The sequence below is a fragment of the Conger conger genome, chromosome 6 (assembly GCF_963514075.1).
Source record: "Conger conger chromosome 6, fConCon1.1, whole genome shotgun sequence".
Classification (NCBI taxonomy): Eukaryota; Metazoa; Chordata; class Actinopteri; order Anguilliformes; family Congridae; genus Conger; species Conger conger.
Window position 1 is genome coordinate 1,204,217 of NC_083765.1, and position 70,496 is coordinate 1,274,712.

The 70,496-nt window shown below is 46.4% G+C and overlaps 4 protein-coding genes across 20 annotated transcripts in view; 2 read left to right on the top strand and 2 right to left on the bottom strand.

Moving 5' to 3' along the window:
• Positions 1-2,573: 2,573 nt before the first annotated feature.
• On the bottom strand, positions 2,574-20,145 carry LOC133130354 (equilibrative nucleobase transporter 1-like). Of its 3 annotated transcripts, XM_061244886.1 has the most exons (13): positions 19,974-20,145; positions 18,496-19,048; positions 17,051-17,180; positions 16,691-16,737; positions 15,472-15,548; positions 15,236-15,388; positions 14,758-14,897; positions 14,282-14,409; positions 12,262-12,405; positions 5,407-5,514; positions 5,136-5,322; positions 3,562-3,685; positions 2,574-3,084 (listed from the first exon to the last, which is right to left on the bottom strand). In XM_061244886.1, exons 2-13 carry the CDS (start codon positions 18,680-18,682, stop codon positions 2,956-2,958), a joined length of 1,554 nt encoding a protein of 517 aa, XP_061100870.1. In that variant the 5' UTR covers positions 18,683-19,048; positions 19,974-20,145; the 3' UTR covers positions 2,574-2,955. The 3 variants fall into 3 exon arrangements, with proteins under 3 accessions (XP_061100870.1, XP_061100869.1, XP_061100871.1); XM_061244885.1 differs by having other exon boundaries at positions 18,496-20,145; XM_061244887.1 differs by having other exon boundaries at positions 15,236-15,328; positions 18,496-20,143.
• A 2,429-nt stretch (positions 20,146-22,574) lies between these two features.
• On the bottom strand, positions 22,575-30,724 carry LOC133130204 (zinc finger protein 568-like). 2 transcript variants are annotated; one of them, XR_009708924.1, is made up of 5 exons: positions 28,891-30,724; positions 28,671-28,777; positions 25,387-25,483; positions 22,849-23,512; positions 22,575-22,650 (listed from the first exon to the last, which is right to left on the bottom strand). XR_009708924.1 is itself a non-coding variant. In XM_061244588.1 (4 exons), exons 1-4 carry the CDS (start codon positions 29,192-29,194, stop codon positions 22,902-22,904), a joined length of 1,095 nt encoding a protein of 364 aa, XP_061100572.1. In that variant the 5' UTR covers positions 29,195-30,724; the 3' UTR covers positions 22,575-22,901. The 2 variants fall into 2 exon arrangements, 1 of the variants encoding a protein (XP_061100572.1); XM_061244588.1 differs by having other exon boundaries at positions 22,575-23,512; positions 28,915-30,724.
• On the top strand, positions 30,210-58,082 carry LOC133130203 (equilibrative nucleobase transporter 1-like). 7 transcript variants are annotated; one of them, XM_061244585.1, is made up of 15 exons: positions 34,929-35,225; positions 36,435-36,483; positions 44,102-44,199; positions 45,355-45,700; positions 47,577-47,706; positions 47,934-47,980; positions 48,812-48,888; positions 51,068-51,160; positions 52,563-52,702; positions 53,234-53,382; positions 53,845-53,988; positions 54,900-55,007; positions 55,228-55,414; positions 55,568-55,691; positions 56,284-58,082. In XM_061244585.1, the coding sequence occupies exons 4-15, from the start codon at positions 45,400-45,402 to the stop codon at positions 56,437-56,439; spliced, it is 1,656 nt and encodes a 551-aa protein (XP_061100569.1). In that variant the 5' UTR covers positions 34,929-35,225; positions 36,435-36,483; positions 44,102-44,199; positions 45,355-45,399; the 3' UTR covers positions 56,440-58,082. The 7 variants fall into 7 exon arrangements, with proteins under 7 accessions (XP_061100566.1, XP_061100571.1, XP_061100564.1 ...); XM_061244580.1 differs by lacking the exon at positions 44,102-44,199 and having other exon boundaries at positions 34,928-35,225; XM_061244584.1 differs by lacking the exon at positions 36,435-36,483.
• A 4,691-nt stretch (positions 58,083-62,773) lies between these two features.
• ctnnd1 (catenin (cadherin-associated protein), delta 1) overlaps positions 62,774-70,496 on the top strand; it is a 34,607-nt gene continuing 26,884 nt past the window's right edge. For 2 of the 8 annotated variants that reach the window (XM_061244548.1, XM_061244543.1), the window contains exon 1: positions 63,027-63,270. In XM_061244548.1, the coding sequence (XP_061100532.1) occupies positions 63,260-63,270 (11 nt within the window). In that variant the 5' untranslated portion in view covers positions 63,027-63,259. Of the gene's footprint in view, positions 62,906-63,026; positions 63,271-64,450; positions 64,472-70,496 lie in introns of those variants that run through there. The other 6 variants (XM_061244544.1, XM_061244551.1, XM_061244546.1 and 3 more) reach the window with 5 other exon arrangements.

Consider the following 70,496-nt stretch of genomic DNA (forward strand, 5'->3'; position numbering starts at 1 on the left):
CGCAGCCTGACGCTGGCGGCGCAGCGGCTGGGGGGGGTGAGCGCGGAGGCGCGGGTTCGAGAGATGGCGCGGGAGTGGGGCCTGGCCTCGCCCAGCCTCATCGTCCTGGGCAACGAGGAGGAGGGGGGCGTCAGCACGCTGTACCCTAACCTTTCCGCCATTTTAGAACGAGCCGATTCCTCAGAGCAGAGCGCCGCCCCCCCCTGCCCCCCCGGCCCCCCCTGGCCCCCGGCCCCGGGCCCCCCGTGGCGTGTGTTTTGGGCGTCCTGCGGGGGTGCATGCGGCGGATCCTGGAGCTTCCCGCCGCGTCCCGAGCCCTCCGGCGCAGCCAGGCTCTGCTGTCCACGCTCCTCCCCCTTCCTCGGCCACGCCCCCCCCGGCCCCGCCCCCCGCGGTGGAGGAGCTGCTGGCTGACTCCGCCCTGAAGGCCGTGCTGCAGGCCTGGGGCCGGGACGGGCTGGGCTGGAGCTCGCTGTACGCCGCCGTGCAGACGCTGTCCGACTCCCAGCGCGCTTTCGCCCGCGTCCTGACCCCCCTGGCCCTGCCCGGCCCAGACCCCGCCCCCTGCCTGCCCGAGCCCTGCGATTGGTCGCTGCTGCAGGAGCTGTGCGCGGTGCTGAAGCCCCTGGACGTGGCCTGCAGCACTCTGGCCCGCGAGCGCTTCCCCCACCTGTCGCTCGTGAAGCCGCTGGTCACCAGCCTGCTGTCCCGCCACTACGCGGCCTGCCCCGGGGACTCCGCCTTCCGGCGCGAGGCCAAGCGCGCGGTGCGGGACAGCCTGGGGGCGCGCTACAGCGCCCCGGAGCTCGGCCGCGCCCTGGGCCTGGCCTGCGCCCTGGACCCGCGCTTCCGCGGGCTGGAGTTCCTGGAGCCCCAGGAGAGGGAGGCTGTGCGGGGCTGGCTGAAGGAGGAGGCGCTGGACCTGGCCCAGGGGCAGGCCGGGGCCGGGGATGGGCAGGGGCCCAAACGCAGCGGCACCGGCGTGCTGACGAGGGGCGGGAAAAGGGCGAGGCGAGCGGCCCCGGCAGCCTGAGCCTGGAGCCCCCATCGTCCTGGACGATGACGATGAGGAAGACGACGAGGAAGACGAGGTGCTGCCTGAGTCTGTCCCTAAAGAGGAGGGCCTGTCGGACATGGAGTTCCTGCTGGGGGGGCTGTGCCCCGCACAGCCTCTGACCCCCCAGGGCTCGCTGGTCCAGCGAATCGAGCGCGAGCTCGCCATCTTCTGGGCGGAGCCGGCGGTAGCGCTGGGGGAGGAGCCTCTGCGGTGGTGGCGGGAGAGGGCGGGGCAGCTGCCCCTCCTGGCTCAGGCCGCTCGCGTCTACCTGGCCCCGCCCGCCACCACAGGCCCTGTCCGCCAGCCACCGCAGAGCATCACCGAGGGAGGGGCCATGTTCCACAAGAGGGCCAACATCCCCCCCGAGCTCCTGGACCAGCTGCTGTTCCTGCACCACAACCGCCTGAGCGTTAGCCACAACCACAACACAACCGCCTGAGCGTTAGCCACAACCACAAAACAACCGCCTGAGTATTAGCCACAACCACAACAACAACACAACCGGCTGAGCGTTAGCCACAACCACAACACAACCGCAGCAGACAGGATAGCCTTCATTGCCCTTGCGCATTGAGGACCTGTCGCCGGTTCTTGGTTTGTCCCTCCTTGGACCACTGTCAGTAGGTACTCGCCACTGCTGACCGGGATCCCCTCACAAGCCTTTCCTGACAGCAAGTGACTCCAGGTCAGATCAGCCACGATTCTGGCCCGAAGTCAGCCAGTACCGGCACAGATCCGGCCCGGTGTCCATTGCTATCTGGGTTGCCGTTACGGACCAGTCTTCTGGCCACTATGACTTGGCCCTGGTCAGAGTCGCTCAGGTCTTTACGCCCATTTCTCCTGCATCCGGCACATTGACCATGAGAACCATCTGTTCGCTTACCGTCTAATATATCCCCGACCTGTTATGAGATAATCAACGTTATTTGCTTCTTCTGCGAGTGATCATAATGTTTTGGCTCGGTGTATGTACAGCAGGCATTGGTGTGGTATGCTCATGTCTGCATGATGGGAACGTTGCATAGACTGGCTGTTAAAATTAGTGGTGATATAATTTATGAACTGGTGATATCCGGTTATGTTACTACATTTATTCAAGAAAACTTGTGCTGTGGACACATTCCACAGAATTGGTGCAAAAGATCAAACCCTTGTCTTCAATGCACTTTTGACCCATTCAAAAAGGTGCCTACACCTTTCAGAACTTTAATATGCAACTTTAAAAAACTGTATGTTAAAATGTATTTGTTTCTTCTGATGAACCAAACCTTCATTTCAGTGTACTGGTAAAACGGCACAAAGGCCCATGACAAAATCTGCCATTTTGTCTCTGTGAATTGTGTGCAATAAAGATTGAATTTGTCACCAAACTGTGTGTGAAAGCCTCCCAGCGGTCGGTCCAGCCTTTCAGTTTCAGCTTTTCTCTCTTGGCTTGACACAGACCATTGTTTTTTTTGTCTTTAGCTGTACTAAATGCTCTAGCAAGCTACAGCATGCTGCAAAAAGATACATGATAATGAATACAAACTTCAATTTTATTTATATAGCGCTTTTTACAGAAGACTGTCCCAACAATGCTTTACAGAGTAATAGAAGGGCACAAAGTTAAGGGCAAACACACAAGCTAAAAAATGGGGAGAAAATCCTTCTCCATAAATGATGGAGGAAGGATGGAGGAAGGGTCTGAAGTCTTTGGTCCAGGACAGATACTAGTGAGGGAGGGATGCTCAATAAGAGCAGCAAGATGATCTCATAAGTTACTAACTGTGCACCCTAACTTACAAAACTAAATGAACTGAAATTCAGAACCAACCAGATGAGCTATAAGGAGAGGAAGCCAGTTGAGGCGCTTTATAGGATCCAGAACCTGAGGTAGAAGGAAAAGACAGCAGTCGCCTTCAGAAAAGTGAAGTGCTGAGGGATGATGGGCCGTGGCTCAAAGTCTGGCGAGGGCGTTTGGTGCGCAGGAACACGTGCAGAGAGTGAGAGAATGTCAGCAGGACGGCCACAGTCAGGCCCATATTCACCTGGAGAGAGAAACACCAAACACAAAGGAAATGCTCATTAGCAATGATTACATACATCATATCATCACATGTCATCAACACTCACTTTAAATCCCTCTGTTCATCGTTCACATCTCAGGTGAACTGACAACTGTCTTCTCCTGTGGATTGAGCCGTGACGTAGAGCCGCTGTTCCCAAAACCCCCAGCTGATCATGTGTCCGCAACAAATTTCGTTTTTAATACAAATGGACGCGAATTAGGTCTAACAATTCCAGCTAGCTGATTAATGTTTCCCTGGGATTTTTTCGTTTATTTACAAGAGCATTGATTGAAGTGCATCATAACAGCCAAACGTTTGTCAAGTTTTGTTCTCTCGGCAGCCATCTTTGTTCGCCACGCGCCACCTCTTCAAACTGTCAGCTCGCGTTTACGTCAGCACACGTCCGGACCAGCTGGGGTTCGGAGCCCCTGATGTAGAGGATGATCTGTGACTCACGTAAAGGGGGTCCCCGTGGAAGGGCCCCTTGACCAGGGCGGAACAGAGGTACTGCAGCAGCGACACCACGGCTGACAGGCACATCACCAGGCCGTAGAGCTTCCCAAAATGGTGCCCAGGGAACCTGTGGAGAAGGGGAGAGGGGCACCCCAAAGTGCGAGGCATCAGGCATGCTGCGGTCCCACGGTAGCGTGTTGTTGGCAAACCGGATATGCAACTTATTTCATGGAGACATCAGCGTTTAATACCGCACACTGCAACCTCTGGCTGAACCGAATGGCAGCAGCTCAACTTCCACCGTTCTTCATTGCAGAAAGACAAACCGGATGTTATGTTGAGAAGCAGCACGCCCATGTCCATTTGTGCCCGATTGGAATTTCCCCCATTGAATTATTATTACTTTTTTTAAACATACATCTCCTAGAATCATACGTGGAAATAAATCTGATATTAATCGGATATCTGCCAATGTGACAGTCATATAAAGGGACTGGTCGGATATTCCCTGTCATTGCGATTCTTACGTCATTGAAAATGCGACGATCTCATACCATATATTTTAATGACGTATAACGTTACTTTTACGCGCACAACTGGCACAGCTACTCGACGTTGGAAAAAAGACGGCGAAAGTAAAATGTGTGTGAGGGCGAAGTGTCAGGCCAGGGGACAACCGCCGAGGTTACCCGTCTTTAAGCCTTTTGGCCGAAGAGTCGGTCAGGGTTTGTACCGAATCCGTTTAAGAATAAATTTCAGCCGCGATGGGATGAAACGTTCGTGGCTACAGTGTCAGCCAAAATCAGTATTTTCCAGACCTCTGCAGATGCTTTGGAAATTCATATCGTTACCGTTTCCGTAACTAAACCCTCGTGTAAGCTTGCCGGTTGTTTCAAGTGTTAAGCAAGTGTAAACACAGGTATCGAATATGGGTCACTTTTTAAAATAGATGTAAACAGCCGGTCAAAAAAATATAGGCAAATAATCGGAACAGGGCATCAAGACCGGCAGTGTAAATGCGGCCTCAATCACTTTATTAGGTACACCTGAAAACCAGCAGTGCTCGTTGTATTTTCCCTTGGTGTCAGTCATTTTGTTTTTCAGCTATTTTGGATTTAGTCAAAAACCAATTCAGAAATAACTTCTAGAACTGTCACCCAATCTAGCAAACATTTTGAAAATCACGGATGTGGTCTGCCTCCACGGTCTTTAAAGAGCCGTTAAAAGTTGCTTGGTTGAAATCTACCAAAGAAGTTTAGTGGACCACAACATTAGTGCTCATATCTCTGCCACCTTTTTGTCGATTGTCACCAAACTTCATACACTTGTTCATCATTAGGCTCACACCAAGTTTCACCAGATTTGGCCACTTGAGGGTGCTACAACAACAAAAACGGTTTAGACGCTAATTTCTCCAAAACCTAAACAGATATTTAAACCTAATTTTGGGGGAACATTATATTAACAGGTCTGAATTGGGCAACCAACAGAATTGCATGGAGGCTCTGTAGCACTTGGCCCCTGTATTGCTGCTTTTAGCTATGTTTATTATGTCTATTATTATTATTATTACTCACGCGATGCTGATGAAGGCGGCGTTCCCGCCGTACAGGAAGGAGCGGCTGGCGACCTGCAGGGAGAAGGTGAGGTACTGCAGAGGGAGCACAGGGATGGAGGCGCAGACGGAGAAGAGGAGGCACAGGAGAGAAGTGGTGAAGAGGGAGAGAGCGGAGGATCGCAGGTCTGCCTCCTTCTCCGTCTCTCCTGGGGGAAGGAGAGAAAGATATCGCTTGGCGATGGCAATAGACCATTAAAACAGGGCTCCTCACAGGTGACACCTGTCCTCACCTGGGGCTCTCTGCTTGCCTTTGTTTCTGTCCATGATGAGTCCGTTCCAGGGAGCACAGAGAACCCCACACAACTGTGCAATGGCGAAGGCATTGGTGTACCTGCTCACTGCAAGAGAGTTTATACAGTACAGCACGTTAACACTACACAGAGGGTTAATCCAGAACATTAACACTGCACTGAGAGAGAGGGTTAATACAGTACATTAACACTGCACTGAGAGGGTTAATCCAGTACATTAACACTGCACTGAGAGAGAGGGTTAATACAGTACATTATTGGCATTTGGCAGACACTCTTATCCAGAGCGACGTACAGTTGATTAGACTAAGCAGGAGACAATCCTCCCCTGGAGCAATGCAGGGTTAAGGGTCTTGCTCAAGGGCCCAACGGCTGGGCGGATCTTATTGTGGCTACACTGGGATTCGAACCCCCGACCTTGCCTGTCCCAGTCATGTACCTTAACCACTACGCTACAGGCCACCCTAATACAGCACATTAACACTACACTGAAAGAGAGGGTTAATACAGCGCATTAACTGTCACGTTTCAGGTCTGTCTCGCCATGTTTTATGTTTATTCATGTTGTCTTAGTCATGTAGTGTCTTATCATGTATTATGTTAGTCTAGGTTCGTCATGTTGTTTAGTTTATTTCTTGTTACGATTTATTTTCTCGTCATGTCTAGTTATGTTTCGTTACGATTATATTACCTTGTTATGTTGAATGGTTATCGTCTTAGTTTCGTTTTGTATTATGTTTTGATTTATGTTTATTGTTACGTTAACTGGTCGTTGTTTATGCATACACTTTTACATGTCTTTCCGCAAACCTTTTCTCTCTCGCTCCTTCTGTCATTCACTCCCTAATTATTTCCATTTGTCTATTTACTAAAACGACTAATGCTAGATCAGGATTGGGTAGAAGCTAACAAGACTAATCATGTGTTCATGTTACCTTACGTTTCTCGTGCATGTCATTTACTAATTTACTAATGCTAGGGCAGGATAGGTTTATTACTAACGATTACTAATCTCCTTGTTAAACTTGTCATCCATCGCACCTGTTTTCCATTTCCTTGCTACGCTCTAACTAATTGTCTACACCTGTCTACACCCGCATTTATAGCCCAGTCGCGCAACTGTTCTTCGCGAAATTGTCTGCCTCTTGAACTCCAAAGCAACTCTTGAGCATTTACTATTTGATTACACGTTACGATCCAAGCCTGTTTACCGACCATAGTTTATTGATTTCTGTTTTGTTGACCACCGCTTGTTTTTGACCACGTCCTCGCCTACCGTCTTTGTACTTTTGCCTCGCTGATTGTTTTATGGTTTCGACTTCCGCATCGCCCTCGACTACGACTCTGCCTGCCGTCCGCCTGTACTTCAGCCCCGCTGACAGCTCTCCTGCTACCGGACCTCCCTGCACGTCTACCGACTACGAGTTTGCCTCTTCCCTCGGCACCGTGCTTTTTGTTTGTTTACTTTTTGTTTGGCTGGATCTACGTGTATGGACTTTGCTTGTGTTGACTACTCTCCTGGGATTCGTCCCGAATAAAGCCCTGAGGGGTCTTTATATTACTATTGTTTCTGAGTCGTGCATTTTGGGTCCAACCCCCACGCACCCGTCTCAGAACAATTTCGCCAACATGGACCCGGCTGACTCAACCGCCATGTTCTATGCACTCCAGGAACAAGGCGCCATTGTCCAGCAACACTCGCAAGGAATCTCCGGACTTCGTCTGGAGATTCGTGAGCTGTGTGCGGAGATGAGGAGACTCGCCATCGCGGTCCAGCCACACCCACTGGAGGAACCTGCCAACCCGCCTGCACCTCTACCCTCCCACCCCATGGGAACCTGGCAATTCCGGGAGCCACAACAACCCCCCCCGGAGAGGTTCGGCGGAGAACCGGAGAGATGTAAGGCGTTCCTGCTCCAGTGCGACTTTGTGTTCAGGCAGCAACCTCAGACCTACAACAGCGATGACCGCCGGATCGGCTACGTGATGGGATTACTCAAGGGGAGAGCCTTGGACTGGGCGACAGCTGTGTGGTCCGGGGGTTCATTCCCTCCCCGGTACCCGGAGTTTGCTGAGGAGATCCGCAAGGTTTTCCAGCATGCATCCAGTGACCAAGAGCCATCACAACGTCTGATCGCTCTTCGCCAAGGCAGGAGAACTGCGGCGGACCATTCTATCAAGTTCCGTACTCTCGCGGCAGCCACCAGCTGGAATGATGCAGCGTTGGCTAACCTGTTCCTGGCCAGCCTGAGTGAAACTCTCCAGGACGAGTTGGCGCGACTGGAACCTATTACTGAGTTCGACCCACTCGTCCGTGCCACCATCCGTTTGGACAACCGTTCCAGACAACGCCGGACTGAGAGACTGGCCCCACCCGGCCAGCCATACCCCAGGCGAGTTCCAAGTTCCCGACCTGAGGAGAATCAAACCGAAGGACTCGAACCCATGGACCTGTCCCGTGCCGGTATGAAGATCTCAACCGAGGAACGGGCACGTCGGAGAGCTACCGGTTCCTGTTTCTATTGTGGGAGGCTGGGACACACCCAGGTTCAGTGCACCTTCCGATCCAAGAGATCTGTCGAAGTAAGAGCACTCGACAGACATGAGGGGTCTGCCAGGAACGACCATCGTCCCTCACTTTCTGCTATGTTGATTCTCCCCGACAGAACCATCCAGGTTAATGCGTTGGTGGATTCCGGAGCTGACGCTAACCTCATCGATGAAAGAATGGCCATGGAACTGGACATCCCCACCCTCCCACTACCCCATCCCGAGAATGCTCGGTCTTTGGATGGAAAGACCTTTTGCCGCATGACGCACATCACCAAACCCATCCAACTGATCATTTCTGGGAACCATCATGAGATGATTCAGTTCCGCGTCATCAGGTCCCCTAATGATCAGCTCATTTTGGGATTGCCCTGGCTCCAGAGACACAATCCCACCATTGACTGGAGTTCATGCCTGATTCAAGCCTGGAGTCATGAGTGTCACCAACCCTGTCTTCGATCCGCTCCTGCACCAGCAGAGGGTGCACCCAACCCACCACAAATCCCCAAGCCCACCCTGGAGAAGGTGCCCACCCCTTACCATGACCTTGGCACGGTCTTCTCCAAGACACAGGCACAGACGCTTCCCCCTCATCGACCCTACGACTGCGCCATCGAGCTGCTACCCGGTTCCACACTCCCCTCAAGCCGGCTATACAATGTCTCCAGACCTGAAAGGGAGTCCATGGAGAAATACATCCGGGACTGCCTAGCCAATGGACTGATTCGCCCATCCTCCTCACCTGTGGGCGCCGGATTCTTCTTCGTACAAAAGAAGGATGGCTCCTTGCGTCCCTGCATTGACTACAGAGAGCTAAACAACATTACGGTAAAGAACAAATACCCTCTGCCCTTGATGGACTCCGCCTTTCATCCCCTACATGATGCCACCATTTTCACCAAGTTGGACCTGCGCAATGCCTACCACCTGGTTCGTATCCGAGAGGGTGATGAGTGGAAGACCGCCTTCAATACCTCCCTTGGACACTTTGAGTACCTGGTCATGCCATTCGGCCTCACCAATGCACCTGCCGTTTTCCAGGCACTGGTGAATGATGTTCTTTGGGACTTACTGGGCCGCTACGTATTTGTTTACCTGGACGACATCCTTATCTACTCCACCAATGCCAAGGAACATGAAACACACGTCAGGCAAGTTCTCCAGAGACTGTTGGAGAACAAACTGCTCATTAAGGCGGAGAAGTGTGTCTTCCACACAGACACGGTCGAGTTCCTGGGCTTCATCCTGGAGAAGGGACAGATCAGGGCGGATCCCAAGAAGATTCAGGCGGTCACTGACTGGCCTACGCCTTCCACTAGGAAACAACTTCAACGCTTCTTGGGATTCGCCAACTTTTACCGCAGATTTATTAGATCCTACAGTCAAGTGGTCTCCCCCCTCACCAAGCTCACGTCTACTGCCATGCCTTTCCGTTGGGGTCCCGAGGCGGAGGGGGCATTCGTCAAGATTAAGAGACTCTTCTCCTCCGCTCCTATCCTGGTGCACCCCGATCCCACTCGCCAGTTTGTGGTGGAGACTGATGCTTCCAACACTGGGGTGGGAGCCGTGCTTTCGCAAGTTTCTTCCTCTGACAATCGGCTGCACCCTTGCTCCATGATCCCTGACACCAGGCGCTTCATCAAGGCTTGCACCACCTGCGCCAGAAGCAAGGCCTCCCACCAAGCCCCTGCTGGTCTACTCCAACAGCTGCCCGTGCCCAGCCGACCCTGGAGCCACATTGGGGTGGACTTTGTTACTGGACTTCCCCCTTCCGAAGGTAACACCACCATCCTCACCGTGGTGGATCGTTTTAGCAAGGCAGCCCACTTCATCCCCCTACCTGGATTACCCACCTCCCAAGAGACCGCGGACGTACTGATAAAGGAGGTGTTCCGCATCCACGGAATCCCCGCAGACATTGTATCCGACCAGGGTCCACAATTCATTTCCCAAGTGTGGAAAGCCTTCTGCCTGGCCCTCGGTGCCACGGCCAGCCTCTCATCCGGCTATCACCCCCAGTCCAATGGGCAAACCGAGAGGGCCAACCAGGATTTGGGAGCCGCACTTCGTTGTGTCTCAAACCAGAATCCGGCTTCATGGAGCAAGATGCTCACCTGGGTGGAGTATGCGCACAACACCCTGCCCTGCGCCGCTACCGGAAAATCTCCCTTCGAGATCTCTCTTGGCTACCAACCTCCACTGTTTTCTGACCAGGAAGCTGAGATCGCCGTTCCCTCCCTCGCCACCCACATGAAGCGCTGCGCTAAGATCTGGAGGGATGCCAAGGCCGCGCTTTTACGCACGGCAGACCGTAATCGGCGCTTCGCGGATCGACACCGCACACCAGCTCCAGCCTACAAACCAGGTGACTCCGTTTGGCTGTCCACTAAGGACATTCCCCTCCAAGCCACCTCTCACAAACTGCAACCCCGCTTCATTGGTCCCTTTAAGATCCACAGCATTATTAACCCATCCTCTGTTAAACTGTCACTCCCTGCTTCACTTAAAATTCACCCCACATTCCACGTTTCATGTATTAAGCCTGTATCCTCTCACCCCATTTGTCCCCCCGATCCCCCACCCCCTCCCCCCCGCATCATTGATAACCACCCTGCATTCACTGTGAAAGAGCTTTTGAACATTCGTAAGAGGGGCCGTGGTGTGCAATACTTGGTTGACTGGGAGGGCTATGGCCCTGAGGAGCGTTCCTGGGTCGCTCCCAGTCTCATTCTGGACAAATCGCTCATCAGAGACTTCCATCGTGACCACCCTGATAAATTCCAAGGACCGCCAGGAGTCGGTCGTTAAGGGGGGGGTCCTGTCACGTTTCAGGTCTGTCTCGCCATGTTTTATGTTTATTCATGTTGTCTTAGTCATGTAGTGTCTTATCATGTATTATGTTAGTCTAGGTTCGTCATGTTGTTTAGTTTATTTCTTGTTACGATTTATTTTCTCGTCATGTCTAGTTATGTTTCGTTACGATTATATTACCTTGTTATGTTGAATGGTTATCGTCTTAGTTTCGTTTTGTATTATGTTTTGATTTATGTTTATTGTTACGTTAACTGGTCGTTGTTTATGCATACACTTTTACATGTCTTTCCGCAAACCTTGCATTCCGCCTTTTCTCTCTCGCTCCTTCTGTCATTCACTCCCTAATTATTTCCATTTGTCTATTTACTAAAACGACTAACGCTAGATCAGGATTGGGTAGAAACTAACAAGACTAATCATGTGTTCATGTTACCTTACGTTTCTCGTGCATGTCATTTACTAATTTACTAATGCTAGGGCAGGATAGGTTTATTACTAACGATTACTAATCTCCTTGTTAAACTTGTCATCCATCGCACCTGTTTTCCATTTCCTTGCTACGCTCTAACTAATTGTCTACACCTGTCTACACCCGCATTTATAGCCCAGTCGCGCAACTGTTCTTCGCGAAATTGTCTGCCTCTTGAACTCCAAAGCAACTCTTGAGCATTTACTATTTGATTACATGTTACGATCCAAGCCTGTTTACCGACCATAGTTTATTGATTTCTGTTTTGTTGACCACCGCTTGTTTTTGACCACGTCCTCGCCTACCGTCTTTGTACTTTTGCCTCGCTGATTGTTTTATGGTTTCGACTTCCGCATCGCCCTCGACTACGCCTCTGCCTGCCGCCCGCCTGTACTTCTGCCCCGCTGACAGCTCTCCTGCTACCGGACCTCCCTGCACATCTACCGACTACGAGTTTGCCTCTTCCCTCGGCACCGTGCTTTTTGTTTGTTTACTTTTTGTTTGGCTGGATCTACGTGTATGGACTTTGCTTGTGTTGACTACTCTCCTGGGATTCGTCCCGAATAAAGCCCTGAGGGGTCTTTATATTACTATTGTTTCTGAGTCGTGCATTTTGGGTCCAACCCCCACGCACCTGTCTCATTAACACTTCACTGAGAGAGAGGGTTAATCCAGTACAGTACATTAACACTGCACTGAGAGGGTTCATTCAGTATGGCATTGGTGTACCTACTCACTGTAAAATAATTAAAACATAAAAGAGATTTGTATTCTTAGACTCCTACATTGAGTTCGCGTAGCTCACTCTCTGTTAGCTTTGTCGGTCATATAACATTGATTTAATCGTCGCTAAAAACCTGGCCACCTGGCAGGCCATTATCAATAAAGAAAACGTAAATAAACAGTCCCTCATATGTTTATTTGCTTGTTTAAATACATATTGTGTAATTAAGACATGGCAATACATTGAGTGAGTGAATGTGAATTAGGGGGTTCTGTACCAAGGGAGTGGTCTCCATGTGCCAGGCGGGTCAGCGTGGGGTTCAGAGTCCCGATGAACAGGTAATGTTGCACCTGTAAGAGGGAGAACCAGACCAGGTGGCCCAGGAAGAACCAGGACAGGACACAGCTCCTGAAACTGGGATCTGCAGATCAGTGGATCAGTGGGAGGAATTGCATCAGAAACACATGCAGGGTCCCTCCAGGTTAGATTCGTATTTCAGGGGTCGGTTTCACAGACACTTTAAGCCTCGCCATCCCATCATGCCCCCTGCTTCTGCTGAATGTCTGAAGCTAAGCAGGCGTGGGCTTGGTGAGTAATGTCTGAAGCTAAGCAGGCGTGGGCTTGGTGAGTAATGTCTGAAGCTAAGCAGGCGTGGGCTTGGTGAGTAATGGCTGAAACTAAGCAGGCGTGGGCTTGGTGAGTAATGGCTGAAGCTAAGCAGGCGTGGGCTTGGTGAGTAATGTCTGAAGCTAAGCAGGCGTGGGCTTGGTGAGTAATGGCTGAAGATAAGCAGGTGTGGGCTTGGTGAGTAATGGCTGAAACTAAGCAGGCGTGGGCTTGGTGAGTAATGGCTGAAGCTAAGCAGGCGTGGGCTTGGTGAGTAATGTCTGAAGCTAAGCAGGCGTGGGCTTGGTGAGTAATGGCTGAAGATAAGCAGGTGTGGGCTTGGTGAGTAATGGCTGAAGATAAGCAGGCGTGGGCTTGGTGAGTAATGGCTGAAGCTAAGTAGGTGTGGGCTTGGTGAGTACTTGGATAGGAGACCTTCTGGGAAAACTAAGTTGCTCCTGGAAGTTGTGTTGGCGGGCCACTAGGATTTGGAGGTCTGTTGAACAAATTACTTCAGTTTACCATCAATGCCTGTCTTGGGTCAGGCCGAGACAGGGTAAAGGGTAAAGGGTCGGAACCTGGAGTGTAGAATGGGGCGGGCGAACGAAACAAACAACGCAGACCCAGGAGTAACTCCGGTCCCGTCTGCCTAAATAAGCCTCAGCTTGGACCGCCTTCAAAAATAACAGGAAAAATAACAAACCGTGTTGCGTTGGAAGGATGAAATCCAACCGGAGCCACTATACGGCGAGCAGAGGGGCAAATCAGTCACGGTCGGGGTGGGCAACAGAGCCGAGCACGAGTGAGGCACTGGGGTCAACAGATCAAAAGGGCAGGAGTCAGAGTCGCACGGGATGTACGAGTCAAAATACAATCAGCAAAGCAAGAAGAGCTTGGCGAGAGTCGAAAGTCAAAGACAGATATAGTCACAAGTCAACGGAGCAATCGCTAATCCACCAGTCACACACGCAAGGGTTCTCAGAGCAAGTCTACCCAGATCAGTTGGACTGGCGGCCTTTTCAAAGGTAGCGGAAATTGTGGTAAACTAAAAGTAAAACTAAAATAATCAAGATGCAGAACTGTAAATGGTTGGCATTTATATAGCGCCTTTATCCAAAGCACTGTTCAATTGATGCTTCTCATTCACCCATTCATACACACACTCACACACCAATGGTGATTGGCTGCCATGCAAGGTACCAACCAGCTCATCTGGAACATTTAGGGGTTAGGTGTCTTGCTCAGAGATACAAAAGAGCCATGGGCTCTTTCCAATCACTTATTTTTCACTTACATTTCACGCCATAACTTCTTGCCCTTTGCCTGACATGGTAATTGATCGATGTCCGCCATCTTTAAGGATTCCAATCCGTTAAAATTTTCCTTCTAGGAGCTAGAAGCCCAGGAGCTAGGAGGCCCCCGAATACTTCTTGAGGAAGAAAATGTACATGTGTACCTCCTTCGCGGAAGTATTTTTCCTGAATGTGTGACATATTAATAATCCAACTGTTCCGTCCAACACCTCCTTTCCTGCCATTGTTCCTGCCCAACTGTTCACCTCCTTTCCTGCCATCGTTCCTGCCCAACTGTTCACCTCCTTTCCTGCCATCGTTCAGGCTTCCGAGGAGCAAGGAAGGGGAGAAGGAGGAGGACAGTGAGCCCCAGGTAATGGCCCAGGGCGGGAGACGTACCTCTCTCCTCTGAGCTCTGCGACTGCAGTTCGTTTTCTGGCTGGAACGGTATGCTGTTGTGTCCTCCCGTGTCACCTGACCTCCAAGCTCCATCTTTACTGGAGCTCCCTGATTTGCCACAGCTCAGCCTGTCAACGTGCAGCAGATTAACCAATCAGCAATGGTCCTGTGAACCCGCAAGGCAGTGTGGGAGTTGTAGTTTGTACCCATAAGTATATTTCTCATGCAGTGGGCAGTATTATGGTGAATGAATGTTTTGTGAATAGGTATGGCAGTGTGGGAGTTGTAGTTTGTACCCATAAGTGTAGTTATCAGGCAGGGGGCAGTATTATGGTGAATTAATGTTTTGTGAATAGGTATGGCAGTGTGGGAGTTGTAGTTTGTACCCATAAGTGTAGTTCTCAGGCAGGGGGCAGTATTATGGTGGATGAATGTTTTGTGAATAGGTATGGCAGTGTGGGAGTTGTAGTTTGTACCCATAAGTGTAGTTCTCAGGCAGGGGGTGGGGGATGTGGGTCTTGGGCAGGAGGAAGAAAGTTCGGAGGAGGTGGATGATGCTGCAGGACGACATGAAGAGGAAGGAGGAGCGCAGAGAAACACCGTGTTCATGCAGCACCTGCGGGGAGAGGAGAGATGTAAAGTTTAACTCAGCACCTGCGGGGAGAGGAGAGATGTAAAGTTTAACTCAGCACCTCATTTATTTACTTTTTTCCTCTTCCCATAGATGCCCAGAGCAGTACACACACATGAACACACATTTTAAATTTACATTTTAGTCATTTGGCAGAGGCTTTTAATCCAAAGCGATTTACAAGTGCATAGGTTCTTCCACAAGTTAAAGCAACACATCCATAACTAGTAAAATATACACAGAAGTGCTCTGCTAAACATACAGTTATCATAAAAACAATTCTACACACACACAAGCACACACATACTGAGAGGCAATCCCACCTTGATGATGAGGAAGACTGCAGAGGAAGAGTCAAAGGCTCCGTTGTACAACGTGATGATGGTGGAGCGGTGAGATCCGAACAAGTTCCCCACCTTAGGGGGGCAGAAGAACAGTGAGGCTGCCCTGCTACACCCCCTTACCTGGGGATAGCCCTGCTTTTTTTTTTTACAGAATTTGAAAAACATTAATTTCAAGGACTATTACGGGAACGCTTGGTTCCCATGAGGAATCTCACCTGCATGTTGGTGACAAGGAACAACATTCCTCCAATGCTCATGAAGGACAGCGCCGGGAAGAGCACTCTGGCTGTGGCTGAAAGAGAGACGGGATGGGTTAGAGACGTGATGGAGGGTTAGAGACGTGATGGGGGGTTAGAGATGTGATGGGGGGTTAGAGACGTGATGGAGGGTTAGAGACGTGATGGGGGGTTAGAGACGTGATGGAGGGTTAGAGACACGATGGAGGGTTAGAGACGTGATGGGGGGTTAGAGGCGTGATGGAGGGTTAGAGACGTGATGGGGGGTTAGAGGCGTGATGGAGGGTTAGAGACGTGATGGGGGGTTAGAGGCGTGATGGAGGGTTAGAGACGTGATGGGGGGTTAGAGGCGTGATGGAGGGTTAGAGACGTGATGGAGGGTTAGAGACGTGATGGGGGGTTAGAGACGTGATGGGTGGTTAGAGACATGATGGAGGGTTAGAGGCGTGATGGAGGGTTAGAGATGTGATGGAGGGTTAGAGACGGGATGGAGGGTTAGAGACGTGATGGGGGGTTAGAGACACGATGGAGGGTTAGAGACGTGATGGGGGGTTAGAGACGTGATGGGGGGTTAGAGACGTGATGGAGGGTTAGAGACGTGATGGGTTAGAGACGTGATGGGGGGTTAGAGACGTGATGGAGGGTTAGAGACGGGATGGAGGGTTAGAGACGTGATGGGGGGTTAGAGACACGATGGAGGGTTAGAGACGTGATGGGTTAGAGACGTGATGGAGGGTTGGAGACGTGATGGAGGGTTAGAGACGTGATGGGGGGTTAGAGATGTGATGGGGGGTTTGAAACATGATGGGGGGTTTGAGACGTGATGGAGGGTTAGAGACGTGATGGAGGGTTAGAGACGGGATGGGTTAGAGACACGATGGTGGGTTAGAAACTCTCCAGGACTAGGGCTGGGGACCTAGTCCTGGAGAGCCGCAGGGTGTGCAGGGGTCAGTAACCCCGGTCCTGGAGAGCTGCAGGGTGCGCTGGTTTTTGTTGTTACTCAGCACTTAATTGATCAATGAAAGCAGCGAATTACCCAGTTAACTCACCTGGTTTCTTGGGTCTGAATGGGTTGCTGATTTTAAGGTGAAAACACACACCAGCACACCCTGCGGCTCTCCAGGACCGGGGTGGGGGACATTAATGTATGCCTGTGCTGAAGAAGTCTATGTGGAGTTAGTATGTGAACAGGATTTACCTGCAGTGGAAAAGGCCACCATCAGAGTGCCAGTGGTGTACAGAGATCTGAAAAAGAACACAGTGCTCAGTTATCAGTGTTTATCTATGATTTAATGTATAAATTTGAGCACTATAAAACACTTTTTATAATAATATTTATTTTTAAGTTAGTGCCCTTGCTGGATTGGAATTTTAAGTGAATTACTACTACTTGTTTTCTCAAGTTTACTTAGGGTGAATTCAAATTACATGAATTCACCCTCACATTCAAATGAAGAACAGACTCTACATTTCTTAAATTTCTAAAAAACATTCATAGTATGGCCTCAGGGCCCTGTCCAGCTGTTCCACAGGACAGCCCCCCCCCTCCCAAGCTCACATGGCCAGGAGTCTGGCTGCCATCGTGCCAAAGTGGTCGAACACAGGGCCGATGAGCAGCATGAAGAAGTTATTCAAGAAAGAGGCTACGGTGAAGACCATGGAAAACTGCCCATCGAGATCACTGTCATCTGAGGGAGAGGGAGAGAGAGAAAAAAACTCACTGCACCTTACTCTCTGAACACAGCTGTATAACACACTGCTCTGAACACAGCTGTATAACACACTGCTCTGAACACAGCTGTATAACACACTCACTGCCCTGAACACAGCTGTATAACACACTCACTGCCCTGAACACAGCTGTATAACACACTCACTGCCCTGAACACGGCTGTGTAACACACTCACTGCCCTGAACACGGCTGTATAACACACTGCCCTGAACACAGCTACATAACACACTCCCTGCCCTGAACACAGCTACATAACACACTCACTGCCATGAACACAGCTACATAACACACTCACTGCCCTGAACACGGCTGTGTAACACACTCACTGCCCTGAACACGGCTATATAACACACTGCCCTGAACACAGCTGTATAACACACTCACTGCCCTGAACACGGCTGTGTAACACACTCACTGCCCTGAACACGGCTATATAACACACTGCCCTGAACACAGCTACATAACACACTCCCTGCCCTGAACACGGCTGTGTAACACACTCACTGCCCTGAACACGGCTGTATAACACACTGCCCTGAACACAGCTACATAACACACTCACTGCCCTGAACACAGCTACATAACACACTCACTGCCCTGAACACAGCTGTATAACACACTCACTGCTCTGAACACGGCTATATAACACACTGCCCTGAACACAGCTACATAACACACTCCCTGCCCTGAACACGGCTGTGTAACACACTCACTGCCCTGAACACGGCTGTATAACACACTGCCCTGAACACAGCTACATAACACACTCACTGCCCTGAACACAGCTACATAACACACTCACTGCCCTGAACACGGCTATGTAACACACTGCCCTGAACACAGCTACATAACACACTCACTGCCCTGAACACAGCTGTGTAACACACTCACTGCCCTGAACACAGCTGTATAACTCACTGCCCTGAACACAGCTGTGTAACACACTGCCCTGAACACAGCTACATAACACACTCACTGCCCTGAACACAGCTGTATAACACACTGCCATGAACACAGCTACATAACACACTCACTGCCCTGAACACAGCTGTATAACACACTCACTGCCATGAACACAGCTGTGTAACACACTGCCCTGAACACAGCTGTGTAACACACTCACTGCCCTGAACACGGCTGTATAACACACTGCCCTGAACACAGCTGTGTAACACACTGCCCTGAACACAGCTGTGTAACACACTCACTGCCCTGAACACAGCTTTATAACACACTCACTGCCCTGAACACAGCTTTATAACACACTCACCTCTGAACACACTGTTGTTGGCTCCAGTGGTGTTGAGGTGGCCGTCGTTGAAGTAGCCGTCCTCTTTCAGGACGAACACCAGGGAGGCCCAACCGAAGACCAGCCCTGCGAAACACAGGCACTCCACCAGCCCCGACACCAGCGTCAGCCACCTCCGCCCTCCACCTCCGCCCTGACGTCCCGGCATGCTCTCTGCGCTCTCTCGTCCCTCTCTGTCCACTTGGGCTTTTCCCCCTTGGGTGTGGGTCAGGGGGGTAGGTAAGGTAAGATAAGGGAAGGTAGGCTGGGGTGCTACCTGTGTCTCTCAAGGTAATACTGACAGACCTGGCTACACTGCGCTCAGGTGTGAGGTGCAGGAGCCACTTGCGAAATGAACACTGGAATGCTGTTTCTGAATACCTTCCACCTCTCCTCCCCCTTATTCTCTCTCCCCCTCCCTCTATCTCTCTCCCTCTCCCTCTATTCTCTCTCCTTCTCCCAACCTCCTGTCTCCTCGATCCGCTGTCTCTCTGTTTTCCCCCTGGTTCTGGGCAAGTTTTCTTTGCTTCTTGTACTGAAAAAGAGAGTACACGGAACAGACAGGATTGAGGAACAGATATGTATGCCTATATTCTGCCTCAGAAACAGCTGTCCCATTCCCATGATCGAACACAGATCCATTTTTAATTTAACAGCTACACAGTTGTATCTTTTCCATAGAAAAATGTTAATATTTGGAAATAGTATAACAGCATGAGAAATAAGTTTAAAATAGTTTCTGTATCTTTGGAGCATGAAGTCTGGGAGGAAACATTATGTTACAATCATGAGTTCTCCTCCAAGTTGTCTGTTTAATGGGCGGTACTGTTGGTGGGTTCTGTTTTATAGATGGCTCCAAGAGATTAATACGAAGAGGGACGTAGTTACCGCAGAACACTGACGGCACCTGATTGGATAGCACTGCGTTCGTTTGTTTTGCCAAAACTAGTCCCTGGTAATGGGTATGCACTTTGATATGCGCTCTTATCCTGAGCGTCTGCCAAATGTCAATAGTGTAACGTAGAAAAACCGTTTATAAACTTTTTTGTAAATAGTTCATTAAAATATGTTTGTGAAAACATTTGAGGCGAGACATAAGCAATGCAGTTTCTGAATTTTGATTCATATTTTATCTGTAACACCTAGTTTGAAAGTTTGATCATAGTTGTGTGAGCCATGCGCTGGACGTAGTTGATTTGCATGGACAGATCACTATATGCAAAACAGAACCGTTGATCGCACACTTCACGCACCGCACCGCATGCAGATAGAAAATGAATAGGAATGCGTTGCGTGCCGGATCTGGTGTGTAAACAGTTCTGAAGAACAGCGCAATTCGGTAATACGCATAACTGTAGCCTACAAACAGCAGGCTAAATTGCAAACGTGGTCTTTTTAAACAAGTATATCATGTCCTACAATAATTTAAATCCTACAGTACTTCAAACGAATATCATTACCGTGACAGTCTTTCACTGTATTTCGTATCCAGCGTCACCAGGGATCATCTGCAGTTCCGAAGGCATATACATTAATTATTAGTATTTTAGTATTTTATCATATTCGTAGCCGAAGATCCATCTACGTCCCCTCTTGATTTGTTTCCTCTTATTCGGCTGTTCGTGACGCAACACATTGCGATGCTCAAACGCACAAGCACGCGCATGTCGATGAATCGGCTCAAGTGGGGGGGGAAAACGCATGGCCTGAACGATAAGCATTTTCCATGGGTGTAACTGTTCCCAGTGCCGAAAGTAAAAACGCAAACGAGTTCAAGTTATTATGCAAGTTGTGACTTATCGTAGGCTACGCTTCAATGTCTTTAACCCTTCTAATGTATTAACAAGCTGCACGCACATTTTGTGTTGGCGGTTCAATCTCGGCACAACAACACACAAAAAAGATCATCATCCAATATTTTTTACATTCTAACCTTAAACTGTTTTATTTGTGATTCGGGGTAGTATGTTACTAATTAATGTTTAAGTGCTGTTTCATTGTACACCAACAGATCGCTGGAGACGCCGTGGCCAGTATTTGCCTACCTGCCTATAGTCATTAGGAGACCTCCGGTAGTGGAGATTGTTTTTGCTTTTTTGAGCAAATGCTGTTTGTGCATGCAGTTGTTTTAATCATATGCTTTGCGTTGCTTGTAGGTTGATTTGAATGCAAGCGTGTTTCGTAGATTTACCGCTATTCATTTTTGTCGTTTAAATATTAAACAAGTGAGCTACCGGCTCCCACGAATCGCTGTTCGATGAGCAGAGTGCACAAGATGATTTGAATGTTTCCGTTGTTTAACGTTCCCTTTGTTCAGAACGCACGCGACCTACCCAACAGGCTCCGCTCATGCTGCCGAGCCTGCCAGTTTGTGCTATATTTGGGTTGCAAATATAGACTATTAAGGACTATAACAGGTTAAGTATTAAGGTTCTATAACATCAGAACACACTTTCGTAGGATAACATGCTTGTTTTTTAACTTTACATTATCAACCAAAGGATGGTGTTCTGGGTCAAAATGAGTCCTTTAGTTTTTGTTGATTTTTTTTTCTCTCTCCTAAAATCAAACTTTATTTTGTTGAAAATAACACATTTAAATGGAACATGAACAAGAGGGTTTCTCAAATCATATGGAGTCAAGGCAGTCCACCTTACATATGCATAGGTACCACCATCAGTATCCATTTCTAATGCAAAAAATGTCCTGTTATTTGTCTGAATAATACACCATGCTCAAAACAATAAACACCCTCACCAGCTTTCTTTACGCCATCAATCGTGTTTTCACCCCTCCATCGTTATTTGTTTTTCACGTTTTTTTAATCGGTTTTCAATTGAAACTCATATAAAAACAGTTAAACAAAGCAGAATATAAGGAAGTCATATATGGACATATAAGCCTACAATCCCGTGTTATTTTTGGGTACCCTAAAGTCAGTAGAACTTGCGCGGAAGCCGATCACATCAGTCCCATCAGGCAATGACACTATACACATTTAAACATCCCATGGCCAGGTAGTGCAGTGTGAACTCGGAAACCGGCCAGATGGAGGATCACACTGCAGCGACCGACAGGGCGGGAGCCCCCTCGACACACCCCACAGGCAGTGCAGTGTGTTGCCTGCTCCAGAACCCCCTTAGACTGGGCCCCACGTCGTTAGCAGCAGACACACTTTTCTTTGAATTGACAGTTTAGCTGTTGTAAATAGTTCATTAATTCATTCATTATCCTAACCCGCTTATCCTGAACAGGGTTGGGCGAAAGGCAGGAATACACCCTGGACAGGTCGCCAGTCCATCGCAGGGCACATACACCATTCATTCACTCACACACTCATACCCACGGGCAATTTAGACTCAAATCAGCCTAACCTGAATGGCCTGTTGTGTTAGCTGGATACCAGGGACAGTGATAAAGTGATCAACAGTTCACAGTTCTGTGAGTTATGTATCCTTCTGTGTACTGATATTGATATGGCCTTTATACCTATTCATGCGTGTGCCCAAGAGACGCTCGTGAGGGTGTGTGAGCACAGGATCCAAGAGACTGGAATAGAAACAAAGTAACTATTCTACTAGACCATTATCCCAAACGGCTTGGGGATCGTTCCGGTGTTTCTGAAGGTGAGATGAGCACTGGTGTTGGGTAGCAGTGGTTTCCGCCTGAATCCCATGTTTGCCCAGTCTTTCTTCCTGTGGAGTCATGAACACTGGCCTTCGCTGAGGCGAGAGAGGCCTGCAGGTCTTTGGATGTTTTGTGACTTTCTGGATGAGTTGTTGCTGCACCCTTGGATAAATGTGTTCCCCATTTGGAGATAAAGAGTCCTAAAGCCTTAGAAATGGCTTTGTAACCCTTTCCAGACTGATATATTTAAACTCTTTTTCATCTCTTCTGGATTTATTTTCTGAAAGAAAAGCGATTTGCGCAAATTATACACAAATGCACTTATGTCCCTAGTTCATGCTTAAAACATTTTCTGGATAAAAGCTTCTATTTAACAGAAGTAAAACAGTAGTGCCATAACAACTGATGTAAAAAGTTAAAAGTAAAAGTCTTACCAGTCTTGGGCGGGTGAAAAAAGTTGAGGATGGATGGAGAGCAGATCACTACGTACCTAAACATTACTGCAGCCTTCTGCTGAAAACAAATCACATTTGGATTAACAATATATTTAGTCCTTAAAAAGTAACATTTTATTGTGTTTAATGTGCTTTTTCCCATGAAAAAAGGGAGAATGTTTAACAACATGTAAGCTGCAGTATATGTGCACACGTTATTGTCTCGAATAAAGTAGTCTCCCATCAACTCAAACTCCCACACAGCTGTCTTTACTTAGACTTTATCTGGGTGACAGGAGCCTCTTGGAAGGCCTCAGTTCCCTCTCCTCAAACATGAGTGCTCAGGTGTCTGTCCAGGTGACTCAGACGGGCGAATTTCCTCCCGCACAGCGCGCAGTCGAAGGGCTTGACGCCCGTGTGCACCTGCTGGTGCCGCACCAGGTGGCTCCGGCGGATGAAGCACCTGCCGCACTGGGCACACCTGTGCGGCCTCTCGCCGGTGTGGTTGGATATGTGTCTTTTCAGGTAACTTAAGTAAGGGAAAGACTTCCCGCAGTACATGCAGCTGAGCGCTGTCTCCCCCCGGAGGCTCTTGCCTGGGGGGTCGGGGTTTGGGTCTGCGGAGCCCGGGTTCAGAGAGGCCTGGTCTCCCGCGGGCTCGTACTGCAGCAGCGCCCCCTGCTGGTGTGGAGTATAACAGAGCGGCAGCTCATCTGTGTCCGTGTGGCTGCAGCGCCCCACAGCCCCGTCGTACGAGAGGAACCCGGAGCCCGCGCCACGCCCAGACTCCTCGCACAGCCCGGGGCTCTGGAGGCTGAGCTGGGTCCTGTGCGGGCGTGGCTGCTCATCAGCGCCCTCTGCTGGCGCGTCACACTCCTCACAGTGCTGCCCTGGAGCCCGTCTCCTAGCAACAGGGAGGGCGGGGCACTGCAGGGCTCCTACAGAGGGGGAACTGCATCATCATCATCATCATCTTACTTCATCACTCTATTCCTAGCCAATCAGCACAGCCCCACTGCTATTAGTGGTGCATCACAACACAAACACAAACTGCAGCCATGTAGATGAGTTCAACTTGTTACTTTATGAAGCAGACAATATGAGCCAAAAGAGCATCTAAGGCTCAGATGACTATGGTTAGGCTACACCTGAAGCATGACGTTGCCACTGCATTTACAGCATCATGCCTTGCCTCTCTAGGCCACTACATCATGTTGGTCATTTACATCACACAGAGCCAATACTGATGAATTTGCTCTAAGGTATTATCAGGCAATACCTATACTGTCCCAATATTATTGTGCATCCCTTGTGGCTTTATGGACCAGCCAGGTTAATAGTCTATAATTGTATAATATTATATAATAGTATTAGTTTTAGTATATTTAGCAATAGTATTATAGTACATAGTACATCACATTATATATAAAACAGTAGTACACTGTTTAGTACATAACAGTATATTATAAGTTTAAGTATTACAGTATATCCTATATCATATAATCATATTTCAGTATATAATAGTATATAACAGCATTATAGTATACACCGAGCAGCCACAACATTAAAACTGCCTGCCTAATATCGTGTAGGTCCCCTTTGTGCCGTCAAAACAGCTCTGACCCATTGAGGGTCCACAAGACCTCTGGAGGTGCCCTGTGGTATCCGGCACCAAGACGTTCAGATCCTTTAAGTCCTGTAAGTTGCAAGGTGGCGCCTCTAGGGATTGGACTTTTTTTATCCAGCACATCCCACAGATGCATTCTCCTGACAAAGGGCTTTCCCAGCATCACACTGCCCCTGCCAGCTTGTCTTCTTCCCATAGTGAACACACACACACACACACACACACATGCATGCACACACACAGCCATCCACACACACACACACACACACACACAGCCATCCACACATACACACACAGCCATCCACACACACACGCACACACACACACACACACACACACACACACACACACACGTACACGCACACGGCTCTCCACATGATGTAAAATGAAACATCAGACCAGGCCACCTTCTTCCACTGCTCCATGGTTTATCTCTGATGCTCACGTGCCCAGTGCCCACGTTAATGTTGTGGCTGATCAGTGTTTATTATAATTTAATAGTATTTTTGCACACAATGTTATATAATTGTATCTCAGTATACAGCGTATATTATATAAAAGTGTTTTAGTGTATGATAGTATTGTAGCATACTATATTATAGCATATAAGATTATTCAATAGTATTTTAAGTATATAGAGCATGGATGTCCACAAACTTCCTCCAGCTGAATGGAAGCAAGAGTGAAGTCCTAAGTATCGGCACAACAAGCTAAAACACCATCCCATAATCCCATTCAAGACTGGGCTTAGAACCTTAGAATCTTTATCCATGTGCCTATTCAAGTTCATTGACTGCATGATACAGCTTATTGTATTTTAACTGTGATTTTATATTACTGCACGTTTGTTTTGCCTTTGTAAAGCACTTTGAGATCAGCACTGTACAATGAAAAGCACTATAGAAATAAAATGTGTTATTATAATGATGAGTAGTAGTAGTAGTAGTAGTATATGATAGTATGAGCAGTGGTTATCTGGGCTGAGACACACACATCCTTAAATGTAATGTCATGTAAAGCCCCTGACGAGTTCAGCAGAACCTTCGGGTGTTTGGGGGACCCCCATGATCTGAACTGGAGACCTCCAGATATACGGTCGGCCGGGTGACCCCAGAGATAAGGACCCCAGGTGCTGCTGAACCATTTCCTGCACATTGCTTTCCTCGCGTCTCCGTCAGAATGTACCCTGTTGTTCCCCCTCCCGGGCCCGGGGGTGGCTGGCCCGGCCCGCCTCCTCAGGGCCTTCCTGCTTGATCACGAGCCGCTCGGGATCGCTGGGGGGCTACAGGAGCGAGCACAGCACAATCACCCACAATCACCCACAATCACAGCACAATCACCCACAATCACAGCACAATCACAGCACAATCACCCACAATCACCCACAATCACAGCACAATCGCCCACAATCACAGCACAACCACAGCACAATCAGCCACAATCACAGCACAATCACCCACAATCACCCACAATCACAGCACAATCACCCACAATCACCCACAATCACCCACAATCACAGCACAATCACCCACAATCACAGCACAATCACCCACATTTTACATTACATTACATTATTGGCATTTGGCAGACGCTCTTATCCAGAGCGACGTACAACAAAGTGCATACCCATAACCAGGGATAAGTTCGCTGAAAGACCCTAGAGGTAAGTACAATTTCAACTGCTACCTGTACAACAAAGATAAGGACAAGGGCCTTTTTTTTCTTCTTTTTTTTTTTTTGAACAAACAAACAAACAGAGCAAAAGTCACCAAAGTTAACTATCCAAACACTGCTTACCTAGCCAACTAAAAATACCGATACACAAAGCAAGTCACAGAGACTACAATTAAGGTTCACAGGGAGGTAGGGAGGGATGGGGAGAGGTGCTGCTTGAAGAGGTGTGTCTTCAGCTTGCGCTTGAAGGTGGGGAGAGATTCTATAGTTCTGACCTCAACGGGGAGTTCGTTCCACCACCGTGGAGCCAGAACAGACAGTAGTCGTGAGCGTGAGGTGGAGGTTCTGAGAGGGGGAGGTGCCAAGCGGCCTGTGGAGGCTGAACGAAGAGGTCTGGCAGGGGTGTAGGGTCTGATGATTTTTTGCAGATAAGCTGGGGAAGACCCTTTAACTGCTTGGAAGGCTAGCACCAATGTTTTGAATTTGATGCGAGCCATGACAGGCAGCCAGTGGAGGGAAGTAAGCAGGGGGGTGACATGTGAGTATTTGGGAAGGTTGAAGACCAGACGAGCTGCTGCATTCTGGATGAGTTGGAGGGGTCTGATGGCGGACGCTGGGAGGCCAGCCAAGAGGGAATTGCAGTAGTCCAGGCGGGACAGAACCATCGCTTGGACCAGGAGCTGGGTCGAGTAGGGGGTGAGAAAGGGGCGGATTCTCCGTATGTTGTATAGGAAGAACCTGCATGACCGGGTCACCGCCGCAATGTTCTCGGAAAGGGACAGTCTGCTGTCCATCACCACGCCGAGGTTCCTTGCACTGGGTGACGGCGTGAGTGTGGTATCCCCGAGGGAAATGGAGAGATCCAGATGGGCACAGAACAATCACCCACAATCACCCACAATCACAGCACAATCACCCACAATCACAGCACAATCACAGCACAATCACAGGACAATCACAGCACAATCACACCCAATCACCCACAATCACAGCACAATCACCCACAATCACCCACAGTCACAGCACAATCACCCACAATCACCCACAATCACAGCACAATCACCCACAGTCACAGCACAATCACCCACAGTCACAGCACAATCACCCACAATCACAGCACAATCACCCACAAGCAAAGCACAATCACAGCACAATCACACCCAATCACCCACAATCACAGCACAATCACCCACAATCACAGCACAATCACAGCACAATCACCCACAATCACCCACAATCACAGCACAATCACCCACAATCACAGCACAATCACCCACAATCACAGCACAATCACCCACAATCACAGCACAATCACAGCACAATCACCCACAATCACCCACAATCACAGCACAATCACCCACAATCACCCAACAGCCTTCTCCATTACATTACAGTCATTACTACAGCAAATTACTATGACTTACAGAGTCATATAACCAGATGCTGCATTAGACCAGCATATAGAGAATGGATAGGGCACTATTCTAATTTGGTCTATTCAACAAATGCATTAACCCCTTAAATCCAGGGCTGATTACCCCCTTAAGTCCAGGGCTGATTACCCCCTTAAGTCCAGGGCTGATTACCCCCTTAAGTCCAGGGCTGATTACCCCCTTAAGTCCAGGGCTGATTACCCCCTTAAGTCCAGGGCTGATTAACCCCTTAAGTCTAGGGTCTCGGTGGTTCTAATCCCGGTGGTAGCCACAATAAGATCCGCACAGCCGTTGGGCCCTTGAGCAAGGCCCTTAACCCTGCATTTCTCCAGGGGAGGATTGTCTCCTGCTTAGTCTAATCAACTGCACGTCGCTCTGGATAAGAGCGTCTGCCAAATGCCAATAATGTAATGTAATGTAATGTAGGGCTGATTACCCCCTTAAGTCCAGGGCTGATTACCCCCTTAAGTCCAGGGCTGATTACCCCCTTAAGTTTCACCGGTGAGGGTTTTTTTTTTTGCATTCATTCAATATTTCAGTGCAATTTTCAATCACTATGGAAACAGGATATACCGTTTGAAAGCTTTAAAACTCACAGTTCTATCTGTATAACATATTTTAAGATGCTATTGCTTGAGCGACCAAATACATAATAGTTTCTCGTTCGAAAAATGTGCTAAATCTGAGAAACGTTGACAGCATTTCCATTGTTTACTGGAGGATTCATCATTGTTGCCCATTTCGCCTTACATAGAACTTGTACTTAGAAATTATATTATCTCCGTTTTGTATTGGCTCTCTCAAACATAATGAGCACATAAAACAACAGCATGTTTTCACGTGCGTGACGAAACTAGCATTTTCAATATGCACACAGAGTCTGTTGCAATTCAGCAAAAACTATTCTCAAGAATTGGAATGGGTTTGATTTGTTTATGGGGGTTGGGTATTTCACATAAATGTAAATTCTGACTCTTGCAACCCCAAAGGGTTACCTTTCAGAAGGCATCAGGGTTCAAGAATAGTAGGCATTTTATTTTGGGCTGTAGTTGCCATTCATTTAGCTTGCGTTAAGAAAATGGGTGATATTTAAGGGGTTCATCAAATTAATTTCACTAAATGTCTAAAGCCAGTGTGTTTTGTTTCAAATAAATTATCTATGCTGGTTAATTCCTGGAGGAGATAGAACTGTTTTCACTCACAATTTAATCAAAAAGTATCGGATGAAATACATTTTTGGACTAATAAAACAATGAGTTGCTAGCATAACTTGAACTGCTGAATTGCTGTGGTCCTTGAACAAGTATGTATGAAAAACAGACAGGGTAAAACATATCAAACAGCGAGTGATGCTGTGCTGACCTCATCCTTGTGCGGTGCAGGCTCGTACGTTCGCTCCCCGTCTCCCCTCGCATCGCAATCCCGATTCGCAAAGCCATTCCGTGGATAGAGGATAGAGTTCCCACCGTCTGCCACGACGGAGACACTGTTCAATTCAGGACTAAAGCAGCGCTTTTCAGTCAAACTCAACCCCAACACCGCCAAAACAGAAAGCAAAAATACGAAGGGGTCAAAAACCTACCAAACTCCGAGACCTTTGTCGTACCTTGCCCACGGGATGGATCGCTAATTAGAGTTCCGGGAGAGCGGCCGTTTCCACTACCGTCCCGTGCTCCAGCTACGCTATCGCGGGGCGTCAGGCGCTCATTCTCCATTACTTCTATTTTTTTCTTTAGTCCTTCATTTTCATTCTGGCTTCGGTACATTTCCCACCGTAGAATAGCAGAGTAGTCGTCCACCAGTTTGATTATCTCTGTCATGGCAGTTTTTGCCATCGTATCAATGACGGAAGCTAACTGTGTTTGAAAAACCGCAGAATTGGACATTGTAGCTAGCACGCGGGCTACATGAAAATCTCACACTGCCGCTTTCAAATATTTATCATATGGAGACGTTTTGTGCAATGTGATTCAGGAATGCAAATATTAAACCATTAGCCGTTTTCAGTTGCTGCGATTGTGTTTTTATATGTCTGCGTTTTTGTGGAAAAGAATAGGTTACATATCTGTAAACAATGGTTTCTTACGAAATTTTCTGTAGGGGTGGTTATTTGGGAATTTACCGTAATTACGCTCGTATATTGCGCGTCAGTTTCGTGCGTGTCTTAGATAGTCGTGCTTTTCAGGGCATTCGCGTTTCAACAGTTTCCAGGAACTTCATGAGCATTAGCCCACTTTAGATCGAAGCATTTAATTTCTTAGACAACGCAAATTACGATTAAAAATGAACAGAAGCACAGAAAGACACAAAACCCCATCGTCGGAGTAGTTTAAATGTTGGGAAACACAGACTCCCAACTTTAGGCGTGGAACGTGCACCGCAACCCATCTATTCTTATGTTATATTACATTTAAGACATTTGACAGAATTTGTTATCCAGAGCAACCAGGGACAAGTGCGCTGAAACCCCGAGAGGGAAGTACGGTTCTAGAGCTCGAGTGATCACATGGATAACTGAACCCATGTGATTTCCTTCATAAGTGACAGGTCGCTGTGCTGGACTAAACCATTCAGGATCAGTATATGGACTCTGTTTTCTTATTAAAAACTCTCTTAACAAACTGGTAACTGTACAGCACCACTGCATCCATTTTTGATATAAGAATAGAATTTTCAACCATCATACCTGAGAAACAGCAGGGAGACAGTGTGATGCAGTGGAAAAGTGGGTTCTGCTGGTTCTGTAATGGTGTTCTAGCACTCACGGGTTCCTCTCGTGACCGTTATAAGTCCGAAATGAATATTATCTTTAAGATCGGTCTCTTTCGCAAAATGCGGTTTGTAGGCAGTCCCATTTTCTGATTGCATAATGAGCTGTAGCCTCCCTAAATAAGACGTTCATTAAAGGCAGACTGCGACCGCACCAACGCACTCTCCTCAGGCCGCATTTTGCACTGCGTGTACTAAATCTGGCCCTTACAAAACGCCGCTTTTGCTGTTGGAACGCCCCTTAGTCCAGTCTGCAAACACTGATACTTGATTCATTTGGTCCATTCCCATTTAGCAAAAGCCATGCCTAAATGCAACTCGTTTTACATGCTAACGTTTGCTCTGACCATTCCCAGGCTACTGCTTCGGTGGAATTTAGAAAAATTTAAACGGATCAACATGTAGGCTACACTAGGAAAACGGCTTGTGGATGATGATTTCAGCCCTGGTCATTATTCCTGTAAGTCTCAACGACGGACTAAACGTAAAATAACCCTTTTCCAACGCTGGCATAGACGCATCCAGAATAAAACATCGGCGCATGGACTTCATGTACGAGTAGATCTAGCCTACAGAAATGTAAGTGAAAACGTTTAGTTTCATGTTTGTGTTTTACATCCGAACGCTAATCAGACCCTATACACCAGCCAGACATCTCTGCTCCGCTACTTCTGGACGCCTGGCACCTCCCCTCGTCACACCAGCACTTCTCGGTCACGACCTCACTGCTAGACTTACGCAAGTGTATGCAATAGGTTGTAATTGCACATATATGTAATTATTTTAGTATTCTAGCTGCCAACCGTGGTATGCTAGTTGGAAAGTTGATGTACTCTTCAAGAGTTCGAGTTTTTATATATTTCTAGGACTCTAGGACTTGGAACTGTACTCTAGGTTCTTCAACGCATTTGTCCCTGGTTCTGATTTGCGCTTCATTTTACTTCATGTAATGCAATGTGATGTAATGTAATGTGGTCTGCTTGTGTAGGCTATTTCACATACCTGTTGCAGCCTGCGGCCGTCTCATACCCTCACCCATCGGTATGTGTAATGCATAATAGCCTAATTGATTATATAGGGACATAGCAATTGCATCGATTGTGAAGCCCCAGTCTGTAGAAAATCTTAGCCAGCTTATTTGAAATGTTCTTATTGTAGCGGAAAAGCGGGCGTTTTGCACGTTCGCTTCCTTGTCGATTTACATAGGTTGTTATTCGTTATCAGTTTTCCTAACAACGCTATTCTGTCTAGTTATAAACGTCTCATATTGCGTTTTATAAACATACACACACTCACTTCGATCTTTTCAGTGACAGTGGGGAACATTACTTAGACAACTTAGGCTTTCTGTAGTATGCAGTTTTGGCCACAACTGTAGTATTCTTAATTTCAGCGTTTAAACTACCATTCAATGATAATCACCTTGTCGTTACATGTGCACTTATTTGAAATTATTTGTCGGCAGCCTACCCAAGTAATTGCGGTGTTCAGAACTTGGTATCTTTTATAAATACGATAATTTCTTGGCGATGATTTATAGTCCAATATGGACTTCTGTTGTTATCGATCTTCATTAAAAGTAAATCTGGCTTTCTTAATAGCCGATACCTACCCAATTTTCATTGCACGTCAGTGGGTATATCGGGGTAAAGTTATGTGGATATAAAGTAAAAGGTTAAAGGTATAAACATATAACATATAAGGTTAAAGGTGCTGTATAAGTATAAGGTTACCCATGTGCAAAATGTTGTACTCCATATGCAGGAAACGCGTATGGAGTAGGCTACAGCCCAACAGAAAATATAAAACTTGTGTTATAGAACTGTCATATAATTCTTACAGAAATTCACGGTTTCCTTTTTAACGTATATGGCACTTGACAGTCCTTTCTAATATGTCATTCTATATGAAAGACCACGGTCAAGTAAAAATAAATGTTTTTCATGTTTCATTTAGTATAAACATGCTAATCAACGTACTGCACATTATTTTTTTATTGTATTCATGAGTAAAGGCATAAGTGAAATGTACAGCGAGTTATACACGACTAGCCCGTTTCTGAAACACTCCACAGCTGTTATTGTCTGTCTGAATAACATGGACCTGTCTAAGCTGCTTGACCATGTCATTTGTCATTTCTTAAATCTCGTTAAATCAATATTCACCTTACTGGAATTTCTGACATTACTGCAATTCTGAGCGCGAAGCACAGTCTTGCAGCCAAACTGATCGTTAACTTTGGAAGACTGTCGCACGTCACGTGTTATATACAGTCCCCTGTGTTGGGACAGCGAGGCCAATTCCTTTGTTTCTGCTATGCACTAAATGCATGTTGAGATAAAAAGATGAACATGAGACAAGAGTTCAGAATTTCTGATTCAATTTCCTGGTATTTATGCCTAGATGTGTTACACTACTTGGAACATAGCACCTTTGGTATCAGACCACCCAATTTCTAGGTGAGCTGAAGTATTGGAACAGAGAGTATTTAAGTAAATTAAAGTAAATAACAATTACTATTTCATAGCCTTGCTTGGAATAACTGTATCAAGCCTGCGACCCCTTGGCCTCAGCAAACTGTTGCATTCTTCTTTTGTGTTGATTTTCCAGGTTTTTACTACAGCCTCTTTCAGTTGTTGTTTGTTTTGGGGGTTTGCAGCAGCAGTAGTACTATAGTTGTGGTATAGTAACAAATGGTAAATGGTTGGCGTTTATATAGCGCCTTTATCCAAAGTGCTGTACAATTGATGCATCTCATTCACCTGTCCATACACACACACTGACAGTGATTGGCTGCCATGCAAGGCACCAATCAGCTCATCAGGAGCACTTGGGGGTTAGGTGTCTTGCCCAGGGACACTTTGATACACCCAGGGCAGGAATCGAACCAGCAACCCTCCAACTGCCAGACGACTGCTCTTACTGCCTGAGTCAATGTCATCTTCTCGTAGTAGTAGTAGTAGTAGTAGTAGTTGCTGCCACAATAGTAGTATAGTTGTACTAGTAGCAGTGGTAGTGGTAGTATAGCTGTAGTATAGTAGTAGCAGTGGTAGTATAGCTGTAGTATAGTAGTAGCAGTGGTAGTATAGCTGTAGTATACTAGTAGTAGTGGTAGTATAGCTGTAGTATACTAGTAGTAGTGGTAGTATAGCTGTAGTATACTAGTAGTAGTGGTAGTATAGCTGTAGTATACTAGTAGTAGTGGTAGTATAGCTGTAATATACTAGTAGCAGTGGTAGTGGTAGTATAGCTGTAGTATACTAGTAGTAGTGGTAGTATAGCTGTAGTATACTAGTAGTAGTGGTAGTATAGCTGTAGTATACTAGTAGTAGTGGTAGTATAGCTGTAGTATACTAGTAGCAGTGGTAGTGGTAGTATAGCTGTAGTATACTAGTAGCAGTGGTAGTATAGCTGTAGTATAGTAGTAGTAGTGGTAGTATAGCTGTAGTATAGTAGTAGCAGTAGTAGTGGTAGTATAGCTGTAGTATACTAGTAGTAGTGGTAGTATAGCTGTAGTATACTAGTAGCAGTGGTAGTGGTAGTGGTAGTATCAGCTGACACAGTAACGATGCTACACACAGCCCAATGACACAGCTGATATCATATGACAGCTCACAGCAGCACCATACAGTACAGTACAACACACACACAGACATTACATTACTGTGAATTGAATGAGTGGGGGGTTTATACATTATTTCAGTTTTAGTGTATGTTTTCATGTTTTATGGTTTATGTTCAATTTTCATTGGTGGAGGATATTTTAGACACTCATAGTAAAATAAAATAAAATAAAAAGCAATTAGATGTAGGTGACGATATGTGTGTGTTAGTGTATTGGAGTGTGTTAGTGCTGGTGCTCTTGAGGGGCGTAATGCACAGAAGCAGGCCGGAGCTTGTAGGACTCGATTGAGAATGTGGGCTGCTGCATTACTGCAAAATGCGCTGCGTCATCACTCCAAGTAGTTTTATCTGTGGTCATGTGCAGGGGCCCCTGGGGCGCAGTGTCCTCCTTATCAGAGAGCCACAGGGGTCATGCGAGGGCTGTTTCACCGAATATCTGCTGAGAGACGCTCCTGCACACTGTCTCCCGTGTGCTCCGGTCCTGGGAGCTGCAGGGCGTGCTGGTTTTTCTTGTTCTTCAGTGTGGTTGTACAGCTAACTCCCCTCATTTGGTTTCCTGGACCTAAAGTGGTTGTTGTATTGAAATGTGCAAAATATTTCACATTTTACGCACTTGAAATCAGTCATGTCAAATGGAGCTTTAATTTTCCTCACTTAGTTATATTGTAAATTATTCCTTTGTGTTAATGTTTATTTAGGAAATAAGTTGTCAGTTGGCTTTAGTAATAACACATATCACAGTTTAAATATTATAAGTCTTTAGTAGCTCTAGTCAGAAAGCTCAAAACCTTTCAAAACCCATTTCTCCACGATTGACCCCCCTGGAGAAATGTGGGGTTAAGGGGTCAGTCCCCCCCGGAGCAATGCAGGTTAAGGGGTCAGTCCCCCCCGGAGCAATGCAGGTGAAGTGCCAATACCCTACGGGGAGACACTGGCTCAGGTGCGCAGAGCAGTCGTCTGGCAGTCAGAGGGCTGCCGGTTCGATCCCACCCTGGGTGTGTTGAAGTGTCCCTGAGCAAGACACCTAACCCCCAAATGCTCCTGACGAGCTGGTTTGGACAGGACAGCTGGTTTGGACAGGACAGCTCCATAGCAGAGTGCCAGCTTCAGATCGGCGCATTTCGCAATAACAACCGGCCGCAGACGACATCCGAAGGCCAGGGGGGGAGTGAGTGAGGCCTTGATATCGGGCCTGAAGTTTTGATATCAGGCGGGACTGAGTGTTCCCACAGCGCAAAGGGAGACAGAGATACGAGCGCGAGGCTGCACACACACCGCTGCACCAGGCACTAGATGAGCTGAGGAGGGATGGAGGGAGAAAGGCAACAAATATTTAAAAAAATTAAAATAATAATAATTACTGTGGGGTTAGGAAGCCAGGGGCCTGACCAATGAGCTTTCAGCTCTGGGACAGACAGTCCTCAGCTCAGCTGATTGGCTGACGGGGTTTGTAGTAAATATGGGGGGTTTTAAAATGATGTGCAGTAAGAGGAGTGCTGTGGCTGAGGACCAGATCACACACAGGTACTAAATTATTTCATTTTGCGTGTTGCGGTATTATTATAAAAAATCCGATCAAATAGGTCCTTATCTTTGTTGTACAGGTAGCAGTTGAAATTGTACTTCCCTCCAGGGTCTTTCAGCGCACTTATCCCTGGTTATGGGTATGCACTTTGCACTTCATTGTACGTCGCTCTGGATAAGAGCGTCTGCCAAATGCCATTAAATCCAGATTGTAATTAATAGCCCGCATAGAACATAATTACTGTGATTTGGAAAAGGCCCTCCAATTGAGGTATTGCAAAAAACGCAAGAAAAGGCTGAATGAAACAATTTACTGAAACAAAAAGTAGAATGTTATGCATATGACTAAATATTTGGACGCTCCAATAACGTGTGAAGAACTGCACAAAGCAGTAACATCCTCTTAAGAAAAGGCGAGCGCCGGTAATTGACGGTCTGCCTGCAGAATTGTACGTGTCATTGTAGGCCCAATCTAGCTATCCACTATTAATTCTGATATTACTTTCACAGAGATCTTAATACAGCTCTAATCTACCTAAACCTGGCAAAGACCCGAGAATGCGCAATTGTAGACGTATAAATTTGATTAATTCCGATATAAAGATATATTCCCGAGTCATCGCTGTCGTTTGGAAAAAAATATTGGAACCTTAATCAACCCTGATCAGACAGGTTTTGTGAAGGGCCGATTGGCATCAGATAATATTCGGCGTGTTTTACGCGTCATTGCAGAGACTGAGATTCACCTAGTGGGTTACTATTTCTCCACCTGTTTAATGTATCTGTGGAACCTTTGGCCCAGTTTATCCTTCGGAATAATTTAGTCCGCCCAATTAAACTTGGAAACACCTGCCACTCAGTTTCTTTATATGCAGATGACACACTTCTATATACGACCTGCGACACTCCCTCCCAACCGACAAGGTCAGATCAATTTTCCTTTCCATTTGGATGATTCACTTTATGAGATTGTACCATAGAGATGCAACGAACATATTGACAGAAACCTTCGCAATGCACATATAGACGCAAAATATGAATAGTTTAAAATAAAATAAATAAATAAATAATTTAAAAAACGTTTTAAATTAGATGAATAAGACCACTGCGATTTCTTCATCTTTACTCATTAATATGTTCGTTTCGCTCCGTGCGAATTCCGGCCCATCTCATTCACATTGAAACAAGGTGATATTTATTCTCTGGCAGGGGATGGGCGATGCCGTGTGTGAGAACACCAACTGTGAAGCACGATGAGGTAAAATATTTTAATCACGGAACACGAAACATTACATTACATTACATTATTGGCATTTGGCAGACGCTCTTATCCAGAGCGACGTACAACAAGGCATACCCATAACCAGGGATAAGTTCGCTGAAAGACCCTAGAGGGAAGTACAATTTCAACTGCATGTGAATGTAATGTAATGTTCATTACGGAAAATGGCGCAGATGAGTGGACGTCATGATTAAGTGCATTTATTCTGTGTGTACTTCAACTTCTCCAGTTCGTTTCAATAATCAGCAATATGCGCTTTAGTAAATTCCCGTACTCTAACCATTGCATCTCAAAATGATACATACGTGACGTGTAGTGGCGTAGCCAGGATTCTAAAACTGGGTGTCCTCGTACAATCGATATTAGCATACTGTATCTACGTTCGAGGAAAAAGCAGAAATAACTTGGCTAAACAGACCAACTCCAGGAGCAAGTGTATTTCTTACAATCATATTGGTAAATACATATGCTGTATTGCAACTTCTCTTTGTGTTCGTCTGAATATTCAGTGGAGTTTGCATGTTCTCCCCGTGTCTGCGTGGGTTTCCTCCGGGTACTCCGGTTTCCTCCCACAGTCCAAAGACATGCACGTTAGGCTGATTGGAGAGTATAAATTGCCCGTAGGTATGAGTGTGTGAGTGAATAGTGTGTGTGCCCTGCGATGGACTGGCGACCTGTCCAGGGTGTATTCCTGCCTTTCGCCCAATGTATGCTGGGATAGGCTCCAGCCCCCCTGCGACCCTGATCAGGATAAGCGGGTTCAGATAATGGATGGATGGATGGATGAATATTCAGTAATGCGTGTTTGTAAGAAAGGCCATTAGCCCATTGTCAGCTGGTGCTGAAAAATAGTAGTGACAGCACTACATTTTTGTAATTTATTTTATATTTCTAATTGGATGAAAATATTTTGTCATCTTTTGATACCCAAGATCTAGATTAACAAATTTCAGTGATACAAAAATTTTGTTACAATAGATTAGTATGTCTTTTTATGGCAGTCAAACTACTCTTCACAATTTGTGATTCTAGAGAAATTTACAACCAACATATGATTCTGACCGACTTACTGTCGCTGAGTTTATGCTGAAAACAAAGACACGGACACTGTGGAATCACTGGATATAAAGTTTGTTAAAATGACACAAATGTCAGAGCAGAGACCGTCACCAGTTTTCCTCATCTTGCCCTCAGACCCCAGAGGGTTAAGAGCAGAGACTCTTTCTGGTTATATTCATTTAGCATTAGCTAGCTAGCTAGTTTGTGTTCACAAGGTATTATCGTTGTGCTTTTATCATAAGTAAGTGCATCATTCTGACCAGGGGCCTCATTTATAAAACTGTGCTTAGGATTCACGTCAAAAGGTTGCGTAAGCATGAAACCTAGGACGTGCCTACGCAAAAAAATATTCTGATTTATAAAACAGTGCATACGCACGTCCCACGCCAGTTTTCCTTTATAAATCACAATCAACTCTAAATGTGGCACAACTTTGCCAGCTTCATGTCCCACCCACAGTTGCCTATAAATAGGCAGTGAAACACCCCTAATGAATATGCATTTCACAAAGACGACAATGGCAAACGCTGAAAAGAAGGCCAAGAAAAGGGATTTCAGCCATTTGATTGCCTCTGAAAAGCTACAGGTGTGGGAATTATCCTGATTGATTGTAAATGACGAACAGTTCTGCACAACGAATGTGATGATGACGATGATAACAATAATAATACACGTTATTTGTCTAGCACCATTGAAAACACAGTTACAAAATTAAGAGATAAAACGAACAAAAATGTATAACAATAAACACATTATAAAACATAATATATGAATATGATAACAATATATGAAACTATGCTCGTATCTGTGGTGGCACGGATGGCGCAGTGGGTAGCACTGCCGCCTCACAGCAAGGAGGTCCTGGGTTCGAATCCCCGTCGGCCGGGGCCTCTCTGTGCGGAGTTTGCATGTTCTCCCCGTGTTTGCGCGGGTTTCCACCGGGTACTCCGGTTTCCTCCCACAGTCCAAAGACATGCATGTTAGGCTGATTGGAGAGTCTAAATTGCCCGTAGGTATGAGTGTGTGAGTGAATGGTGTGAGTGCCCTGAGATAGACTGGCGACCTGTCCAGGGTGTATTCTTGCCTTTCGCCCAATGTATGCTGGGATAGGCTCCAGCCCCCCCTGTGACCCTGATCAGGATAAGCGGGTTCAGATAATGGATGGATGGATGGATGCTCGTATCTGCCCGACTGACGCATTGTAAACGGCATCAGTGCAGCGCAATTTGTCCGACTGTTCACCATATTATTTATGAGAATACATTTAATAACATGAAGTATTGTTTAACAATTCGTCTACATATTTGAGGGATTATTTTACAACATCTCCGTTATATTTATCATCCTAAATCATATTTTTTGGGCACTCCAGGGAGCATCAATCAAACAGCTGTTTGTTTATTCGTTGTAAGAGAGGCTTTTATCCATTTTTGCAAATTAACTCTTCGTATATGATACGTGAGAGGTAATATTTCATTACATTACATTACATTACATTGCATGGCATTTAGCAGACGCTCTTATCCAGAGCGACGTACAACAAAGTGCAAATTAAACACAAGAACAAGTGCAAATAGGACCTGAGAGGACAGTATAGTTCCGAGTCCTAGTGTAAACATGCAGAAAATCAGAACCCTTTAAGAGTACAATCAACAACAATCAATTTCGATTTATTTTACACAGTGGTATCTGTTGCATATCATTTTCGACTTCTCTCGTCGCCAAATGTTGTGTTGCACTTAGGAAGGGAGAGAACCCGTATAGCGAGATTCAACAACACAACACTTTAATAAGTATAACAGGGACGAAGCACGTCCTTACAGCAGCCATACCCAGCCACAACTCCCGGCAAATCTTTATACCTTTTTAAATCCTGTTTCACTTCCCGTTTTCCTGGTCTTACGTCACGAGCATTAAAGGCACAGTTTCTCATTTGTCCAGTTAATGTGCGTACGCATGGGTCAGAGTTTCCGTGGAGGACCGCACATTTTCCCGTCAAGTTCGTTTTTTATAAATGCGTACGCATTCTTTTGTGCCTACGCAACGTTTATAAATGAGGCCCCAGGTGTTTAGTATCGCTGCGGGTTTCCCTCTAGACGCGGTAACGTTGATTTTTTTAAATTGCTCATTTGAACAGCAAGGGTTAGGGCTTGAGCCAGGTTGTTTGTCTATTACCTGTTAATCACTTCTACTGGTTGCATACCTGTAGAGTGATTGAACATTTGTCTTAAATTCCACAGCTATTTAAGTTACTTATCAGTAGATTAGCTTTGCTTTCGTATTGCTTGTGAGCAATTGTAGGCCATTTAAATAGGCGTGTCAGAGCTATTAGACTGGCGAAAGTTGTCCTTAGTCAGTAAGTGCATCATTCTGACCAGGTGTTTAGTATCGCTGCGGGTTTCCCTCTAGACGCGGTAACGTTGATTTTTTTTTAATTGCTCATTTGAACAGCAAGGGTTAGGGCTTGAGCCAGGTTGTTTGTCTATTACCTGTTAATCACTTCTACTGGTTGGATACCTGTAGAGTGATTGAACATTTGTCTTAAGTAACTTAAATAGCTGTGGAATTTATCAGTAGATTAGCTTTGATTTGGTATTGCTTGTGAGCAATTGTAGGCCATTTAAATAGGCGTGTCAGAGCGACGCTAGCGTATATTAGACTGGCGAAAGTTGTCCTTAGTCAGTAAGTGCATCATTCTGACCAGGTGTTTCGTATCGCTGCGGGTTTCCCTCTAGACGCGGTAACGTTGATTTTTTTAAATTGCTCATTTGAACAGCAAGGGTTAGGGCTTGAGCCAGGTTGTTTGTCTATTACCTGTTAATCACTTCTACTGGTTGCATACCTGTAGAGTGATTGAACATTTGTCTTAAATTCCACAGCTATTTAAGTTACTTATCAGTAGATTAGCTTTGATTTCGTATTGCTTGTGAGCAATTGTAGGCCATTTAAATAGGCGTGTCAGAGCGACGCTAGCGTCTCTCCGTCCCAGTTTGTGATGTTATGTTTCACCCCATCCCAGTCTGCTCTCTCCCTCGAAGACCCCCCCTGCGACGTGGGCCTCCACGGCGTCGGAACCCCTCAAACCTCAGCTATCCCCCGCTGACCCCCTGTGAGGACTTTGCTGTCACAGGGGGACTATGGAACTGCCAGTCTGCCACTCGGAAGGCTGACTTCATCCCTGCGTATGCCTCCCTCCAGTCCCTACAATTCCTTGCCCTAACTGAGACCTGGATCACACCTGACAACACCGCCACTCCCGCTGCCCTCTCATCCTCCTTCTCCTTCTCGCACACTCCCCGGCCTTCCGGCCGTGGCGGTGGTACTGGTCTTTTAATTTCCCCCTCGTGGAAATTTTCTGTTCTCCCCCTCTCTGACCTGTCCATATCCACTTTTGAATTCCATTCTGTTGCAGTATCCTACCCTACTAACCTTTTCATTGCAGTTATCTACCGTCCTCCAGGGCCCCTGGGAAACTTCCTTGATGAGCTAGACACCCTTCTCAGCTCCTTCCCTGAGGATGGCACCCCGCTGATTCTCCTTGGAGACTTCAACATCCACCTAGAAGCCTCCCAGTCTGCTGCCTTCCTACCGCTAATCCACTCCTTCGGCCTCTCCCTGCAACACTCTCCTCCAACCCACAAGGCGGGCAATGTCCTAGACCTTGTCTTTGTGAGGAACTGCTCATGCTCCGATTTCACGGTTACCCCTCTGCATACATCTGATCACCACTTCATCTCATTCTCCCTCCCTCTTCCTCCCCATCCTCCTCCCCCTCCTCCCACCCACACTTCCTCAGCCCGCCGTAACCTCCGCTCCCTCTCACCCTCTTCCTTTGCCAGCACCACCTCACTCCCCCCTCTCGAATCCTTCTCCAAACTCCCCGCTGACTCTGCATCTGCCAACCTCCTTTCATCTCTCTCCTCCGCCTTTGACTCTCTCTGTCCCCCTGTCTCAAAGCCACCTCGCACATCCCCTCCCAGTCCTTGGATATCTGACACCCTCCGTACCTCCAGGGCCAGCCTCCGCGCAGCGGAGAGGAAGTGGGGGAAATCCAGAGACGCTTCCGACCTCATGACTTACCAGTCTCTCCTGGCGGCATTCTCTTCCGATGTCACTGCCGCCAAAGCAAAACACTATCAAACACAAATTCAGAACTCTGCTTCTAACCCCCGGAAACTTTTCTCCATTTTCTCCTCTCTCCTCAACGCACCGCCTCCTCCTCCTCAGTCCTCCTTCGCTGCTGATGACTTTGCTGATTTCTTCGATGAGAAGGTCACAGTCATCCGCAGATCCTTTACAATCACCGCCCCCCTCACTGTGCCCTTCCCCCCTCTAGGCCCATCCCTTCCTTTTCCACTTTCTCCCCCCTTACGGACTCTGATGTTTCTCAACTCTGTTGCTCTGCCACCGCCCTACAACCTGTGCCCTTGACCCTATCCCCTCTTCTCTTCTCCAAACTATCACACCTGACATTCTCCCATTTGTCACCTCCCTTGTCAACTCCTCCCTGTCTTCCGGCTGTTTTCCTCCAAGAGGGCCCACATCACTCCGCTGCTAAAAAAGCCTACCCTGGATCCCTCCATCATCCAGAACTACCGCCCGGTATCTCTTCTTCCTTTCCTTTCTAAAACTATAGAACGAGCCGCTTCTACTCAACTTTCTTCCTTCTTTTCTAACAACAACCTGCTAGACCCCCATCAGTCTGGCTTCAGATCAGGCCACTCGACAGAGACTGCGCTCCTCTCCGTCAGTGAGTCACTCCATGCCGCACGAGCAGCCTCCCTCTCCTCTATCCTCATTCTTCTAGATCTCTCTGCTGCCTTCGACACTGTGGATCACTCCATCCTCCTGTCTGCCCTGTCAGCAACGGGCATCTGTGGCACAGCCCTGGACTGGATTGAGTCCTACCTCTCTGGTCGCTCCTTCCAGGTTGCCTGGGCTGGTTCGGTATCGACACCTCGGCCCCTCGCCACAGGGGTTCCCCAGGGCTCAGTCCTTGGCCCACTTCTTTTTTCTCTTTACACTCGCTCCCTTGGCCCTGTGATCACTGCACATGGGCTATCCTACCACTGCTATGCGGACGATACCCAACTCTTCGTCTCGTTCCCGCCGTCTGATACGCAGGTTTCAGCCCGTATCTCTGCTTGCCTGAGGGACATCCAGAGCAGGATGGACAACCACCATCTAAAGCTCAACCCAGGCAAGACTGAAATGATATTCATCCCTGCTAATACCTCTCCCCATCTGGATCTCTCCATTTCTCTCGGGGATACCACACTCACGCCGTCACCCAGTGCAAGGAACCTCGGCGTGGTGATGGACAGCAGACTGTCCCTTTCCGAGAACATTGCGGCGGTGACCCGGTCTTGCAGGTTCTTCCTATACAACATACGGAGAATCCGCCCCTTTCTCACCCCCTACTCGACCCAGCTCCTGGTCCAAGCGATGGTTCTGTCCCGCCTGGACTACTGCAATTCCCTCTTGGCTGGCCTCCCAGCGTCTGCCATCAGACCCCTCCAACTCATCCAGAATGCAGCAGCTCGTCTGGTCTTCAACCTTCCCAAATACTCACACGTCACCCCCCTGCTTACTTCCCTCCACTGGCTGTTTGTCATGGCTCGCATCAAATTCAAAACATTGGTGCTAGCCTTCCAAGCAGTTAAAGGGTCTTCCCCAGCTTATCTGCAAAAAATCATCAGACCCTACACCCCTGCCAGACCTCTTCGTTCAGCCTCCACAGGCCGCTTGGCACCTCCCCCTCTCAGAAACTCCACCTCACGCTCACGACTACTGTCTGTTCTGGCTCCACGGTGGTGGAACGAACTCCCCGTTGAGGTCAGAACTATAGAATCTCTCCCCACCTTCAAGCGCAAGCTAAAGACGCACCTCTTCAAGCAGCACCTCTCCCCATCCCTCCCTACCTCCCTGTGAACCTTAATTGTTGTCTATGTGACTTGCTTTGTGTATCGGTATTTTTAGTTGGCTAGGTAAGCAGTGTTTGGATAGTTAACTTTGGTCACTTTTGCTCTGTTTGTTTGTTTGTTTGTTTGTTTAAAAAAAAAAAAAAAAAAAAAAAAAGGCCCTTGTCCTTTTCTTTGTTGTACAGGTAGCAGTTGAAATTGTACTTACCTCTAGGGTCTTTCAGCGAACTTATCCCTGGTTATGGGTATGCACTTTGTTGTACGTCGCTCTGGATAAGAGCGTCTGCCAAATGCCAATAATGTAATGTAATGTAAAATCATAACTTGGCTAGCTAGCAAAAATGATAAGTTAGTGTCCTTACCTTAGCTATCAATAGTTGATTATACTAAGTTGTGAAAATTCTATCTCCCAAGATGAGCGCATAACATGGAGGTAGCTATGGTAACAAACAGCAATGTGTGGAAAGTGGGGGCATGGTATGTCAATTGTAGCTATTGACAGTTCTCATTACCACGCCCGTAAGATTGAGTGAACTTTTGTAGTGGGAAATTTAGGCTTTGAAATGATTTTTTTTCAATTACTGAATGATACAAATTTGCTCCCTACACCCCAGCAAGACCATTCTGGTCTGCCAGCTCTGGTCTCCTTGTGGTTCCCTCATTACCAGCACCAGGTGGTTAAGCTGGGGCGACCTGTAGCGTAGTGGTTAAGGTAAGTGACTGGGACACACAAGGTCGGTGGTTCTAATCCCGGTGTTAGCCACAATATGATCCACACAGCTGTTGGGCCCTTGAGCAAGGCCCTTAACCCTGCATTGCTCCAGGGGAGGATTGTCTCCTGCTTAGTCTAATCAACTGTACGTCGCTCTGGATAAGTGCGTCTGCCAAATGGCAATAATGTAATGTAATGTTAAGCTGTACATTCATGCCTGTTTTCCGTTCTGGTTCCTCAGTGGTGGAATGACTTGCCTACCACTGTCAGGACAGCAGAATCCCTCCCCCTATTTTGATGCAGACTAAAAGCACACTTTTTCAGACTTTACCTTAGTCCTCCCTCCTGATTGTCATGTCATTTAGAACACCCTACACTACTACTGTGTGTAGGATTGTCAGGCACACAGTGTTGCATGGTCTGTAGTGCTGTATGCCATGAGGTTAGCGATGTAGGAACGGCCCGTAGCTTTGGACCTGGATAGGGGGTTATACCTGTTCCCTTCTCACCTGGTTTTGGTAGCTCTCTAGTACGGCTAGAGGTGGAGTTCCCTGGTTTTGGGAGCTCTCTAGTAGGGCTAGAGGTGGAGTTCCCTGGGAGTACAGCGTCAAGGTCTGGCTTCCACTTCAGGAAGGGGTGGCCTTCAGTTAAGCCGTCACAACATCTACCTGTTGTTGTTTGTTATATTTAGTGTATTTTTGTTATTAGTGTGAGGATTGCACCAAGGCTAAATACATAGTTGTTGGCTCCTCTCAGCGCAGGGCTTTGTGACCTTGCTGATCATGTGCACATCCCACCTCTGTTTATGTAATCCTGCCTCATCAGTGAATCAGAGGCCTTGGTTGTGTGTCTGAACTCCCCCCCACTTAATTTTTTAGTTATTCTTTGCTCCCTTCTTTTTGCGTAGCTTTATGTTGGCAGTTTCCCAGGGAACCTTTTCCTTATTTAATTGCACTTTATTGACTAGTGGTCACCTCACGGTCTGTGAGTAACTTAAAGCTCCCTTTCACTGTTGCGCTCGGTCCTCCGACCCCTTTTTTTAAAACAATAATTAAATCTGAATAAGAGCACCTGATACACTAACCATTCCTCTAACCCTAACCCTAACTCTAACCATCCCTCTAACCCTAACTCTCACCATCCCTCTTTTCTCAGGATAACCGCAGAAAGGAGAGGGAGCAGGAAAAGAGACGGATTGTAATGGCTGAAAAAGACGGACAGATGGAAGCTGAAACGGCCTGTGACACAGTGGTTATGAGGCACCAACCCATGAACATGAGTGGGCATAAAGCAGAGAGGATTCTGGGATGCTGTAAGACGTTCAGGCTCCGTGATTGGCTGACGCTGGTGTCGGGGCTGGTGGAGTGCCTGTGTTTTGCGGGGGTGGTCTTCGGTTGGGCCTCCCTGGTGTTCGTCCTGAAAGAGGACGGCTACTTCAGCGAATTCTGCGTCAACAGCACTGGAGCCAACAACACTGGAGCCAAAAACAGTGTGTTCACAGGTGAGTGTGTTACACAGCTGTGTTCAGAGCAGTGAGTGTGTTATGTAGCTGTGTTCAGAGCAGTGTGTTATACAGCCGTGTTCAGGGCAGTGAGTGTGTTACACAGCCGTGTTCAGGGCAGTGTGTTATACAGCTGTGTTCAGGGCAGTGAGTGTGTTATGTAGCTGTGTTCAGGGCAGTGTGTTACACAGCTGTGTTCAGGGCAGTGAGTGTGTTACACAGCTGTGTTCAGGGCAGTGAGTGTGTTATGTAGCTGTGTTCAGGGCAGTGTGTTACACAGCTGTGTTCAGGGCAGTGAGTGTGTTACACAGCCGTGTTCAGGGCAGCGAGTGTGTTATACAGCTGTGTTCAGGGCAGTGAGTGTGTTATGTAGCTGTGTTCAGAGCAGTGAGTGTGTTATGCAGCTGTGTTCAGAGCAGTGAGTGTGTTATGTAGCTGTGTTCAGAGCAGTGAGTGTGTTATGTAGCTGTGTTCAGAGCAGTGAGTGTGTTATGTAGCTGTGTTCAGAGCAGTGAGTGTGTTATGTAGCTGTGTTCAGGGCAGTGAGTGTGTTATGTAGCCGTGTTCAGGGCAGTGAGTGTGTTATACAGCTGTGTTCAGGGCAGTGAGTGTGTTATACAGCTGTGTTCAGAGCAGTGAGTGTGTTATACAGCTGTGTTCAGGGCAGTGTGTTACACAGCTGTGTTCAGGGCAGTGTGTTATACAGCTGTGTTCAGGGCAGTGAGTGTGTTACACAGCTGTGTTCAGAGCAGTGAGTGTGTTATACAGCTGTGTTCAGGGCAGTGAGTGTGTTACACAGCTGTGTTCAGGGCAGTGAGTGTGTTATACAGCTGTGTTCAGGGCAGTGAGTGTGTTATACAGCTGTGTTCAGGGCAGTGTGTTATACAGCTGTGTTCAGGGCAGTGAGTGTGTTACACAGCTGTGTTCAGGGCAGTGAGTGTGTTACACAGCTGTGTTCAGGGCAGTGAGTGTGTTATACAGCTGTGTTCAGGGCAGTGAGTGTGTTATACAGCTGTGTTCAGGGCAGTGTGTTATACAGCTGTGTTCAGGGCAGTGAGTGTGTTACACAGCTGTGTTCAGGGCAGTGAGTGTGTTATACAGCTGTGTTCAGGGCAGTGAGTGTGTTATACAGCTGTGTTCAGGGCAGTGAGTGTGTTATACAGCTGTGTTCAGGGCAGTGTGTTATACAGCTGTGTTCAGGGCAGTGAGTGTGTTACACAGCTGTGTTCAGGGCAGTGAGTGTGTTATACAGCTGTGTTCAGGGCAGTGAGTGTGTTATACAGCTGTGTTCAGGGCAGTGTGTTATACAGCTGTGTTCAGGGCAGTGAGTGTGTTACACAGCTGTGTTCAGGGCAGTGAGTGTGTTACACAGCTGTGTTCAGGGCAGTGAGTGTGTTATACAGCTGTGTTCAGGGCAGTGAGTGTGTTATACAGCTGTGTTCAGGGCAGTGTGTTATACAGCTGTGTTCAGGGCAGTGAGTGTGTTACACAGCTGTGTTCAGGGCAGTGAGTGTGTTATACAGCTGTGTTCAGGGCAGTGAGTGTGTTATACAGCTGTGTTCAGGGCAGTGTGTTATACAGCTGTGTTCAGGGCAGTGTGTTATACAGCTGTGTTCAGAGCAGTGTGTTATACAGCTGTGTTCAGAGCAGTGAGTGTGTTATATGCAAGTGCAGAACATGAGATGAAAAGGCACAGGATCATGAGAAACAAAATGTAATATTGACCAGCAATGAAGATAATGGCCGCCTCTAGTGGCCGCTTGCTGGAACTGTGGCTTGTGTGACTTACCTGGTTTTGCAGTCTGAGAGCAGTGTGATCTCAATGCTCTCCACATGTAGTGCTTGGTATTAATTGCTTCTTTGCCCTGTGTGTTAGACTGCAGTGCTCAAGATGAGCAGTTCGCCATGATCTTCACCATCGCTTCGTTCCTGAACAGCTTCTTTGCATTTTTCCTTGGATATGTGTTTGACCGCTACGGAACCACGGCAGCACGGATACTGGGGATGTAAGTTCTTACAAAGACACATCAATACAGTGATGAGAGAAAGTTAATCCAGTACATTAACACTGCACTGAGAGAGAGTTAATCCAGTACGTTAACACTGCACTGAGAGTTTTTGTAAATGAGAGATTTGTGCACATGTGTTTATGCGTGTGTGTGTGTGTGTGTTTATATATGTGTGTGTGTGTGTGTGTGTGTGTGTGTGTGTGTGTGTTTTTCTTTTCTTACAGATCTCTGTACACCACCGGGACTCTTCTGGTTGCTGTGTCAAGTCCAGGTAAAACAGCAATACACATTTTCTTATATTAATAAAAAAATTGATATATATATATTTTTTATTTTTTTATTTTTTTATTTTTTTTATTATTATTATTTTTTTTGCAAGTAAGAAAAAAATATTGACAGTTTGATTGATTTCAAGAATTACCAATTTAACTTAAATCTAGAAAAAAGAAATGCTCACCCAGAGACCCCAGGGGTCTCAGGGTGTTGGGGGCTCAGGGTGTTGGGGGCTCAGGGTGTTTGGGGGGCTCAGGGTGTTTGGGGGGCTCAGGGTGTTTGGGGGGCTCAGGGTGTTGGGGGCTCAGGGTGTTGGGGGCTCAGGGTGTTGGGGGCTCAGGGTGTTGGGGGCTCAGGGTGTTGGGGGGGCTCAGGGTGTTTGGGGGGCTCAGGGTGTTTGGGGCTCAGGGTGTTGGGGGCTCAGGGTGTTGGGGGGGCTCAGGGTGTTGGGGGCTCAGGGTGTTGGGGGCTCAGGGTGTTGGGGGCTCAGGGTGTTGGGGGCTCAGGGTGTTGGGGGGGCTCAGGGTGTTTGGGGGGCTCAGGGTGTTGGGGGCTCAGGGTGTTGGGGGCTCAGGGTGTTGGGGGCTCAGGGTGTTGGGGGCTCAGGGTGTTGGGGGCTCAGGGTGTTGGGGGGGCTCAGGGTGTTTGGGGGGCTCAGGGTGTTTGGGGGGCTCAGGGTGTTTGGGGGGCTCAGGGTGTTGGGGGCTCAGGGTGTTTGGGGGTCTCAGGGTGTTGGGGGGGCTCAGGGTGTTTGGGGGATCCGGGGGTGAGCAGTGCTGAGGGCAGACATGATGAAAGGGTGAAAGGTCATCTCTCTGTTCTGCCACAGCGACGTCCTCTCTGATCCTGCCAGCGACGTCGCTCATCGACGTGGGCGGCATCCTGTTCCTCATGACAAACATACAGGTACCCTGCGGCACGTTCACACAGCTTTCTTTGTTGAATGGTAAACTCCATTTCTACAGTGGGGTCCAAAAGTCTGAGAGGGGGGGGGGGGTTCCCCATATAATCCTGCTTTGCAAGAACTGGAGTGCTTGACAATCCACAATCACCTGACCTCAACCCCGCTGACAATCACCTGACCTCAACCCCACTGACAATCACCTGACCTCAACCCCACTGACAATCACCTGACCTCAACCCCACTGACAATCACCTGACCTCAACCCCACTGACAATCACCTGACCTCAACCCCACTGACAACCACCTGACCTCAACCCCACTGACAATCACCTGACCTCAACCCCACTGACAATCACCTGACCTCAACCCCACTGACAATCATCTGACCTCAACCCCACTGAACATTTTTAGAGCACTTGAAGACAAAAGTCACGCATTCAGTAACATCACAAGAACATTGTCAAATAATGCTAGCATAACATGACTCATCAGGTTTTGTACACATTTGTGCAGTCCATGCCAGCTTGAGTGCAAGTTGCCATTAAAACAAAAAGTGGACATACCGAATACTAATACATTTTTTCAAAGTTTCAACTTTTCACTCAAATTGTTATGCTTGGGTTCTTGTCATATGTCATGGGTTGCCATGCTAGGTTGGGCATTATGGGGCTCGTAATCTGTACAAGTCCAGTCTTTCAGGCGCTTTGAGACTTCCGAGTTACACTCCACGTTCTGCCTTTCACGAAGCCGGTAAAGTGAGAGTAGGAACACTGGAATTTATTTATTTATTTATTTATTTAAATTAAATTAAAGGGACGTTCTTAGTTAGGGCTAGCGAAGGTTTTGGGGAACCGGTTAACACTCTGGTCAGGTTCTAGTTTAATGTATTTACTAGGAACGGCTTGTGAATGTCGTTCGTCTCACTCTTTAGTTCCGCAGTACTTATGGAGTGGCGTTCTTCGCCAAGTGTGTTTGGTTACTAGCCTGGAGACTCACCGCCTGACGTTTGGTCTCTGCCTGAAATTCTCTCTCGCTTCGCGTATCAGCCGTTATCCCTTCTAGGTTAGCTGGAGGCGTTGTCTGACTTGCGCATTTAGTTTCGTTTTCACGTGTTTTTTTTTTCATTTAAGAAAGTGCAAGTCAGCCGGAGAACTGTGTTACTCTTATTCAAGTAGAGGCGCAGAATCGCCCTTTAATGTGGGCTAGAGTTTTCGCCCTGGGCTGGGGTTATTGCTCCCTGACTGCTTATTACTGCAGCGACGTGTGCCATTTGTGCTCACCTTGGCAGTGACTGTCATAATAAGAGCTGGAGGCAAGAGCTTTTTGTTCTAGGTTTGTTGTCACTTTTTAGTTCTTCACAAAGCCACGTATACAATTAGCCACTCTCATTATTCGTGGAGCGGGTTAACCGTTTTCTCACCGGTAGTAGAACGGGAGGTGGAGTGGCTTTATGCTATTACGGTCGTTTTCTCTTCTCTTATTTACAAAGCCAGGGTTGTATTCATCAGAATACTGCACTTCTTAAATCACAATGAACACGGTGCAGTTTGCCACAATAAAGACTGCACGGTGGGTGGCGCTATAAGGCAGTCTGAACACCTTACTGCCTTACTGCTCCCTGCGGTATGATTAGGACTGTGTGTGGCTCTGAACATATTACTAAATGCAATTCTGTGTGTAGCACTACAGCCACTCTACACTGCTGATCTCTGCACTGTGTGTAGGACTACATGCCAGTTAGAACACCCTACTTACTGAGTGTAGTGCTGTGTTTACATTACATTATTGGCATTTTGGCAGACGCTCTTATCCAGAGCGATGTACAGTTGATTAAACTAAGCAGGAGACAATCCTCCCCTGGAGCAATGCAGGGTTAAGGGCCTTGCTGAAGGGACTAACGGCTATGCAAATTTTATTTTGACTACACCGGGATTAGAACCACCGACCTTGCGTGTCCCACTCATTTACTCATTTACCTTAACCACTATTATACCATTTTATATAGCACCTTTATCCAAAGCGCTATTTAGAATGCTGTATGCATGTAAACATAGTCAATGTGGCAAAGGAACACTGGAAAACTCCTGAGCTATGGAAAACTGAAACTGGAAAACTGAAAGCTGTCCGTGAGTCCATGGCATGTTCTCTTGTGGGATTTACCTGTGCTTTCACCCCTCACAGGTGGGGAACCTTTTTGGTCGATATCGCTCCACCATCATCACCCTCTACAATGGACCCTATGATTCTTCCTCCTCCATCTTCCTCATCTTCAAGGTGAGCTCTGACCATAAGACGTAAATATAATCAAATTACACTCAGTGAGCACTTTATTCGGTATTTATTAGACTTTTTTTTATTTTTTTTTACGGCTATAGCCTGTCCAAGCTGGTGTACTGGTCTACCAAATAAAGTGATCATTAAGTGTATCTACAACAAGACTTCAGACTTCAGTTTTGACTCTTTACAGGTGTCCCCCAGGGCTCAGTCCTTGATCCTATCATCTTCTCTCTTCATACTAAGTCTCCTCCCATGACTTATCATTGTTACGTTGATCACACACAACTTATTCATTTATTACAGAAAGATGCTTGGGATTTTTTTTGTTGTTGCTATATTTCTTTTATTTCTTGCTTAAAGGTAAACTAGGTAAGATTTTTGTGTTAAAACATTGTTACAAGAACATTGGAAATCCCTTCCTATTATTGGGAAAAGGCTCACTGACATGTTGACTCACCCTCTGCCAAATTAGCTATAGTTGACTGACAAATTTACAAATATCCACTTACGATGAAATATAGACAAGACGAACATAGTAGCAAGGCATCGAGCACAAGCCTTGTGCCCCAGGCGAATATTTGTAAATTCGGGAAGCTAAATAGTAAAAGCTCATTTGCTTGTTACTGATGGCGAACTGGTATTGTTTTCTAATTAGATAAGCGATAGTATACAGTTTCAGTGATCGCTTGTCTGGAGTGCAATTTGGCCAGCTACACGTTCCTTTAATCATCTGTGTTTAGCTAAACCTTTATTTCTTTCAAACTACAGTTGCATCGTTTGTGGTAGACTGTCATATCTTAGTTATATAACCAGCTAGTTATATAGCTAAATAACTTGTTTGCTTATAATATAGTTGGTTAGTTAAAGTGAAAAGTTAAAAAGACAAAAAATATAAAAACACCAAAGTCAAGTAATAAAGTCACCTGTTCAGCGAACATTTACTTAATAGAACACTACGAAAAGCCAGCAGGCTCTGTTGCGTTTCTCACCGTCAGCCTTCCAAAACGCTTTATATTATGCGTTATATTCATAGACTGCGGGAACAGTGGTGTTGTCTGTTGCTGCGATTCCTCTCTTGACCGTTAGGAGTCTGAAATTCCCTATTGTGCCTTTAATAAAGCACTGAAAGGATCTTGTGTCCATCTAGAGATTTTCCCTTTTTAGTAAGGATTACTTTCTACATGGAGTAATGAGTAATCTAATTACAGTTTCAAGACAGTAATGAGTCATTTGTAATGTTTAAGAGTAGCACTGACAAGATGCAGCTGCTTGTAATAAATGCAATCCCAAAGCACAGCTGCGCATTCTCTCCTCTCCCCGCTGGTGCTGAGTTAAACTTTACATCTCTCCTCTCCCCACAGGTGCTGAGTTAAACTTTACATCTCTCCTCTCCCCGCAGGTGCTGCATGAACAAGGTGTTTCTCTGCGCTCCTCCTTCCTCTTCATGTCGTCCTGCAGCGTCATCCACCTCCTCAGAACTTTCTTCCTCCTGCCCAAGACCCACATCCCCTACCCCCTGCCTGAGAACTACACTTATGGGTACAAACTACAACTCCCACACTGCCATACCTATTCACAAAACATTCATTCACCATAATACTGCCCACTGCATGAGAAATACACTTATGGGTACAAACCACAACTCCCACACTGCCATACCTATTCACAAAACATTCATTCACCATAATACTGCCCACTGCATGAGAACTACATTTATGGGAACATACTATATATACTAAATTGCCATAAATAGTCACAAAACATAATGCTACCCAGTGCTTGAGGGCTACCCTCATTAGTACAGACAGCTGCTCCCATGCTCTCTGCCTGTGACAGTGAGTGACAGCCGCTCTCTGCCTGTGACAGTGAGTGACAGCCGCTCTGCCTGTGACAGTGAGTGACAGCCGCTCTGCCTGTGACAGTGAGTGACAGCCACTCTGCCTGTGACAGTGAGTGACAGCCGCTCTCTGCCTGTGACAGTGAGTGACAGCCGCTCTCTGCCTGTGACAGTGAGTGACAGCCGCTCTCTGCCTGTGACAGTGAGTGACAGCCGCTCTCTGCCTGTGACAGTGGGAGCTGCAGCCACCCTTCCCTGAGGCTGGAGCTGACAGAGATGAGAGAGGCAGGTGTCGGTGAGCATGTGGAAGGTGAGAGAGGGACTCAGACTGACCCTAGTGGTGGGGAGGCCTTGCAGCAATCTGAGCACACTCCAGTGAAAGGTAGGTGCACAACAAGCCCGCTGGGCCTCACCTAACCTGAATGTCAGTTTTTATTTGTTGTTCTTCTCAGGGATCTGCCCCAGTGTTGATGCCGGCATGTAGAAGAGTTCATATTTTGGCCAGGCAGCCCTGTTCCTCCCCTGGCTCATGCCTACCCTAAACACATCCCAGAGCTACAGACGCATTACCCTGGTCCAGTCCATTTTAATTGCTATCATACATGTCTTACTATATTTCATTTATTCCTCCTAACGCTACACCTGCTGAGCTGAGCATGGGCTCCCCTTCTACAGCCAGTTTTTTTACCTCCTGTGTTTGTGGCTCTGGCCTGGCCTTTCCCTTACTGTCCTCCTGTTGCTCTGTAAAAAGAGACAACACAAATAAATACAAAATTCTGTTAAATTGAGATGCCCGTCTGGGAATGACAGTGTGACAGAGAGCTGGATCTCCTTCTCCTTCCAGATCCCAGTTTCAGGAGCTGTGTCCTGTCCGGGTTCTTCCTGGCGCACCTGGTCTGGCTCTCCCTCATGCAGCTCCGGCTCTTCCTCTTCATCGACATCCTCAACCCCATCGTAGAACGTCTGGCGGACGGGGATCCCGCCCTCGGTACAGACACCCCCACACTCAGGTTTACTCTCTGAGCACTGATTAAATGCAGCCAATTAAATCACATCATTAGCTGTACTCTATGAATGGACTTTATTTTCCCACCACAGCACTGAAACTGCTCTTCTCAAAGTGCTTAACGATCTTCTCCTCTCCTCTGACAATGGCTGTATCTCCTTACTTGTGCTTCTCAACCTAAGATGATACTATGGATCATCTTATTCTCATAGACTGACTCGGAAATCGTCTATCAGAACAACATCAATTTGTTTATACTATCAATGAGTCCACATATCGCTCGAGAGTAAGATATGGAATACCACAAGGATCCGTGCTCGGACCTCTGCTCTTCTCCTTTTATATGATACCTCTTGGCAACATTATCTGTAATCATGGCATTAACTTCCACTGTTACGCAGATGAAGCCAGACCTGACACCATTCTGAAACTATCAAACATAGAGGCCTGCCTCAGAAACAAAAAATAATGAATGGCCCAGGATTTCTTTGTATAATGAATGATTTAATTTATTAATTGAACTCTAAATTATTAATATTACTCACTGTTTGCCCAGTGCTGCCCAGAAGCAGATGGGCTTCCCCTCTGAGTTCGGATCTGCTCAAGGTTTCTTCCTGTTAGTCAGGGAGTTTTTTCTTGCCATTGTCGCCCTAGGCTTGCTCGGAGGGCCTCAGGCCTGGGCTCTTTGTAAAGCTCCTTTGTGACAATCTTATACAAATATAATAAAATTTAATTGAATATGACCTCAGTGCAATGTTAATGTACTGTATTAACCCTCTCTATCTCGCTCTGTGCAGTGTTAATGTACTGTAGTAACCCTGTTTGAGTGCATTAACGAGTCTCTCTCTTTCTCTTTCTCTCTCTCTCTCTCTACTGTATAAACTCTCCTATAGTGAGCAGGTACACCAATGCCTTTGGCTTCACTCAGTTGTGTGGGGTTTTTTGTGCTCCCTGGAACGGGCTCCTTCTGGACCGACAGAAGAAGAAGTGGCAGGCTAAAGGTAATGAGTGCGTGCAGTACCCCCACAGTACCCCCACAGAACCCCCACAGAACCCCCACAGAACCCCCACAGTACCCCCACAGAACCCCCACAGTACCCCCACAGTACCCCCACAGTACCCCCACAGAACCCCCACAGAACTGCCTTCAATGTGCTGCTTAAATCTCAATATTTGCTCACCCACTCAAACCCCCCCACCCCTGATTTTTCCCTTCTCCAGGAAAGACGGAGAAGGAGGCAGGCTTGCGTTCCTCTGCTCTCTCCCTCTTCATCACTTCTCTCCTGTGCCTCCTCTTCTCCGTCTGCGCCTCCATCCCTGTGCTCCCTCTGCAGTATCTCACCTTCGCCCTGCAGGTCGTCAGCACCTCCTTCCTCTTCGGCGGGAACGCCGCCTTCATCAGCATCGCGTAGGTCGCCCGGAAGAGCCTCGTGACCGGGCCTCGTGACCGAGCCTCGGCCTGATGTTTAACGTGCTCGACTGGGACCTGGAAGGCTTGTTCAAGGCTGTTGGGCCCTTGAGCAAGGCCCTTAACCCCACACTGCTTTTCCTCTCCCTGCAGGTTCCCCTCCTGCCATTATGGGAAGCTGTACGGTCTGATGTCCACCCTGTCAGCGGTCGTGCTGCTCTTACAGTTTCCCCTGTTGATGTTGGTGAATGACACCCTGCAGGGAGACCCTCTGTATGTGAGTACTGACCATACTGACCGTACTGACCCTACTCAGTGATCTTGCTGGGTGCATTTGAGCCTGCAAGGAGGAGCAGGTTGGTGGGGTTTACACTTTTGGCATCATTTCATTTGTTCCAACATTTCAGGAAAGCAAATGCAGAACATTTTTTATTTGACTCCAGTCATGAGCATGAAGTGCGCAGAGCAAGTTCTGTTGCTAATCATCCTCCACCACCCCAGCGAGGGTGTTTTTCCTGTTCAGTAAATTACATTACATTATTGGGATTTGGCAGACGCTCTTATCCAGAGCGACGTACAGTTGATTAGACTAAGCAGGAGACAATCCTCCCCTGGAGCAATGCAGGGTTAAGGGCCTTGCTCAAGGGCCCAACAGCTGTGCGGATCTTATTGTGGCTACACCGGGATTAGAACCACCGACCTTGTGTGTCCCAGTCATTTACCTTAACCACTACACTACAGGCCGCTCCAGTAGAATATATAGAGGAAATATCTAAATACGTGAGTTATCCTGACTGAAGTACTCTTTGAACCCAGATCTGATGTCAAACAAGCAAGCGTGTGATATGTGCATATCTCTCTCTCTCCAGGTAAACGTGGGACTGACCCTCCTGACTCTGGTTACCCTGATCCACCCTCTGTATGTCCACCTGCACTGCCGCAGACTGGTCAGCCAGAGAGACTGCCAGCCGGAGGCCACTAAACCCCACTTTCTGTACCTAAGCCCAGGGTATGTGCGCTTCTAAGGAGACACCAGCACCTGCGGCCACACCGCATCCCTTTAGCCACAAAGATTTCCATCAGGGGCCCTTCCTTTCCTGGCAGCATATACTGTGTGCATACCTGGAATTAGTTAAAAAGGAAATGAAGGGGTGTCTCGGTGGCGCAGCCTGTAGAGCACTGACCGCATGCTCATTGCGAGCCGCGACGTCGGCGGTTCGAATCCGACCGTACGACATTTGTCGCATGTCTTCCCCTCTCTCTCGCTCCCATTCTTCCTGTCTCTCTCTATACTATATACTGTCCAATAAAGCTGAAAAATTATCTTTAAAAAAAAAAAAGAGGAAGGAAATGAAGTGTATATATATCATATAAACCACAACATGATTCAACATTAAAATTGGTCATTGGTTTCATTGGTCATGGTGAGGCTCACAAAACAATGAACAATAACGAGTTCAAGTTCAAGTTTCACCTGCAAACATCATGGCATAGAAGTGGCATGACATGTGGCGGATTGATTTGTTTTGTTGTTTGCCTGGCGTTTAAAGAGCTGAGTTTTCCCCAGTCAGAAGGTGGTAATGTGGTAATGGATTGATTTGTTTTGTTGTTTGCCTGGCGTTTAAAGAGCTGAGTTTTCCCCAGTCAGAAGGTGGTAATGTGGTAATGGATTGATTTGTTTTGTTGTTTGCCTGGCGTTTAAAGAGCTGAGTTTTCCCCAGTCAGAAGGTGGTAATGTGGTAATGGATTGATTTGTTTTGTTGTTTGCCTGGCGCTTAAAGAGCTGAGTTTTCCCCAGTCAGAAGGTGGTCATGCGGTAATGGATTGATTTGTTTTGTTGTTTGCCTGGCGTTTAAAGAGCTGAGTTTTCCCCAGTCAGAAGGTGGTAATGTGGTAATGGATTGATTTGTTTTGTTGTTTGCCTGGCGCTTAAAGAGCTGAGTTTTCCCCAGTCAGAAGGTGGTCATGCGGTAATGGATTGATTTGTTTTGTTGTTTGCCTGGCGTTTAAAGAGCTGAGTTTTCCCCAGTCAGAAGGTGGTAATGTGGTAATGGATTGATTTGTTTTGTTGTTTGCCTGGCGTTTAAAGAGCTGAGTTTTCCCCAGTCAGAAGGTGGTAATGTGGTAATGGATTGATTTGTTTTGTTGTTTGCCTGGCGCTTAAAGAGCTGAGTTTTCCCCAGTCAGAAGGTGGTCATGCGGTCACTCCCATCACATGACGCAGCATTCGGCTTCTTTGCTATTAGGCTTCGTTCGGTGGGATTCCAGACGGCAACGTCTCTCCTGCCAATGTGCTCCTCCAGCCCAGGGTATACTCCCTCAGTGAAGCCTGGAAAAACTAGTAAACTAATCACGACGGGCTTAACATGCTAGATCAGTAACATGAATGCAGATACATTTCATAAAAATACATCAAAGAAATGCTCCCTGTGAAGTAATAATATGGCTGCAGTAGTGCAGTCAGTGCAGCTGTTGGGCCCTTGAGCATGGCCCTCAGCCCTGGGGGGATTGGCCCCGCCTGTAAGTCTCATCATTGCATTACATTACATTATTGGCATTTGGCAGACGCTCTTATCCAGAAGGACGTACAACAAAGTGCATACCCATAACCAGGGATCAACTGTAAATTGCTTTGGATGAAACCATCAATTAAATAACTGTAATGTAATCATGTTCATGTTCTTGGATTTTATTTCTTTATATAATATGCAAAAATCCAGCCACCTGATCAACATGATTTCGTTTTCGGTGAGCGGCATGGATGGTGCAGTGGGTAGCACTGGCGCCTCACAGCAAGGAGGTCCTGGGTTCGAATCCCCGTCGGCCGGGGCCTCTCTGTGCGGAGTTTGCATGTTCTCCCCATGTCTGCGTGGGTTTCCTCCGGGTACTCTGGTTTCCTCCCACAGTCCAAAGACATGCAGGATAGGCTGATTGGAGAGTCTAAATTGCCCGTAGGTATGAGTGTGTGAGTGAATGGTGTGTGTGCCCTGCGATGGACTGGCGAACTGTCCAGTGTGTATTCCTGCCTTTCGCCCAATGTATGCTGCGATAGGTTCCAGCCCCCCTGCGACCCTGTTCAGGATAAGCGGGTTAGGATAATGAATGAATGAATGAATGATTTTGGCGATCTTGATTCTTGACCACTGTTACCTCTGAGCATTTGTTCCAATTTTTGTACATAAATTAATGGATACATGAATGTCAGCCCTTATTATTCTGAATGGGAAACCTGGGCCCTGTTCAGGATTTCTGCACATGCACCAGAAAGAGTGGCATCATAGGTGTGCAGTGACACAAACAGTCTGCCCTCTGCTGGACAGCATTATATCATATACACAGAACTTCTAAGGACAGTGGGGGGCAGGTTTAAATGCCTTACATTGAATATGTCATAGGAAGCAAACCTAAACTCTAAATGGTAACTCATGAGTCCTTTCTTCAAATTTGAAAGCTAGATTGCTTTTTATTTTCATTTTTTACTGTTCATAAATTTTTCTTTTTTTTTTTAAAGGAAAATGGCCCAGTGGGCAGCACGGATGGTGCAGTGGGTAGCACTGCCGCCTCACTCCTGGGTTTGAATCCCTGTCGGACAGGGCCTCTCTGCGGAGTTTGCATGTTCTCCCCGTGTCTGTGTGGGTTTCCTCCGGGTACTCCGGTTTCCTCCCACAGTCCAAAGACGTGCAGGTTAGGCTGATTGGAGAGTCTAAATTGCCCATAGGTATGAGTGTGTGAGTGAATGGTGTGTGTGCCCTGCGATGGACTGGCGACCTGTCCAGGGTGTATTCCTGCCTTTCGCCCAATGTATGCTGGGATAGGCTCCAGCCCCCCTGCGACCCTGTTCAGGATAAGCGGGTTAAGATAATGGATGGATGGATGGATGGAAAATGGCCCAGTGCAAAAGTTTGGGAACCTTTCTGAATATTTCTTGGTTACTTTTTAAAAAGATGATTACTAAGGCCCAGACCCAGGTGATTTCTTGTTAGGGCTGTCAGGTGAGTATTATTCCAGGGGTCCATATTTTTGCACACCACTGTAACAACATTATTTATTACTATTATTATTATTATTATTATTATTATTATTATTATTATTATTAGGGGTCCAAGCACAAAATGTTTTTCTAAAGCAGCTGTGAATCCTAAGTCTGATCCTCACCAAACTCGAACCCATATGTAGTCTATAATGCTGTGGACACATGCTAATTTTGGGTTGAAAAGCCTGTAGAATGTCCTGGGTTCAAATCCAGCCAGGGCCTGTGAGCATTCCCTTCATCACATTAGATTAATTTAAGAGCGATTAATAATCTTGAAATCTGGTCCACGTGTACTATTGGTCAGTGTGTACTAACTTGCAAAACTTGCTGAGAATTGGGTGTGCCTTATCTCATGAATGCAAATAACATCCGAAAGCAAATTTGGATTCACGCAAAACTGGATTGACGTCTTTGCCACAATAAACCAAGGTTGCCTGTTTACTTTGGTTCCTCTGGGTCAAAAGGTGGCACTATTACAGAGAAAATGAAAACAGTCAGCATAACTCTTCGACCAAATTTCAAAATAACTTTAACATTTGCATCTAGTCATCACATTACGTTAAATTACTGCCATTTGGCAGACACTCTGATTCAAAGCGACGTACAGCAAAGTGCATACCCATAACCAGGGACAAGTGCGCTGAAAGACCCTAGAAGGAAGTACAATTTCAAGGCTACAACAGAGATTAGGATTTGGGCCTATTTGATTAATCTGTGGAATATAGTGAATATGTGAGCATTCAAAAAACGGTAGTCTCTGTGCTTGCTGACTGCTGCTATGCTTCTTGGACCCTGTCCGGCTATATTTAACAATTAATCACATTTACAATTCAGATTAGGAACACAAATATATATTAGAATTGATAACATGTAACCAAAAATCATACCAGAAACACAAAGAAGGACAGTCATAAGTCCACAATCATAAAACATGATAATACAAAAATAAAATAAACACATGATTCTAAAGGTTATCATGACATTACAGATGTAGACTTTAGTGGCTAAAACCTCAGAACAGATTATATTGTCTGCTTGGATTATTTGCAAGGAATATGTTTTTTTTTTTTTCTTGCCTAAAGTTTATCCTCCCGATTTCCATCCCAATGTCTTTCATACCTTCAGAACATGTCCGTTTGTAAGACTTGAAGTTAATGTCCATTCAAGTCTCCAATATATTTTCCTTGTCTGGTCTCCATGTTTTGTTGTGACTGCTTGAATGCCGGTCGTAACAACTGCCACTTCAGCCCTAAACCCGGTTAGTTTCAGCAAAATTACCGTAACAACAATACACCAGCGACTGGGGGCCGGGAGGGGCTCAACTGGGACCCGGGAGGTTGGTGGTTCAAGCCCCAGTGTTGGGCCCCGAACCCCACATTGCTCCAGGTGGGATTGGCCCCTGCTTGGTCTGATCAACTAAACGCTGCTTTAGATAAATGTGTCAGCTAAAGAGCTGTACTGTAGTGCAGCTGAGGAAAGAGCAGTCAGCACTGAAGCAATGGGTGTAGGTGGTCTCTGTGGGTCTCTATAATGGTGTCGACATAGCCGGCCTTAGATAAACCTTCTCACAGAGCGCTTCAAAAGAGGTACGAGAATCCACACTGCACTTCCTGTATTTCTAACAACTGCTCTTCCTGTAAATAATCTCTTCTTCTGCTCATTGTGGGTGAGTATAAACAATAGCGCTGATCTACAGGGACTTGCACTTCATGAAATTAAGAGTCTGCTTGTTTCATGCCAGTGTGTTGGTTAAAGAATAATACTTCTGCCATGTCAAGAGCAGTGTTGTAGTTTAACTTGAAATGCCCTGGACAGCACAGTGGGGTGGGAATAGTTTAATCTTTAAACATTTTGTGCCAGTCAGGAGCCTCAGTATAGTTTCCTACATTCAGCTTATTTGTTTACTATTTTATATCAAATACAAAAAAAGAGTTTGTTATTTCACCCCACATTTAAACTAAATGCTATGTCTGTCATAATTAAAAATCCCGATGAAAATACTGTGTCAAATCTTTGAATATTCAATGGGTTTGGAAACACATCTTTCCAGCAAGTGCAATTTTATGTTTCGACAAAATACAGTCATCCATACAGAATGAGCCTCTCATTGAATGGCACCCCTTGAAACATTTAAATTAAATGACATGGTATCACCTCCAGCCTGCCCAGGCCCTGGCATGTGAGCAGGGCACATGTCATCTCCTTCCACTGGATTACACATCAGCTCACATCAAATCCAGAGCCCTGGTGATACGCCCGCAGACAGCTGAAAAGACTGCTCTTCAAAAGATTACCAGATGTTACACACCAACCACATCTCTCTGTTCTGCATCTCTGGACAACTGGCACCTCCCCTCTCGAGTACCTGAACTATCAGGTAACGTTTCTTGTCTGTCCTGGCCCCCATGTGGTGGAATGAGAATCAGACATCTAGACCATTTCAGACCGCTATCAGAACCATAGAGAGTACATATGAACTAGAGAGGCTGGGCAGGGCACTTCCTGTCTGTTATTTTCGCGTCTATGGTCAAGACGGTGTAAACCCTGCCCCACCTCTTGCGCCAGCGTTGTCTTTACCCCCTTTTGATATCCTTTATTTATTTTTTTACTTTCTTAGGATTTACTTTTTTTTTTATAACGGTATAAATATATGAAAGGTGGTCAGTCGTGTGGTGATTTTGGTACAATACAAAATGTTTCTGCCTGCACATTTAATTGAGTTTACAAATATTACTAGTAGTTGTGTTGTTGCGGTTTCTCCCCTTAAACATATACCCGAATGCAGCTAAGGCTCAATGATTTAGCTTCAATTACCAGGCACAGGCGTTTGAAAGAACTACACAAATGAAAGAATGCCTTTTTCTGTATACCTTGTGTGAATATGGGACATTTATTTTTCATGGCATGCTTTGATATTTCTGACATATTGTGGCAAAATAGGATAATTCATCCTTGAATACAATGGAAGCGTGCAATTAAAAACAATTTGCCGCATGGTGCATTTTAGGAGTAATTTGATTATTGGCCGGATTAAAATGAAAACCAGCAGACAGATGGCCTCCCAAAACTGAGTTTGAAAACTCCTATAACAAACATGTTTGATGAAAATGATACTGATTAAATATTATTATTATTGTTAGTAGTAGTAGTAGTAGTAGTAGTAGTACTAGTAGTCAGTCGTGGCAGTAGTAGTTGTCGTTGTAGTAGTATAATTAGTTGTGGTAGGTGCTTATTTTCGAAATCAGAATAGGCTCACGGTAGCTGCAGGAATAACGGGCATATAGTCAGGAATTTACGGTAGCTGAAGAATTCCTGGTTTCCTCCCATTCCCCCGCCTATCCTTGTTGTGCATGTTTGTGTGCGCGCTTCCCACTTCAAAATTACCGAAAGATAGGGGTGGGAGGGAAAGAATTACAGGAAGAAAGAGTAGTCCGGGGACATCGGAACCACAAAGATAGGTGGGTAAAATAAGACAAAGAGGTAGTTTTAAATGGATTCTGTTTTCACTTGCTTTAATTGTCTTTAAACTGGTACCGTAACGATTGGATTTGTGTGATGTACATTCAAGTGGGGGGGTTAAACGCTCGCATTTCCGTAGTCGACGAATTGCAAAGGTTGGGCGCTACTGGAAAATCTTTATTGAAGCCTATCCGTTAGGCCTGTAGCGAATTTGCTAATCCCGTGTCCAAAATCTGGATGCAAAAAGTATTGAGTGATTAACTGTGTGTAGGTTCGGTTGTAGTTGGCCAAATAAGTGCTAGGTATATAGCCTAGATCGGCTAACATTAGCCGAACTTGGCTAACAGTCTCCCATGGATTCAAGGTGAGGCTCGCCCATCCTAACTTGTCTGGCTTACGTTAGAAAGCGCAGTTATTTTTTCTGATACGCGTTTGCTTTGTCAAGTAAGTCGGTAATATAAAGTTCATTTATAGTGGTCGCTTTGTGTGCGTTTCTTTTTTTTGTTTGCGGTTTAGACGCATATAGAAAGCCAAGATATCTTGCAAACCACAAACAAACGTGAAATTACGTAGCTATTGCTAGTTTTCACTCAGATTTCGGTTCCCAAAGGTAGCGTTAGCGATGTTTGCTAATTTAAACTACATTAGCTTTTTGTATACGAGATAATACGCCTTTTTGTTTTAATAGTTTTGAAACTCTAGTATTAATGGTCGACGTTACTATTTATTTGCAACCAATAGTAGTCTAGCAAGCATACCTTTTAGCGCTGCTACCTATAAATTTAATTTAGCTAGCTTTGCTAACTGCATAGCTTGTCTAATTTACATTGGCTAACGTTACCTAGCATTCACGTAGCCTAACTCTGTATAACTGTCTATTAAAGAAATCGTAAGATAAATAATGTAAAAAGCTTAACTGGATGTATATTTACAATTACCTTATATTAGCTAGCTAGTAAACGTTAACGGTATACGAATGTTCACTTAATCAAACCTTATATTAGCCAAGTTCGCTACCAGTTTAGCTTTAGCCAGATTGGCCGGCTAGCTACGTGTTTTAGCTGACTACGGTTTGCTAGCTAATTGCTGTAACTATTTTAAAGACAGTTAAGGCCCATTATCCTTGTACACATGACCATGTAGCCTGTTATTTGCTATACTTTATTATATGAACAGTCATGTGAGTTTGCTTGAAATCCTTGGTGAGTTTACATGGCTAATGCTAACGTTAACTCAGTCACCAGGTCGCTAAATTTAAACTGCCCAGGTCCCGGCGTGTTGGTTGTATGTATGCGGGCATTGCTAGCTAAATTAACGTTTGTGTGGTTCCAAAACCAGAGGCTTTTCAGTAACGTAATCTGGCGCTGCATTCTCTCATAATTTATTTAGCTAACTTCGTTAAATGCTAGTTAAATAGTTGGACTTTCGTGTTGCTGTGTAGCGAAATTACATCTTAATATTTTATGTTTTAAAAGTTTAAAAGTGGTGACTGCTACCATTGCCTAAGCTTGTCTGTACAGCGACGCCTGGCATTCTGCAGATCCCGGAAACCGCTGGAACGGGGGGTAAGAAGGTTGAGGTTATTCGTATGGATCTGCTTGGACGCTCATTTTTTTAGCTAGGTTTTGATTTTCTTAAAACTTAACTTAGCAATGTGTGAGCTCGTGTTGACTGTTACAACAAACAGGTGCGCAGTGATCGTAGGAAGTACCTGCGGTATTTCCCATAAGTTCCAACCCCACCCCCCTCCGCCCTGTTTTACAACACTGACTACCTGCTCGATTTTAAATATTTCATTCTTGGCGCGGCCCTATTCCAGTCCGCTAGCTAGTGTATTTTATTTCTACACTTAAGATGCATTTGGAAGGTTTAGTAGCAGAAAATCCTGCAAGCATAATTCGTGAAATCATGAAATGGTGAATTCGCGTGTGTGTGTCGAGGCGAGATGTGATCTTTGCACTTGTTTGTGTTGCGACTCTGCTCATTGGCTGCAGAGTGTGTAAGGACGAGACGCTGGAGTTAAACGAGAACTTGTTTGGTGGGTCAGGGAAGAAAGTCTGTGCGGAGAAAAACGGTGACCAGGCGTGGTCTGTTTAGGTGTTTTTCCTTAAAACGAAGCGCTGCTTCTCCCGAGTTGTGGTTGGGGGCACATGGCACATTTTAACGTTTTTTTGTTGTTGTTTGTTTTGTTACATTGTTTGGGAACATCAGTATTCTCCAAAAGGCTGGACTTGATAAGGATATTAAGTCTATACTACATTACGGAATTCAGCTTGTGTTTCTGTTCGTCAAGTTAATGAATAACGGTCCGGTCAGTGCCATAGCTATGTGATTTATTTCTGTGTATATTGATTTATTCATTTTTTAAGATGTAATTTCAGTTGTAACTAATCGGAAATTAATTACGTGGTGATATGCGCACAACCGTGTGTCTTGTCTGCGTGTTTCGGGAGGGGCTGTCTCTCCCGGCTGTGGGGTATTCCCGGTGACCTGCGGCCATCAAGTCCTGACCTTTATTTCCCCGCCGTTGGAGGACAAGCACATGCATGTTCTGCCGATGAAAAAATGGGGGGTGGGGGGCGGGGGCGGGGGCGTAGACGTTTCAGTCAGACCTGGCCCCGCACGCTGTAAACCTGTGCGAGTATCGATCTGCTGACTGTTCTTCTGTCAGCCACTGCGTAGTGTAACTGGAGAGAATGTTGTGAAATTCCTCGGCACTGAGCACCTGGCTGATCTGGGTCGTGATAATGTCTGGGTTTGCGTCTTGGTATGAGCTGCATTCTGTACAGGCAGAGAGCGGAGATTGCGTTCGCACTCAGGCTCCCGTTTACTCATTAGCCACAGAAATGACTGTGCCAGTTTTCCCGTATCGGTGTCAGAAAGCAGCTGGTGATGTCAGCGCTGCTCCCTGGCCCAACAGACGAGGCGCGGGACCGCCCCCTTACCTGAGCGAGCTGAGGCAGGAAGTGAGCCTCTGCTCTCTGCTCGGTAAGCGGTGCGGCGGTGTTCTCTGCTTCAGGGCGTGTCCCTCGTCCAAAGTTCAAAGAGAAGGCTTTGTGAAAGGAAGGCCAGCTCTCTCGCTCTACCCCTCCCCCCTCTCTCTGGCTGTGAGCTGCAGGTGTTCTTACCTGCTTATATTTCACCTGCTGCTGGGACCTGCACCCTTCGTATATATAATTACTTTTTACTGTAATTACTTTTCACTGTAATTACTTTTTCATTCACAACGCCCAGTCCTGCTTCTCCAGGTGACAGACGCCAAGCCAATGGTGCTGCAGTTTGCTTCCTGTGCCGGCCAATGGCATTGCACTTTGTTTCCTGTGCTGGCCAATGGCATTGCACTTTGTTTCCTGTGCTAGACAATGGGCTTGCAAGTGTGATGTAATGTAACGCAGACAGAAACTTTGCCCGTTTATGGAGTTCCGGATCAAAAGAGAATTTCTCAATGAGAAACTGAATGGGATTTTCACATAACCGTCTGTCACAGTCTGTGTTTTAAAATGGCGTTTGAAACTTGGGTATTTTTATCTGTACACATTTCAAAGTGGCACTAGATCCACTACACTGAAAACAATTGAGTTTGAGGTCGAAATATGTACATGAGATGACTGATCCAAATTTTAGCTTTTATTTCCTGGTATTTTTATCTAGATTTGTTAAACAACTTAGAACATCACCATTTGTTTTAGACCACCCAATAGGTGAGCAAAAGTATTGGGACGTGTGACTGACAGGTGTTTCTTTTACCCAGATGTGTCCTGTTAGATTGATTGGTTAGACAAATAGTTCTGAATGTCTACTCTTAGTTTTAGCCTTGGGCTTTGCCTGTGAAGACTGCATTTGTGTTAGAAAAGATAAACCAACATGAAGACTAGAGAGCTGTCTTTGGGAGAAAATCGAGCCATTTTGAAGCTTAGAAAAAGAGGGGAAATCTATTGCACAAGCATTGGGGATCGAGCTTCCACAACAACTTGGGTTGTTCTGAAAAAGAAGAAACCCACTGGAGTAAGAACTCGTCGACCAAGGAAAACAACAACAACAGCAGTTGATGACAGAAACATTGTGAGAGCTGTGAAGAAAAAAAAATATCAACAGGGCAGGGGTGAAGGTATGTCAAGTGTTTGAAGAAGACTTGGAGAGCTGCAATATAGAGGCTATACCACACAATGCAAACGAGTCATCAGTAGTAAGAATCGGAAGGCAAGATTAGTTGGCAAAGAAGTACCGAGATGAGCCACAAAGTTCTGGAACAAGGTTTTATGGACTGATGAGGCCAATATTACCCTCTACCAAAGTGATGGAAAGGCCAAAGTGTGGGGAAAGAAGGGATCTGCTCATGATTCAAATACAAGCTCATCTGTGAAGCACAGTGGAGGAAGTGTCATGGCTTGGGCTTGCATGGCTGCTTCTGGAGTGGGCTCACTAATCTTTATTGATTATGTAACTCCTGATGGTAGCAGTCGGATGAATTCAGAAGTCTAAAAAAACATTCTCTCTGCCAACTTAGAGAAATGCATCCAAACTAATTGGGAGGAACTTCATCATGCATCAAGTCAATGACGGAGAAATCTAGGGAGCAAAAGTGGAAGGTTTTAGACTGGCCCAGTCAGTCATCAGACCGTAACACAATGGAGCAGAATTTACCTCCTGTAGAGGAGACTGAAGGGAACAGCAGAAAGACTGCAGTGAGAGCCTGAAAGCGTCACAAGAGAAGAATGCAGCCGTTTGGTGATGTCTGGGTCGCAGCCTTGAAGGGATATGCATCCAAATATGAAGTGTTATTTACTTTCATTGACTTAAATAGGCTACTCTCTGTTCTGATACTTTTGCTCTCTTAAAAATTGGGTGGTCTGTTACCAAAGGGGCTATGTTCAAAGTAGTTAAATAGATCTAAGGGTAAATACTGGGAAATAAAAGCTGAAATTCTGAACTCTTCTGAACTCACTAAGCAAGTGGCCTTGGTGTCACACTAGCTGCTTCAGAGCAACAGCTTCTGTCAAAGCTCCTGTTAGACCACACAGATAATTAAAGCAACCACTCTAACAACTTAAGAAAATTACTAATGAGAACACCAACCATAACAATAAAGATATTTACAGTGATATGCAGCTGTAAAAATGTCTCTCTCCCACAGAGGTGCATTGGTTAATCAAACTCGTGCTTTGTTTAGCAGTTTTGTTCTCGCAATAAGTTTTTCATTTGGTTTTGCACATTTTTGGCGATGCAGGGATTGTAGTAGCATTTGCCCGTGCCAATCGAGTGTTGGCACTGACTGTTGCTGACGTGTTAATGTGCCATTACCGTGTGTGCCTGGTTGTTCTTACATACATGTTTGTGTATGTCTGCATGTATGTGCTCTTTACGGCTTTAGATTGAACATGTTTAATAAGCACGTAAGGCCAGTTACTCTGGAAAAGGGTGTATGCTATATGCCTAGACATAAACATACTTATTGGAGTGTAGACGCCTGTGTGTGTCGTACACTTATCTTGGGTTGTTCAGTAAGTGGATTAGCAGTGAAATGCTGAAGTATTAACACAGTTACACCTGTGCAGTGCACCTGTGCGCATAACGGAACTTTTACATCGCCTCAGTAGGAGACTATGACCTCCCCCCCCCCGGCTGTTATGATGTAAACTCTGTGCTTAACCAAAACCCAACTCTAACCCAACCCCCTATCCTGTTGTGATGTCATTGCCGGGAATGTCTCACGAGCGTCCTCTGCTCCTGATTGGCTGCGGCCCTGTTTACCCCCCCCCCCCAGTGACCTGCGTGCCTGTGCTTGCAGGTGCAGGTATTTCAAACAGCCAAGGCTGGAATGTGCACAGGGGGGAGGGGGGAGTAAACAGGGTAACAGGGTGGACGACTGTGTGTGTGTGTGTTCACATGGTGCTGGCAGCTTTTTCTTTACGGGGGTGTCTCTCCAAAGCTGGGAGATTTAAAATTTACATTGGCGGCAAATTAAAAAAACAAAACCACATAGTTTTGCTTGGTACACTGAAACTGGTATTGTTTTGATACCTATTTTTTTGATTCAAACAATGTAGCAGGCTAGTCCTTTTGTAGTTATAAGCAGTATAATATTTTATACCATTTAACTTTCATAATATCCTGAAAAGAATGTATTCTGTGAACCCTGATTCACTGGTAAATGTCTCACCATGGTAAATCTGGTGTTGTATCAGTCAAAACGTCAAATCAGTTAATCTAGTAAAGTACATTAACACTGCACTGAGGGGGTTAATCTAGTAAAGTACATTAACACTGCCCTGAAGGGGTTAATCTAGTAAAGTACATTAACACTGCATTACATTGCATTATTGGCACTTGGCAGACGCTCTTCTCCAGAGCGACGTACAGTTGATTAGACTAAGCAGGAGACAATCCTCCCCTGGAGCAATGCAGGGTTAAGGGCCTTGCTCAAGGACCCAACGGCTGTGCAGATCTTATTGTGGCTACACCGGGATTAGAACCCCCAACCTTGGGTGTCCCAGTCCTTTACCTTAACCACTACGCTACAGGCCGCACTGAGGGGGTTAATCTAGTAAAGTACATTAACACTGCACTGAGTATGGGGGTGTGCTCTGGTGGTGGTTAGCAGGGCGGGGCTTGCTGCTGATTCATTCACATTTGTGGGATAGGGGAGGGGCTTGTGGGGAGTGACAGCGTGAGAGGGAAGGATAGAGAGGGGGAAGAGAAGGCTCGAGAGAGAGAGAGAGAGGGAGAGGGAGAGGGAGAAGGATCGAGAGAGAGAGGGGAGAAAGAGATTGAGATTGAGAGTGAGATGGAGCCGATTCCCCAGGCAGTTGAGTGTGAATTCTTGAGCAGCTGAGAGTGTCTGACATGCCGGGACACCTGCAGGAATGTGGCGGGGTGGGGGGGAGATTGGGAGATTGGGAGGTGTGTCCTGTTCTCTTTGTCCCGCTCCCAGCCCCGCCTGCAGTCTCCCTGAGAACGGGAGCGTAGCGGACTGTGTGTGAGTCAGAAACACGGAGTACAGTCACACAGTCATTTTGTTACTTGTACATTCCCACAGAGTTACATACCCTCCGTGTTCCCACACCGTCTCTGTCTCTGTCTCTGTCTCTGTCTGTGTCTGTGTCTGTGTCTGTGTCTGTGTCTGTGTCTGTGTCTGTGTCTGTGTCTGTGTCTGTGTCTGTGTCTCTGTCTCTGTCTCTGTCTCTGTCTCTGTCTCTGTCTCTGTCTCTGTCTCTGTCTCTGTCTCTGTCTCACACAAATATGTGGCTTCACTTTTAATGTATCCCTTATACCTCTCTATTATTGCCATTATTTTAATTTATTATTAGGAACATTACAGATGGCTTTCAAATAGGATATCAATTTTATACACATCACTTAACATTGCAAAACATGTAAGCTGTCTGCAAATATGATACACCGCGCTCCTCTGTACAAAATGGTCAACAGTCCCTGAACATCACGCTGCATCTACAGCGTTTTCAGACATTGAGTTCATTTGGTTGGCCAGTCCAAATCAATTTGCTCCAGACCAAAAAGATTCTTTTTTTGTTTTTACGCCTTAGTTGTTTAATTCTGTACCTTAAGTAACACAAGCCCCCTCCACTAATT

Coding starts and splice junctions, on each gene's coding strand:
- LOC133130354 (XM_061244886.1), bottom strand. CDS start 18,682: ATGCCGGGACGTCAGGGCGGAGGTGGAGGGCGGAGGTGGCTGACGCTG. Junction 5,515..12,261: donor ACATGGAGACCACTCCCTTG/GTACAGAACCCC, acceptor ACTCTCTTGCAG/TGAGCAGGTACACCAATGCC. Junction 3,686..5,135: donor GCCGCCTTCATCAGCATCGC/GTGAGTAATAAT, acceptor CCTTCTCCACAG/GTTCCCTGGGCACCATTTTG.
- LOC133130204 (XM_061244588.1), bottom strand. CDS start 29,194: ATGTCCAATTCTGCGGTTTTTCAAACACAGTTAGCTTCCGTCATTGAT. Junction 25,484..28,670: donor CTGCACCGCACAAGGATGAG/GTCAGCACAGCA, acceptor TCGCTCCTGTAG/CCCCCCAGCGATCCCGAGCG. Junction 23,513..25,386: donor CCGGGAGGGGGAACAACAGG/GTACATTCTGAC, acceptor CCCCCTCTGTAG/GAGCCCTGCAGTGCCCCGCC.
- LOC133130203 (XM_061244580.1), top strand. CDS start 35,161: ATGGGGGGTTTTAAAATGATGTGCAGTAAGAGGAGTGCTGTGGCTGAG. Junction 47,981..48,811: donor GGTTGCTGTGTCAAGTCCAG/GTAAAACAGCAA, acceptor GTTCTGCCACAG/CGACGTCCTCTCTGATCCTG. Junction 55,415..55,567: donor GCCGCCTTCATCAGCATCGC/GTAGGTCGCCCG, acceptor CTCTCCCTGCAG/GTTCCCCTCCTGCCATTATG.